Here is a 62,359-nt window from a genome sequence, read left to right on the forward strand (position 1 = left end):
TTCTTCATGACTTATACATGTTCCTATGACTATGAGATTATGCAACTCCCGTTTACCGGAGGAACACTTTGTGTGCCACCAAACATCACAACGTAACTGGGTGATTATAAAGGTGCTCTACAGTTGTCTCCGAAGGTACTTGTTGGGTTGGCGTATTTCGAGATTAGGATTTGTCACTCCGATTGTCGGAGAGGTATCTTTGGGCCCTCTCGGTAATGCACATCACTTAAGCCTTGCAAGCATTGCAACTAATGAGTTAGTTGCAGGACGATGTATTACGGAACGAGTAAAGAGACTTGCCGGTAACGAGATTGAACTAGGTATTGAGATACCAACGATCGAATCTCGCGCAAGTAACATACCGACGACAAAGGGAACAACATATGTTGTTATGCGGTCTGACCGATAAAGATCTTCGTAGAATATGTAGGAGCCAATATGAGCAACCAGGTTCCGCTATTGGTTATTGACCAGAGACGTGTCTTGGTCATGTCTACATTGTTCCCGAACCCGTAGGGTCCGCATGCTTAACGTTACGATGATAGTTTCATTATGAGTTTATATATTTTGATGTACCGGAGGTTGTTCAGAGTCCCGGATGTGATCACGGACTTGACGAGGAGTCTCGAAATGGTCGAGACATAAAGATCGATATATTGGACGACTATATTTGGACACCGGAAAGGTTCCGAGTGAGATTGGGACAATACCAGATCACCAGGAGGTTATCAGAACCCCCCCCCCCCCCGGGAGGTATATGGGCCTTATTGGGCCTTAGTGGAAAGGAGGGGAAAGGAGAAAGGGAGGGGCGCCCCCCCCCAAGCCCAATCCGAATTGGGAGGGGGGCCGGACCCCCCTTTCCTTCCTCCCTCCTTCCTCTTCCTTCCCTCTCCTACTCCTAATAGGAAAAGGGGGAGTCCTACTCCCGGTGGGAGTTGGACTCGCCCCCCTTGGGCGCGCCACCCTCCTTGGCCGGCCCCCTCCTCCACTCCTTTATATACGGGGGCAGGGGGGCACCCCAGACACACAACAATTGATCATTGATCTCTTAGCGGTGTGCAGTGCCCCCCTCCACCATAATCCTCGATAATATTGTAGCGGTGCTTAGGCGAAGCCCTGCGACGGTAGAACATCAAGATCGTCACCACGCCATCGTGCTGACGGAACTCATCCCCGACACTTTGCTGGATCGGAGTCCGGGGATCGTCATCGAGCTGAACGTGTGCAAAAACTCGGAGGTGCCGTAGTTTCGGTGCTTGATCGGTCGGGCCGTGAAGACGTACGACTACATCAACCGCGTTGTTATAATGCTTCCGCTTCCGGTCTACAAGGGTACATAGACAACACTCTTCCCTCTCGTTGTTGTGCATCACCATGATCTTGCGTGTGCGTAGGAATTTTTTTGAAATTACTACGTTCCCCAACAGTGGCATCCGAGCCTAGGTTTTATGTGTTGATGTTATATGCACGAGTAGAACACAAGTGAGTTGTGGGCGATATAAGTCATACTGCTTACCAGCATGTCATACTTTGGTTCGGCGGTATTGTTGGATGAAGCGGCCCGGACCGACATTACACGTACGCTTACGCAAGACTGGTTCTACCGATGTGCTTTGCACACAGGTGGCTGGCGGGTGTCAGTTTCTCCAACTTTAGTTGAACCGAGTGTGGCTACGCCCGGTCCTTGCGAAGGTTAAAACAGCATCAACTTGACAAACTATCATTGTGGTTTTGATGCGTAGGTAAGAGCAGTTCTTGCTAAGCCCGTAGCAGCCACGTAAAACTTGCAACAACAAAGTAGAGAACGTCTAACTTGTTTTTGCAGGGCATGTTGTGATGTGCTATGGTCAAGACATGATATAAGTTGTTGTATGAGATGATCATGTTTTGTTGAAGTTATCAGCAACTGGCAAAAGCCTTATGGTTGTCTCTCTATTGCATAAGATGCAAGCGCCAAATACTTGCTTTACTTTATCGCTATGCGATAGCAATAGTTGCAAGAGCAATAGTTGGCGAGACGACCATGTGATGACACATTGATATAGATCAAGATGATGGAGATCATGGTGTCATGCCGGTGACGAAGGAAATCATGACGATGCTTTGGAGATGGAGATCAAAGGCACAAGATGATGATGGCCATATCATGTCACATATTTTGATTGCATGTGATGTTTATCTTTTATGCATCTTATTTTGCTTAGTTCGACGGTAGCTTTATAAGGTGATTTCTCACTAAATTTCAAGATAAAAGTGTTCTCCCTGAGTATGCACCGTTGCCAAAGTTCGTCATGCCCAGACACCACGTGATGATCGGGTGTGATAAGCTCTGCGTCCATCTACAACGGGTGCAAGCCAGTTTTTGCACACGCAGAATACTCAGGTTAAACTTGACGAGCCTAGCATATGCGGATATGGCCTCGGAACACTGAGGCCGAAAGGTCGAGCATGAATCATATAGTAGATATGATCAACATATTGATGTTCACCATTGAAAGCTACTCCATTTCACGTGATGATCGGTTATGGTTTAGTTGATTTGGATCACGTGATCACTTAGAAGATTAGAGGGATGTCTTTCTAAGTGGGAGTTCTTAAGTAATATGATTAAATTGAACTTAGATTTATCATGAACTTAGTCCTGATAGTATTTTGCAAATTATGTTGTAGATCAATAGCTCGCGTTGTTGCTTCCCTGTTTTATTTTGATATGTTCCTAGAGAAAACTAAGTTGAAAGATGTTAGTAGCAATGATGCGGATTGGATCCGTGATCTGAGGTTTATCCTCATTGTTGCACAGAAGAACTATGTCCTTGATGCACCGCTAGGTGACAAACCTATTGCAGGAGCAGATGGAGATGTTATGAACGTTTGGCTAGCTCAATATAATGACTACTTGATAGTTTAGTGCACCATGCTTAAACGGCTTAGAATCGGGACTTCAAAGACGTTTTGAACGTCATGGACCATATGAGATGTTCCAGGAGTTGAAGTTAATATTTCAAGCAAATACCCGAGTTGAGAGATATGAAGTCTCCAACAAGTTCTATAGCTAAAACATGGAGGAGAATAGCTCAATCAGTGAGCATGTGCTCAGATTGTCTGGGTACTACAATCGCTTGAATCAAGTGGGAGTTAATCTTCCAGATAAAATAGTGATTGACAGAATTCTCTAGTCACCATCACCAAGTTAGTAGAACTTCGTGATGAACTATAATATGCAAGGGATAACGGAAACGATTCCCAAGCTCTTCGTGATGCTGAAATCGACGAAGGTAGAAATCAAGAAAAGCATCAAGTGTTGATGGTAAACAAAACCACTAGTTTCAAGTAAAGGGGCAAAGGGAAGAAAGGGGAACTTCAAGAAGAACGGCAAACTAGTTGCTGCTCAAGTGAAAAAAAATCAAGTCTGGACCTAAGCCTGAAACTGAGTGCTTCTACTGCAAAGGGACTGGTCATTGGAAGCGGAACTACCCCAAGTAATTGGCAGATAAGAAGGATGGAAAAGTGAACATAGGTATATTTGATATACATGTTATTAATGTGTACTTTACTAGTGTTTATAGCAACCCCTCAGTATTTGATACTAGTTCAGTTGCTAAGAATAGTAACTAAAAACGGGAGTTGCAGAATGAACATAGACTAGTTAAGGGTGAAGTGACGATGTGTATTGGAAATGGTTCCAAGATTGATATGATCATCATCGCACACTCCCTATACTTTTGGGATTAGTGTTCAACCTAAAATAAATGTTATTTAGTGTTTGCGTCGAGCATGAATATGATTGGATCATGTTTATTGCAATACGGTTATTCATGTAAGTTAATAATTGTTGTTCTGTTTACATGAATAAAACCTTCTATGGTCATACACCCAATAAAAATGGTTTGTTGGATCTCGATCGTGGTAATACACATTTTCATAATATTGAAGCCAAAAGATGCAAAGTTAATAATGATAGTGTTGGAAATATGCCCTAGAGGCAATAATAAAAGCATTATTATTATATTTCCTTGTTCATGATAATTGTCTTTATTCATGCTATAATTGTGTTATCCGGAAATCGTAATACATGTGTGAATAATAGACACCAACATGTCCCTAGTAAGCCTCTAGTTGACTAGCTCGTTGATCAATAGATAGTCATGGTTTCCTGACTATGGACATTGGATGTCATTGATAACGAGATCACATCATTAGGAGAATGATGTGATGGACAAGACCCAATCCTAAACATAGCATAAGATCGTATAGTTCGTTTGCTAGAGTTTTTCCAATGTCAAGTATCTTTTCCTTAGACCATGAGATCGTGTAACTCCCGGATACCGTAGGAGTGCTTTGGGTGTACCAAACGTCACAACGTAACTGGGTGACTATAAAGGTATACTACGGGTATCTCCGAAAGTGTTTGTTGGGTTGACACGGATCAAGACTGGGATTTGTCACTCCGTATGACGGAGAGGTATCACTGGGCCCACTCGGTAATGCATCATCGTTATGAGCTCAAAGTGACCAAGTGTCTGGTCACGGGATCATGCATTATGGTACGAGTAAAGTGACTTGCCGGTAACGAGATTGAACGAGGTATTGGGATACCGACGATCGAATCTCGGGCAAGTAACATACCGATTGACGAAGGGAATTGTATACGGGATTGATTGAATCCTCGACATCGTGGTTCATCCGATGAGATCATTGAGGAGCATGTGGGAGCCAACATGGGTATCCAGATCCCACTGTTGGTTATTGGTCGGAGAGTCATCTCGGTCATGTCTACATGTCTCCCGAACCCGTAGGGTCTACACACTTAAGGTTCGGTGACGCTAGGGTTGTAGGGATATGCATATGCAGTAACCCGAATGTTGTTCGGAGTCCCGGATGAGATCCCGGACGTCACGAGGAGTTCCAGAATGGTCCGGAGGTAAAGAATTATATATAGGAAGTGCTATTTCGGCCGTCGGGACAAGTTTCGGGGTCACCGGTATTGTACCGGGACCACCGGAAGGGTCCCGGGGGTCCACCGGGTGGGGCCACCTGCCCCGGGGGGCCACATGGGCTGTAGGGGTGTGCGCCTTGGCCTATATGGGCCAAGGGCACCAGCCCCAAGAGGCCCATGCGCCAAGAGATAAGAAAAGGAAGAGTCCTAAAAGGGGAAGGCACCTCCTAGGTGCCTTGGGGAGGAGGGACTCCTCCCTTGGCTGCCGCCCCCCTAGGAGATTGCATCTCCTAGGGCCGGCGCCCCCCTAGGCTCCCTATATATAGTGGGGGAAGGAGGGCCTCTCACCCCACGCCTTTGGTGCCTCCCTCTCCCTCTCCAACACATCCTCCTCCTCCATAGAGCTTGGCAAAGCCCTGCCGGAGTACTGCAGCTCCATCACCACCACGCCGTCGTGCTGCTGCTGGAGCCATCTTCCTCAACTTCTCCTTCCCCCTTGCTGGATCAAGAAGAAGGAGACGTCACGCTGATCGTACGTGTGTTGAACGCGGAGGTGCCGTCCGTTTGGCGCTAGGATCTCCGGTGATTTGGATCACGTCGAGTACGCCTTCCTCATCCCCGTTCTTTGAACGCTTCCGCGCGTGATCTACAAAGGTATGTAGATGCAATCCGATCACTCGTTGCTAGATGAACTCCTAGATGGATCTTGGTGAAACCGTAGGAAATTTTTTTTTGTTTTCTGCAACGTTCCCCAACAGATAGTGCAACTTATTTGTGGCACTGCCGTTTAGGTCATATCGGTGTAAACCGCATGAAGAAAATCCATGCTGATGGGCTTTTGGAATCACTTGATTATGAATCATTTGATGCTTGCGAACCATGCCTCATGGGCAAGATGACTAAGACTCTGTTCTCCAGAACATTGGAGCGAGCAACAGATTTATTAGAAATCATACATACTGATGTATGTGGTCCGATGAATATTGAGGCTCACGGCAGGTATCATTATTTTCTGATCTTCACAGATGATTTGAGCAGATATGAGTATATCTACTTGATGAAACACAAGTCTAAAACATTTGAAAAGTTCAAAAGAATTTCAGAGTGAAGTGGAGAATCATCGTAATAAAAATAAAAGTTTCTACGATATGATCGCAGAAGTAAAATATTTGAGTTACGAGTTTGGCCTTCAGTTAAAACAATGTGAAATAGTTTCACTACTCACGCCACCCAGAACACCACAGCGTAATGGTGTGTCCGAACGTCGTAATCGTACTTTACTTGATATGGTGCGATCTATGATGTCTCTTACAAATTTACCGCTATCGTTTTGGGGTTATGCATTAGAGATGGCTACATTCACATTAAATAGGGCACCATCTAAATCCGTGGAGATGACACCATATGAACTATGGTTTGGCGAGAAACCTCAGCTGTCGTTTCTTAAAGTTTGGGACTGCGATGCTTATGTGAAAAAGTTTTCAACATATAAGCTCGAACCCAAATCGAAGAAGTAAATCTTCATAGGATACCCAAAAGAAACTGTTGGGTACACCTTCTATCACAGATCCAAAGGCAAGATATTCGTTGCTGAGAATGGATCCTTTCTAGAGAAGGAGTTTCTCTCGAAAGAAATGAGTGGGAGGAAAATGGAACTTGATAAGGTAATTGTACCTTCTCCCGAATTGGAAAATAGTTCATCACATAAATCAGTTCCAGTGATGTCTGCACCAACAAGAGAGGAAGTTAATGATGATGATCATGAAACTTCAGATCAAGTTACTACAGAACTTCGTAGATCAACCAGAGTGAGATCCGCACCAGAGTGGTACGATAATCCTGTTATGGAGGTCATGTTACTTGACCATGACGAACTTGCGAACTATGAGGAAGCGATGATGAGCCCAGATTCCGTGAAATGGCTTGAGGCCATAAAATCTGAGATGAGATCCATGTATGAGAACAAAGTATGGACTTTGATTGACTTGCCCAATGATCGGCGAGCCATTGAGATTAAATGGATCTTCAAGATGAAGACGGACGCTGATAGTAGTGCTACTATCTACAAAGCTAGAATTGTCGCAAAAAGGTTTTCGACAAGTTCAAGGTGTTGACTATGATGAGAGTTTCTCACTCGTAGCTATGCTTACGTCTGTCTGAATCATGTTAGCAATTGCCGCATTTTATGAAATCTGGCAAATAGATAAACAAAACTGCATTCCTTAATGGATTTATTAAAGAAGAGTTGTATATGATGCAACCAGAAGGTTTTGTCAATCCTAAATGTACTAACGAAATATGCAAGCTCCAGCGATCCATTTATGGACTGGTGCAAGCATCTCGGAGTTGTAATATACGCTTTGATAAGTTGATCAAAGCATATAGTTTTATACAGACTTGTGGTGAAGCCTGTATTTACAAGAAAGTGAGTGGGAGCACTACAGCATTTCTGATAAGTATATGTGTATGACATATTGTTGATCGGAAATAATGTAGAATTATTCTGCAAAGCATGAAGGAATATTTGAAAGGAGTTTTTCAAAGAAAGACCTTGGTGAAGCTGCTTACATATTGAGCATCAAGATCTATAGAGATAGATCAAGATGCTTGATAAGTTTTTCAATGAGTACATACCTTGACAAGATTTTGAAGTAATTCAAAATGGAACAGTCAAAGAAGAAGTTCTTGCCTATGTTACAAGGTGTGAAGTTGAGTAAGACTCAAAACCCGACCACGACAGAAGATAGAGAGAGAATGAAAGTCATTCCCTATGCCTTAGCCATAGGTTCTATAAAGTATGCCATGCTGTGTACCAGACCTATTGTATACCCTGCCCTGAGTTTGGCAAGGGAGTACAATAGTGATCTAGGAGTAGATCACTGGACATTGGTCAAAATTATCCTTAGTGGAATAAGGATATGTTTCTCGATTATGGAAGTGATAAAAGGTTCGTCGTAAAGGGTTACGTCGATGCAAATTTTGACACTGATCCAGATGACTCTAAATCTCAATCTGGATACATATTGAAAGTGGGAGCAATTAGCTAGAGTAGCTGTTGGAAATATGCCCTAGAGGCAACAATAAATTGGTTATTATTATATTTCCTTGTTCATGATAATAGTTTATTATCCATGCTAGAATTGTATTGATAGGAAACTCAGATACATGTGTGGATACATAGACGACACCATGTCCCTAGTAAGCCTCTAGTTGACTAGCTCGTTGATCAATAGATGGTTACGGTTTCCTGACCATGGACATTGGATGTCGTTGATAACGGGATCACATCATTAGGAGAATGATGTGATGGACAAGACCCAATCCTAAGCCTAGCACAAGATCATGTAGTTCGTATGCTAAAGCTTTTCTAATGTCAAGTATCATTTCCTTAGACCATGAGATTGTGCAACTCCCTGATACCGTAGGAGTGCTTTGGGTGTGCCAAACGTCACAACGTAATTGGGTGGCTATAAAGGTACACTACAGGTATCTCCGAAAGTGTCTGTTGGGTTGGCACGAATCGAGACTAGGATTTGTCACTCCGTGTAAACAGAGAGGTATCTCTGGGCCCACTCGGTAGGACATCATCATAATGTGCATAATGTGATCAAGGAGTTGATCACGGGATGATGTGTTACGGAACGAGTAAAGAGACTTGCCGGTAACGAGATTGAACAAGGTATCGGGATACCGACGATCGAATCTCGGGCAAGTATTGTACCGCTAGACAAAGGGAATTGTATACGGGATTGATTAAGTCCTTGACATCGTGGTTCATCCGATGAGATCATCGTGGAACATGTGGGAGCCAACATGGGTATCCAGATCCCGCTATTGGTTATTGACCGGAGAGTCATCTCGGTCATGTCTGCATGTCTCCCGAACCCGTAGGGTCTACACACTTAAGGTTCGATGACGCTAGGGTTATAGGGAAAGTATGTACGCGGTTACCGAATGTTGTTCGGAGTCCCGGATGAGATCCCGGACGTCATGAGGAGTTCCGGAATGGTCCGGAGGTAAAGATTTATATATGGGAAGTCCTGTTTTGGTCACTGGAAAAGTTTCGGGTTTTATCGGTAACGTACCGGGACCACCGGGAGGGTCCCGGGGGTCCACCAAGTGGGGCCACAAGCCCCGGAGGGCTGCATGGACCAAGTGTGGGAGGGGACCAGCCCAGGTGGGCTGGTGCGCCCCCCCCCCCCACAAGGGCCCAAGGCGCCTAAAGGGGAGGAGGGGGGCAAACCCTAAGGGCAGATGGGCCTTAGGGCCCATGCCTGGTGCGCCTCCCTCTCCCCCTCCCCTTGGCCGCCCCCTAGATGGGATCTAGGGGCTTCCGCCACCCCTAGGGAGGGAACCCTAGGTGGGGGCGCAGCCCCTCCCCTCCCCCCATATATACTTGAGGTTTGGGGCTGCCCAACACATGTGAATTCTCTCCCTGTTGGTGCAGCCCTACCCCTCTCCCTCCTCGTCTCTCGTAGTGCTTGGCGAAGCCCTTCTGGAGTCTCGCGCTCCTCCACCACCACCACGCCATCGTGCTTCTGCTGGATGGAGTCTTCCCCAACCTCTCCTTCTCTCCTTGCTGGATCAAGGCGTAGGAGACGTCACCGGGCTGTACGTGTGTTGAACGCGGAGGTGCCGTCCGTTCGGCACTAGGATCATCGGTGATTTGGATCACGATGAGTACGACTCCCTCAACCCCGTTCACTTGAACGCTTCCGCTTAGCAATCTACAAGGGTATGTAGATGCACTCTTCTTCCCCTCGTTGCTAGATTACTCCATAGATTGATCTTGGTGATCCATAGAAAATTTTGAATTTCTGCTATGTTCTCCAGCAGTGGCATCATGAGCTATATCTATGCGTAGTTACTATGCACGAGTAGAACACAAAGTAGTTGTGGGCGTCGATATTGTCAATTTACTTGCCGTTACTAGTCTTATCTTGATTCGGTGGCATCGTGGGATGAAGCGGCCCGGACCGACCTTACACGTACTCTTACGTGAGATTGGTTCCACCGACTGACATGCACTAGTTGCATAAGGTGGATAGCGGGTGTCTGTCTCTCCCACTTTAGTCGGATCGGATTCGATGAAAAGGGTCCTTATGAAGGGTAAATAGCAATTGGCATATCACGTTGTGGTTTTTTGCGTAGCTAAGAAACGTTCTTGCTAGAAACCCATAGCAGCCACATAAAACATGCAAACAACAATTAGAGGACGTCTAACTTATTTTTGCAGGGTATGCTATGTGATGTGATATGGCCAAGAAGAATGTGATGAATGATATGTGATGTATGAGATTGATCATGTTCTTGTAATAGGAATCACGACTTGCATGTCGATGAGTATGACAACCGGCAAGAGCCATAGGAGTTGTCTTTATTTATTGTATGACCTGCGTGTCATTGAACAACGCCATGTAATTACTTTACTTTATTGCTAACCGGTAGCCATAGTAGTAGAAGTAATAGTTGGCGAGCAACTTCATGGAGACACGATGATGGAGATCATGATGATGGAGATCATGGTGTCATGCCGGTGACAAGATGATCATGGAGCCCCAAGATGGAGATCAAAGGAGCTATATGATATTGGCCATATCATGTCACTATTATTTGATTGCATGTGATGTTTATCATGTTTTTGCATCTTGTTTACTTAGAACGACGGTAGTAAATAAGATGATCCCTCATAATAATTTCAAGAAAGTGTTCCCCCTAACTGTGCACCGTTGCGATAGTTCATTGTTTCGAAGCACCACGTGATGATCGGGTGTGATAGATTCCAACGTTCACATACAACGGGTGTAAGACAGATTTACACATGCAAACACTTAGGTTGACTTGATGAGCCTAGCATGTACAGACATGGCCTCGGAACACAGAAGACAGAAAGGTCGAACATGAGTCGTATAGAAGATACGATCAACATGAAGATGTTCACCGATGTTGACTAGTCCGTCTCACGTGATGATCGGACACGGCCTAGTTGACTCGGATCATGTAATCACTTAGATGACTAGAGGGATGTCTATCTGAGTGGGAGTTCATAAGATGAACTTAATTATCCTGAACATAGTCAAAAGGTCTTCGCAAATTATGTCGTAGCTCGCGCTTCAGTTCTACTGTTTAGATATGTTCCTAGAGAAAATTTAGTTGAAAGTTGATAGTAGCAATTATGCGGACTAGGTCCGTAAACTAAGGATTGTCCTCATTGCTTCATAGAAGGCTTATGTCCTTAATGCACCGCTCAGTGTGCTGAACCTCGAACGTTGTCTGTGGATGTTGCGAACATCTGACATACACATTTTGATAACTACGTGATAGTTCAGTTAAACGGTTTAGAGTTGAGGCATCGAAGACAGTTTTGAAACGTCGCGAAACATATGAGATGTTTCGAGGGCTGAAATTGGGATTTCAAGCTCGTGCCCACGTCAAGAGGTATAAGACCTCCGATGATTTTCTTAGCCTGCAAACTAAGGGAGAAAAGCTCAATTGTTGAGCTTGTGCTCAGATTGTCTGAGTACAACAATCATTTGAATCGAGTGGGAGTTGATCTTCCAAATGAGATAGTGATGTTTCTCCGAAGTCATTACCACCAAGCTGTTAGAGCTTCATGATGAACTATAATATATCGGGGACATATATGATGATCCTTGAGATATTCACGATGTTTGACACCACAAAAGTAGAAATCAAGAAGGAGCATCAATTGTTGATGGTTGGTGAAACCACTAGTTTCAAGAAGGGCAAGGGCAAGAAGGGATACTTCATGAAACGGCAAATCAGCTGCTGCTCTAGTGAAGAAACCCAAGGTTGAACCCAAACCCGAGACTAAGTGCTTCTGTAATAAGGGGAACAGCCACTGGAGCAGAATTACCCTAGATACTTGGTAGATAAGAAGGCTGGCAAGGTCGATAGAAGTATATTGGATATACATTGTGTTAATGTGTACTTTACTAGTACTCCTAGTAGCACCATGGTATTAGATACCGGTTCGGTTGCTAAGTGTTAGTAAACTCGAAATAAAAGGCTACGGAGTAAACGGAGACTAGCTAAAGGTGAGCTGGCGATATGTGTTGGAAGTTTTTCCCAAGCTTGATGTGATCAAGCATCGCACGCTCCCTCTACCATCGAGATTGGTGTTTGCGTTGAGTATAGACATGATTGGATTATGTCTATCGCAATACGGTTATTCATTTAAGGAGAATAATGGTTACTCTATTTATTTGAATAATACCTTCAATGGTCTTGCACCGAATGGTTTATTGAATCTCGATCGTAGTGATACACATGTTCATGCCAAAAGATATAAGATAGTAATGATAGTACCACCTACTTGTGGCACTGCCACGTAAGTCATATCGGTATAAAACGCATGAAGAAGCTCCATGTTGATGGATCTTTGGGCTCACTCGTTTTTGAAAAGTTTGAGACATGCGAACCATGTCTATTGGTGTATATGCATGAAGAAACTCCATGCAAATGGACCGTTTGGACTCACTTGATTTTGAATCACTTGAGACATGCAAATCATACCACATGGGCAAGATGACCGAAAGCCTCGTTTTCAGTAAAATGGAACTAGAAAGCAACATGTTGGAAGTAATACATTTTGATGTGTGCAGTCCAATGAGTGCTGAGGCGTGTAGTGGATATCGTTATGTTATTACTTCACAGATGATTTGAGTAGATGTTGAGTATATTTACTTGATGAATCACGAGTCTGGATTATTGAAAGGTTCAAGTAATTTTAGGGTGAAGGTGAGAGATCGTCGTGACAAGAGGATAAAATGTCTATGATATGATCATAGAGATGAATATCTGAATTACGAGTTTGGCACAGAATTAAGACATTGTGGAAATTGTTTCACAACTAATACACCCTGGAACACCATAGTGTGATGGTGTGTCCGAACATCATAACTGCACCCTATTGGATATGATGCATACCATGATGTCTCTTATCGAATTACCACAATAGTTTATGGGTTAGGCATTAGAGACAACCACATTCACTTTAAATAGGGCACAACATAATTCCGATGAGATGACACCGTATGAACTATGGTTTAGAGAAACCTAAGCTGTCATTTCTTAAAAGTTTGGGGCTGCAACGCTTATGTGAAAAAAGTTTCAAGCTGATAAGCTCGAACCCAAAGCGGATAAATGCATCTTCATAGGACACCCAAAAACAGTTGGGTATACCTCCTGTCTCAAATTCGAAAGCAATAAGGGATTGTTTCTAGAATCGGGTCCTTTCTCGAGGAAAAGTTTCTCTCGAAAGAATTGAGTGGGAGGATGGTGGAGACTTGATGAGGTTATTGAACCGTCTCTTCAACTAGTGTGTGACAGGGCACAGGGAGTTGTTCCTATGGCACCTACACCAATTGAAGTAGAAGCTTATGGTAGTGATCATGAAACTTCAGATCAAGTCACTACTAAACCTCGTGGGATGACAAGGATGCGTACTACTTCAGAGTGGTACGTAATCCTATCTTGGAAGTCATGTTGCTAGACAACAATGAACCTACGAGCTATGGAGAAGCGATGGTGGGCCTGGATTCCAAAATGGCTCGAGGCCATATAATCCGAGAGAGGATCCATATATGAAAACAAAGTGTAGACTTTGGAAGAACTACTTGATGGTCATAAGGCTGTTAGGTACATATGGATTTTAAAAGGAAGACGGACAATGATGGTAAGTATCACCATTAAGAAAGCTCGACTTATCGTTAAGATGTTTTCTGACAAGTTTAAGGAGTTGACTACAATGAGACTTTCTCACTCGTAGCGATGCTAAGAGTCTGTTGGAATTGTATTAGCGATTACTGCATTATTTATGAAATCTTGCAGATAGGATGTCAAAACATTGTTTCCTCGATGTTTTCTTGAGGAAAGGTTGTATGTGATACAATCGGAAGGTTTTGTCAATCCTGAAAGATGCTAACAAGTATGCAAAGCTCCAGCAATCCTTCTAAGGACTGGAGTAAGCATCTCGGAGTTGGAATGTATGCTTTGATGAGATGATCAAAGTTTTTGGGTGTATACAAAGTTTATGAGAAACTTGTATTTCCAAAGAAGTGAGTGGGAGCACTATAGAATTTCTGATGAGTATATGTTGTTGATCAGAAATGACGTAGAATTTCTGGAAAGCATATAGGGTTATTTGGAAAGTGTTTTTCAATGGAAAGCCTGGATTAAGCTACTTGAACATTGAGCATCAAGATCTATAAGGATAGATCAAAACGCTTAATGGTACTTTCAAATGAGCACATACCTTGACATGATCTTGAAGGTGTTCAGGATGGATCAGTCAAAGAAGGAGTTCTTGCCTGAGTTGTAAGGTATGAAGTTAAGACTTAAAGCTCGACCACGGCAGAAGAAAGAGGAAGGACGAAGGTCGTCCCCTATGCTTTTGTCATAGGCTCTATACGGTATGCCATGCTGAGTACCGCACCTGATGTGTGCCTTGCCACATATCTGGCAAGAGGGTACAAAGGTAATCTAGGAGTAGATCACCAGATAGCGGTCTAAATTATCCTTAGAGGAATAAGGATATGTTTCTCGGTTATGGAGGTGATAAAGAGTTCGACGTAAAGAGTTACGTCGATGCAAGCTTAACACCTATCCGGATAGCTCTGAGTAGAGATACCGGATACGTATAATGGAGCAACAATTTAGAATAGCTCCAAGTAGAACAGTTATTTGAAATGGCTCCAAATGTAGCGTAGTAGTTGCATCTACAAGATGACATAGAAATTTGCGAAGTACATACGAATCTGAATGCTGCAGATCCGTTGACTGAAACCTCTCTCACAAGCATAACATGATCAAACCCAGAACTCTTGGGTGTTAGTCACATGGGGATGTGACCTTGAGTGTTAATCACATATCAATGTGAACTGGATTATTGACTCTAGTGCAAGTGGGAGACTGTTGGAAATATGCCCTAGAGGCAATAATAAATTGGTTATTATTATATTTCCTTGTTCATGACAATCGTTTATTATCCATGCTAGAATTGTATTGATAAGAAACTCAGATACATGTGTGGATACATAGACGACACCATGTCCCTAGTAAGCCTCTAGTTGACTAGCTCGTTGATCAATAGATGGTTACGGTTTCCTAACCATGGACATTGGATGTCGTTGATAACGGGATCACATCATTAGGAGAATGATGTGATGGACAAGACCCAATCCTAAGCCTAGCACAAGATCATGTAGTTCGTATGCTAAAGCTTTTCTAATGTCAAGTATCATTTCCTTAGACCATGAGATTGTGCAACTCCCGGATACCGTAGGAGTGCTTTGGGTGTGCCAAACGTCACAACGTGACTAGGTGGCTATAAAGGTACACTATAGGTATCTCCGAAAGTGTCTGTTGGGTTGGCACGAATCGAGACTAGGATTTGTCACTCCGTGTAAACGGAGAGGTATCTCTGGGCCCACTCGGTAGGACATCATCATAATGTGCACAATGTGATCAAGGAGTTGATCACGGGATGATGTGTTATGGAACGAGTAAAGAGACTTGCCGGTAACGAGATTGAACAAGGTATCGGGATACCGACGATCGAATCTCGGGCAAGTATCGTACCGCTAGACAAAGGGAATTGTATACGGGATTGATTAAGTCCTTGACATCGTGGTTCATCCGATGAGATCATCGTGGAACATGTGGGAGCCAACATGGGTATCCAGATCCCGTTGTTGGTTATTGACCGGAGAGTCATCTCGGTCATGTCTGCATGTCTCCCGAACCCGTAGGGTCTACACACTTAAGGTTCGATGACGCTAGGGTTATAGGGAAAGTATGTACGCGGTTACCGAATGTTGTTCGGAGTCCCGGACGTCACGAGGAGTTCCGGAATGGTCCGGAGGTAAAGATTTATATATGGGAAGTCCTGTTTTGGTCACCGGAAAAGTTTCGGGTTTTATCGGTAACATACCGGGACCACCGGGAGGGTCCCGGGGGTCCACCAAGTGGGGCCACAAGCCCCGGAGGGCTGCATGGGCCAAGTGTGGGAGGGGACCAGCCCCAGATGGGCTGGTGCGCCCCCCCACAAGGGCCCAAGGCACCTAAAGGGGAGGAGGGGGGCAAACCCTAAGGGCAGATGGGCCTTAGGGCCCATGCCTGGTGCGCCTCCCTCTCCCCCTCCCCTTGGCCGCCCCCTAGATGGGATCTAGGGGCTGCTGCCACCCCTAGGGAGGGAACCCTAGGTGGGGGCGCAGCCCCTCCCCTCCCCCTATATATACTTGAGGTTTGGGGCTGCCCAACACATGTGAATTCTCTCCCTGTTGGTGCAGCCCTACCCCTCTCCCTCCTCGTCTCTCGTAGTGCTTGGTGAAGCCCTGCTGGAGTCCCGCGCTCCTCCATCACCACCACGCCATCGTGCTGCTGCTGGATGGAGTCTTCCCCAACCTCTCCTTCTCCCCTTGCTGGATCAAGGCGTAGGAGACGTCACCGGGCTGTACGTGTGTTGAACGCGGAGGTGCCGTCCGTTCGGCACTAGGATCATCGGTGATTTGGATCACGACGAGTACGACTCCATCAACCCCGTTCACTTGAACGCTTCCGCTTAGCGATCTACAAGGGTATGTAGATGCACTCTTCTTCCCCTCGTTGCTAGATTACTCCATAGATTGATCTTGGTGATCCGTAGAAAATTTTGAATTTCTGCTACGTTCTCCAACAGTAGCTCTGTGCAGAGCACTGTTGACATAAAATTTGCAAAATACTTACGAATCTGAATGTGGCAGACCCATTGACTAAACTTCTCTCACAAGCAAAACATGATCACACCTCAGTACTCTTTGGGTGTTAATCACACAGCGATGTGAACTAGATTATTGACTCTAGTAAACCCTTTGGGTGTTGGTCACATGTCGATGTGAACTATAGGTGTTAATCACATGGTGATGTGAACTATTGGTGTTAAATCACATGGAGATGTGAACTAGATTATTGACTCTAGTGCAAGTGGGAGACTGAAGGAAATATGCCCTAGAGGCAATAATAAAGTTATTATTTATTTCCTTATATCATGATAAATGTTTATTATTCATGCTAGAATTGTATTAACCGGAAACGGAATACTTGTGTGAATACATAGACAAACAAAGTGTCACTAGTATGCCTCTACTTGACTAGCTCGTTAATTGAAGATGGTTATGTTTCCTAACCATAGACATGAGTTGTCATTTGATTAACGGGATCACATCATTAGGAGAATGATGTGATTGACTTGACCCATTCCATTAGCTTAGCACCCGATCGTTTAGTATGTTGTTATTGCTTTCTTCATGACTTATACATGTTCCTATGACTATGAGATTATGCAACTCCCATTTACCGGAGGAACACTTTGTGTGCCACCAAACGTCACAACGTAACTGGGTGATTATAAAGGTGCTCTACAGGTGTCTCCGAAGGTACTTGTTGGGTTGGCGTATTTCGAGATTAGGATTTGTCACTCCGATTGTCGGAGAGGTATCTCTGGGCCCTCTCGGTAATGCACATCACTTAAGCCTTGCAAGCATTGCAACCAATGAGTTAGTTGCAGGATGATGTATTACGGAACGAGTAAAGAGACTTGCCGGTAACGAGATTGAACTAGGTATTGAGATACCGACGATCGAATCTCGGGCAAGTAACATACCGATGACAAAGGGAACAACGTATGTTGTTATGCGGTCTGACCGATAAAGATCTTCGTAGAATATGTAGGAGCCAATATGAGCATCCAGGTTCCGCTATTGGTTATTGACCGGAGATGTGTCTCGGTCATGTATACATTGTTCTCGAACCCGTAGGGTCCGCACGCTTAACGTTACGATGACAGTTTCATTATGAGTTTATATATTTTGATGTACCGAAGGTTGTTTGGAGTCCCGGATGTGATCACGGACTTGACGAGGAGTCTCGAAATGGTCGAGACATAAAGATCGATATATTGGACGACTATATTTGGACACCGGAAAGGTTCTGGGTGAGATTGGGACAATACCGGATCGGTTATCGGAACCCCCCCGGGAGGTATATGGGCCTTATTGGGCCTTAGTGGAAAGGAGCAAGGGAGGGGGCGCCCCCCAAGCCCAATCCTAATTGGGAGGGGGGCCGGCCCCCCTTTCCTCCCTCCCCCCTTCCTCTTCCTTCCCTCTCCTGCTCCTAATAGGAAAAGGGGGAGTCCTACTCCCGGTGGGAGTTGGACTCCCCCCCTTGGGCGCGCCACCCTCCTTGGCCGGCCCCCTCCTCCACTCCTTTATATACGGGGGCAGGGGGGCACCCCAGACACACAACAATTGATCATTGATCTCTTAGCCGTGTGCGGTGCCCCCCTCCACCATAATCCTCGATAATATTGTAGCGGTGCTTAGGCGAAGCCCTGCGATGGTAGAACATCAAGATCGTCACCACGCCGTCGTGCTGACGGAACTCATCCTCGACACTTTGCTGGATCGGAGTCCAGGGATCGTCATCGAGCTGAACGTGTGCAAAAACTCGGAGGTGCCGTAGTTTCGGTGCTTGATCGGTCGGGCCGTGAAGACGTACGACTACATCAACCGCGTTGTTATAACGCTTCCGCTTCCGGTCTATGAGGGTACGTAGACAACACTCTCCCCTCTCGTTGCTGTGCATCACCATGATCTTGCGTGTGCGTAGGAATTTTTTTGAAATTACTACGTTCCCCAACACTAACTCCTGCAGTAATCCTCCGCTTACGAGGGTATTTACTTAACTCCTGCGGCTCAAAGCGTCTGCTACGACATTGGCCTTTCCTAGGTGATAGTGTAGCTTCATATCATAATCCTTTATGAGCTCCAACCATCTCCTTTGCCTGAGATTCAACTCCTTCTGCGTGAAAATGTACTTCAAACTCTTGTGATCTGTGTATACATCACAATAGTTTCCAATAAGAAAATGTCTCCAGGTCTTGAGCGCATGTACTACGGCTGCTAACTCCAAATCATGCGTGACATAATTCAACTCATGAGGTCGAAGCTGACGTGAGGCGTATGAAACAACTCTTTCGTCCTGCATCAGTACACCTCCAAGTCCCAAGCAAGAAGCATCGCAATACACTTGGAAATCCTTGCGTATATCCGGAAGAATCAACACTGGGGCTGTAACCAAACATTTCTTCAACTCCTAAAAACTGGCCTCACAATCCTTGGTCCATTTGAACTTGGTGTCCTTCTTCAACAACTCCGTCATGGGTTTCGCAATCTTGGAAAAATTCTCAATGAACCTCCTGTAATATCCTGCGAGTCCCAGAAAACTGCGGATCTCTCCAACTGAGGTGAGTGCCAACCACTCAGTGACAGACTGAACCTTGGTAAGGTCTACGGCTATACCTTCTCCTGATATAACATGTCCAAGAAATCCAACTTCCTTCAACCAAAACTCACACTTGCTGAACTTGGCATACAACTGGTGTTCCCCGAGCTTCTCGAGAACTAAGCGCAAGTGTTTCTTGTGTTCCTCTTCATTCTTCGAATACACCAAAATATCATCAATGAACACCACAACAAACTTATCCAAAAACTCCATGAACACCTTGTTCATCATGCTCATAAAAATAGGCAGGGGCATTAGTCAATCCAAAAGACATGACAGTGTAGTCATATAGCCTGTACCTTGTGGTAAAAGTTGTCTTAGGTCTATCATGTTCCCGAATCTTCAACTGGTGGTAACCTGATCGAAGATCGATCTTGGAGAATACTTCAGCTCCTTGCAACTGGTCAAACAAATCATTGATCATCGGTAGTGGGTACTTATTCTTGATCGTTACTTCATTCAACGCCCGATAATCAACAACCATTCTCAAAGATCCATCCCTCTTCTCAACTAAGAGCACTGGGGCTTCCCACGATGATGAACTTGGTCAGATGTAACCTTTCTCTAATAACTCCTTAATCTGCTTCTTAATTTCCTCTAGATCATTTGCGGGCACCCGATACGGTCTCTTCGATATTGGTCTGGTGCCTGGCAACAGCTCAATCAAAAACTCTATGTCTTGATCTGGCGGCATGCCTGGTAGTTCCTCTGGAAATACGTCCGGGTAATCCTTCACAACAGACACTTCTTCCTGAACAACTCCCGAGAGGGAATTTACTTGGGTCCTCCTTGGCGCATGCCTAGACACATACTTGATCCTTTTTCCCTCCGGGGTGGTGAGTAAAATTAACTTACTAGCACAATCGATATTTCCTCCATACATGGATATCCAATCCATGCCTAATATCATATTCAATCCGTGTGACTCCAAAATTATCAGGTCTGAGGGGAAAACATGCCTACCTATGGTCAATGGCATCTGAAAACATCCACTGCTTGAAATATATTCCGCTCCAAGTGAGCTTACTAACATAGGTGTCTTAAGAACTTTGGTGGTCAACTTATATTTATCCATAAATCCCCTTGATATGTATGACTTAATCAAAAACTTACCTATAACTGCATCAGGTTGTTCTTCAACCTCCTCCACGTTAACGTGGTTCACTTGTCCTCTGATGAAAGGGTTGGGATTCTTCCCAGAGTTTCCATTTCCGTTGCCATTCTTCAACTCTAAGCAATCATTGGCGTAATGTCCAGTCTTTCCGCACTTGTAACAGGTAACATGGCTCAGGTCCTTCTTGGCGGGCATTGCTGGAGTGGAACGGTTCTGGCTGCTACTTCCCCCATTCCCGTTTCCATTCTTAGGCCCACTGTGGTTATGTGAGCTTCCTCCATTGTGAGTATGGCCTCCATGATTATGGGTGTAACCTTTGGAGTTAGGGGTAAAGCGAGGCTTCTGCTGAGCTCCAGAATTGTACTTCCCCTGTCCATACTTCCGTGTGCGGTTCTCTATCTGCTGCTGTTTGCTTTCAATCATAAGGGCCTTGTCTACCAACTCCTGGTAGTTAGTAAATGTTGCCACCATCAACTGCATACTCATTTCATCATTCAGCCCTTCCATAAACTTCTCCTGCTTCGCAGCATCTGTGGCCACATCATCTGGGGCATAGCGAGCTAACTTGCTAAACTCATCCACATACTGCCCCACAGTACGATTTCCCTGGCGTAAGTTGCAAAACTCACACTTCTTCATATTCATTGCTCTTGTAGAGACATGGGTTGTGCGGAAAGCTTGCTGAAATTGATCCCATGTGACATTGGCTATGGGAAAAGTGGCTGTGTAATTCTCTCACCAAGAGGTTGCGGGTCCATCCAATTGGTGTGCGACAAAACGCACCTTCTCAGCATATGTGCAACCCACGGTGGTCAGCTCCCTTCCAATCCCGCGGAGCCATTCATCAGCAACAATCAGCTCAGTGCTACTGGAAAACACCTGCGGATTCAACCTCAAAAAACAGGCTAAGTTGTCAACTGGAGGAGGTGGTGGTGGGTTGTTATTGTTGTTGTTGTTGCCTTGGTTCTGGACTAGCAACTGCATCAAGGCATTCTGCTACTGGATCAACTAAGTAAGCTCCGGTGGGAAGACAAATCCGGGGTCACGTCTCAGAGGCATCTGATAGGTTTAGAGGGGAGAGATTAGGATAGAGTGAGGTCTAAGGAGAAAATTGAAGGAAATATGCCCTAGAGGCAATAATAATGTTATTATTTTATTTTCTTATATCATGATAAATGTTTATTATTCATGCTAGAATTGTATTATCCGGAAACATAATACTTGTGTGAATACATAGACAAACTAAACGTCACTAGTATGCCTCTACTTGACTAGCTCATTAATCAAAGATGGTTATGTTTCCTAACCATAGACATGTGTTGTCATTTGATTAACGGGATCACATTATTAGGAGAATGATGTGATTGACATGACCCATTCCATTAGCTTAGCACCCGATCGTTTAGTATGTTGCTATTGCTTTCTTCATGACTTATACATGTTCCTATGACTATGAGATTATGCAACTCCCGTTTGCCGGAGGAACACTTTGTGTGCTACCAAACTTCACAACATAACTGGGTGATTATAAAGGAGCTCTGCAGGTGTCTCCAAAGGTAAATGTTGGGTTGGCGTATTTCGAGATTAGGATTTGTCACTCCGATTGTCGGAGAGGTATCTTTGGGCCCTCTCGGTAATGCACATCACATAAGCCTTGCAAGCATTGCAGCTAATGAGTTGGTTGCGAGATGATGTATTACGAAATGAGTAAAGAGACTTGCCGGTAACGAGATTGAACTAGGTATTGAGATACCGACGATCGAATCTCGGGCAAGTAACATACCGATGACAAAGGGAACAACGTATGTTGTTATGCGGTCTGACCGATAAAGATCTTCGTAGAATATGTGGGAGCTAATATGAGCATCCAGGTTCCGCTATTGGTTATTGACCGGAGACATGTCTCGGTCATGTCTACATTGTTCTCGAACCCGTAGGGTCCGCACGCTTAAGGTTTCGATGACAGATATATTATGAGTTTATGAGTTTTGATGTACCGAAGTTAGTTCGGAGTCCCGGATGTGATCACGGACATAACGAGGAGTCTCGAAATGGTTGAGACATAAAGATTGATATATTGGACGACTATATTCGGATACCAGAAGTGTTTCGGGTGATTTCGGAGAAAACTGGAGAGCCGGAGGGTTACCGGAACCCTACCAGGAGAAGTAATGGGCCATATGGGCCTTAGTGGAGAGAGAGAAGGGCGCCAGGGTGGGCCGCGTGCCTCCTCCCCCCCTTAGTCCGAATTGGACTAGGAGAAGGGGGGCGGCGCCCCCCTTTCCTTCTCCCTCCCCACCTCTTGCCCCCTCCTAGTAGGAGTCCTACTCCTACTAGGAGGAGGACTCCTCCTGGCGCGCCTATAGGGGTCGGCCGGCCTCCTCCCCTTGCTCCTTTATATACGGGGGCAGGGGGCAGCCCTAGACACACAAGTTGATCCTCGTGATCGTTACGACTACATCAACCGCGTTGTGATAACGCTTCCGCTGTCGGTCTACAAGGGTACGTAGATCACACTCTCCCCTCGTTGCTATGCATCACCATGATCTTGCGTGTGCGTAGGAATTTTTTTTGAAATTACTACGTTCCCCAACAAAAATCACTACCCATATGCACATGAGACAAACACACAATCATAATCACACCACTCAATGCAAACAAGGGCATACAATCGATCTAGCTACCGTTACAAAATACTCGGACTATTCTATATATGTGGAGGAATACTACTGATAATATGGTGGTCGACTAGAAATTTTGATTGAAAGAAGACTCCATGATATCTGCTCCAGCTTCGTCTTCATAGTCATCATTACTATCGGGGTTGGAGTCGGTGTCGTCGATGATGATGTAGTCTTTGGGATGGTCTTCACCTCCTGGCGCAGGGTCTCTCAGGAATATTCCTAGTTTTTCCTTCAGGTCTTCATTCTTCTCCAGTAGTACTGCAATTTCCTCTTCATATCCATCGCGCGTAGACTTGAGTTCTTCTTCTAGCTCCATGTTCTTGGTCATTAATTTCTTCAGGTCTATCATGCTGGCGCACATCTGGTTCTCCTGATGACGGATGTGTTGGTTTAACTCCTGGATGTAGGCTGCAATGGACTTGTCCCTCCTGGTGTAGATAATCTCCCATTGCTCATCTCGGCGTCCACATATCTGGTATATGGTGTCCTTAAGATCCTTGTGGTAAACTTCGCCGATGCATCCCATGGCGATGTGAGCTGCCATGCTCTTTCCTAGACACCAGGTTGGTGCATCAAAGGAAAACTCTATGTGCTCCGTAACTAGAGTGAAAGTCCTTCCTGGAACATGTACTCGAACTGTCCAATGCTCTTCTTTCGGTAGAGTGGCAGTGTAGGTCCCGGTGAAGCCCAGTATTATGATGTTCAGGTATCTAGTGGCCTCCTTCAAGTGTCGTCCAAAAGGTGTATCTTCATTCGGTTGAGCAAACTTGTTCATTGGGTCCGCCATCTATAGAGTAAAAGGTGGAGAAGAGTCAGAAATGGGTAGAGAAGAGGGTCCTATGGCTTATCTTAGTGGTCACGTCCTACAGTCAGCGTGTACTCTGATACCATCTTGTAGCGATCCGACCTTAAATGGTCAAATCTCTGTGCATAAGTGTCATCCCTGGATCGGTAATGCTGACACACACAGTACTCGAGGATTTATAATAGAGTTCAATCGCAGACTTATTACATCGAATGTCTCAAAAGAGAACTTATTACAATAATATGGCTGAAGGCCGTCTAAAATAACATAACAACGGAAGGCTTCGAAGGTAAATGAGTCCATCAACTCCAACGTCATAGCTGAGTGCACGACAACAACCTAGCGCACCTTACTCTTCGTCTGAAAAGTTTGCAACATAAGACGTTGCAGCCCGAAACGGGTCAGCACATGGAATATGTTGGTAATATAACACCGTAGAGCAATTAACATGTAACAACTATAACTATATGCATATTTGGCTGGTGGAGGCTCTATGGTTATTTTTGCAGAAAGCTAGTTTTTCCCTACAACAAAGGAATATATTTTATTTAACTATAAAGTTTGTTGAAAACATTGAGAATGGTAACCCCATCTCAATCCCAAATTAATAATTATTAACCCAATAAGTTAATTAAGTACAATGATGAGATCAACATAATAATTCAAGCACCAGATACTCAAGATGTCCATAACCGGGGACACGGCTAATCATGATCAGTTTGTACACTCTACAGAGGTTTGCACACTTTTCCCCACAAGACTCGATCTCCTCCGTTGAATTTGTCGCACTGCATGATGTTTGAGAAACGGATGACCGAGACACAGTCTTTCCGAAGAGGTCCCCTTAATCGATAGATAGGCCTGTACACCTACAATCCCCTACATCTGCTAGCCCATCATGGAAAGGATTCCCACAACTTACTCAACTATGCCAGAGCCCATAATGGCATGTGGCTGCACACGGAAGTTTCTAGCATGAATAATCTTATGATCCCTTTGAGCCTGGGTGACAAACCATAGGAAAAATCACACGGATACCCCGGGATTCTCCTTTGGACAGCACTGGATTACTCCAGGTGTCCACAAACCAATCCACCCGGATGTGTGTTAAGTAGCCACCTTAAATAAACCCTTAGTTCATAATAATACTCACAACTGTCATGAATCACTCGAACCAAACCACGTCTACGAGCATATCATAGCAGTATAAGCATAACGTAGAAGTAACTCCCATGGTTTGAGTGAAAAGGGCAATAGGTACTACCTCAACAACTACTTCCCAATACCCACATGTTAAGCAGATCCTACTCATGCAATGTTTGAGGGTTGAGACTAATGCATAAAAACTGGGTAATAAGGGATATGATCAAAGTGTTACTTGCCTTGCTGACGATCTGAAAACCCTAGTGATTCGTAGTAGCACACTTCGTTCTCCGGAAACTCTATCGTAAACAAACAGTAACATAGACAAGCACTCAAGCAATAGATGCAAGGGTAAAACTCGAATGAAAAGATCCAACCTGAAAGTACAAGTGAAGAGCTTCGATTTGCAAAAAGATACAATCGAATCGGAGCTACGAAACGCAAACTACGATCAAAGAAGTTCAAAAATCAAATCTGCTTGCAACCAAATTTTAAATTGTCAAAACCATGTTCAAGTTGGTTAAATAGAAAGAGGGGTTCAAGACGAAGAATTTGGCGTTGGTTTCACTGGATATGGACGGGCGAGCAAAAAGTTGCGGAGGTTTCAAAATCAGGGGCTAATCTGCGATGAAAATAATCACAAATAGGTCCCTGGCTGAAAATAAATAAATAAAAAGCTACGGAACGAACGTTCGTTACCAGAGGCTAACGAACGAAAACGTTCGTCGAAACGATCCAACCAGCGAGCGTTCGCAAAATAACAAACCTAAAAAAAACCGGCCTAATCCGAAAAACCGAAAAAATCGAAAAACGAACCGGGCGGTTTTATACCGATCCAACTCGGCGGCGAGGTCAACGGCGGCGGCGGCGACTCCGGCGGCGTGGGCGAGGCGGGGCTCCGACAAGACGGCAAGTGGCGACGCGGCGGCTTGCGGCAACGACGGGTAGCAGGCAGCGGCGCGGCAAATGGCGGGGCACGGTGCGGCTCGGGAGGCGGAGGCGTCAGCGGCTGGTGGGGTGATGGGAGGGGGCGGCGGCGGCGGGTACTTATAGGAGGGGGGCTGCTTGGGGAAGGGGGCGCCGGGTCGGGGCCGGCCTCGCGAGGCGTGCCCCGGCCGGATTCGAACGGCGGCGGCGACGCGGACTCCTCGCGTAGGAGGGAGGCGGCTGCGTCAGGCGGGCCGGCCTGCTCGGCTGGGCTTCGGCCCAGTCGGGCAGGAAAGAATTATTTTTAAAAAATAATTTCGCCCAAAGAAAAAAAATGCCAAAAACAATTTTCACCATCTAAACCTATTATTTAGAACAAAGTGAACATTTTTCTGGCCTAAAAATGCAATTTTTAAAAAATTGCCTCTCTTTTTGAAGAAGTCATATTATCTTCTTTCTTTTAATTTAAATATTGAAAATAATTGAAGAGAAAAATATTAAAATCAAAATAATCATTTTTTTTCATTTGAGAACAATTCAAATATGAAAATTTATGAAATCCCCAACTCTCTCCTTAGGTCCTTGAGTTGTTTAATATTTCTAGGATTACAACAAAAAATGCAAGTAAAATATGATATGCATATGATGACCTATGTATAACATCCAAATTGAAAATTGGAATGTTACACCGGGCTACCTCCCAAGCCCCACGCCAGCGCTGGTGCAAACACCTTCGCAACGACGAAAACCGTGGGCACAAATCCACCATGAAGATGCCGTCACCACCACACCATTGTTAGTTGAACAGACTAAAAAAACTTAAAAAAAATCAACACGCGTGAAATCCGACGACCTCTTTCATCACCAACAACCAAGGTCGTCGGAAGACGGCGACGAAGGAAGACGGCCTGACGGCTGCGGTGAGATCACGAAAAGGAACAAACGGACGATCGTCTAGATCCAGCACACATCTCATTCAGGGGCTCATTTTCCCGAATTTGTTTTCCACCGAACATACTCCGTATTTTCCCGTGAAAATATCTCACGTATAACATGGAATCTCTTCTCGATAGGTTATTAAAAACGCGCAGCAGAATCTAAGTTCCCCTCGTCACCACTGTTCTTGTCCCTGCGCCAGCCAAATACCCCTCCTCCTCCTCTCCGATCTCCCCACCAAATCCCGCCGCGAAGACGCCTGTTCTTTCCGGGCTCCCCGATTCCCGCCGGCGGCGGCGCGACCCCGACCCGGCGAGCCAGGCCTCCCTCCACCGGCGGAGCCTTCCCTCGTCGAGCGGCGCCGCGCCCCCGCCCCCGCCCTCACTCGACTGGCGCCGCACTGACGCGGCGCGGAGATCCGTCTGCCCGGGCTCGCATTGGGTTTGTTCTCCTCTGGGTAAGTAGCTCTGGATTGCTTCCAGGGGTTGTTCCACGAGTTCGCCTCGATCTCCGGGATCTTTTCGTTCCCGTCGCCGCGTGCAGTAGAGCCCAACCGTTCCCGTCCCTCGTTCATTTCTTTGCGGATTTGTGCGCTGGCGTGGTCCCCTAATAATCTAATCCGTCCGTTCATGGCGCCCCAGTGATCTAATTAATCGTTGGCAGATCTGTCATTGCGGTATGTGCCCTCGGCGGTAGGTGTGGGCGCATCGGCGTTTGAATTATTTTTTAATCTGGAAAATTGCGTTTGATCTTTGTGCCTATCTTGCTACGAATCAGTTAGTTCCTGTTCATATGATTGTGTGAATAAGCTGGCTGAATTGTTCGTAACACCGGGTAACTGTCGGATAGCAGGCTGGCGTTTCTTGTGGTAATAGATCGGTTGAAACTCTTGAGAGTTTAGCAAAACATTCGTCCCTGGTTAAAAAAGTCCATTATAGTGTGAAGCCTCCATTTCTTATGATTTGTGAGCACATGTCTGTTTGCTGTTTCTAGTTGTCACCTTCTGCAAATTTGGATGACCTCCATGTTTGACATCCCGGTGACTGTAGGTTTGTTGAACAGTAACACTATGGGATCGTACTCGACAAGCGAAGTGCTTAATGCTGCCGCGGTTGGCGTCCATCATCCAGCACTCCGTTTGCACGAGCTGGACCTGAAAGGTTCCATGTCGGCGGAGGAACTACCGACGACGTCAGGCCTGGAGAATGGACACCAGGCACCATTTGTTATTGGTTAGTGGTCTATGGGTTCTGCTCTCTCTATTTGCTGGCGGAAATTCAGTAAACTGTAGTTGCTTACATAGTACAACCTTTCTACCCCCAAATGCGCCTCACCATAATTTTGTTTGTGTTGAAGGTGTTGCTGGAGGTGCATCTTCAGGTAAAAGTACTGTTTGCAAAATGATCATCGATCAGCTATGCGATCAGCGTGTAGTTGTTGTTACTCAGGTTTGTGTATTACAGCTCTGACTGCGCTTCTTGTGATATTACGACTATCCATTTTTTCTTATAACAAAGTCACTAATAGTTCATTTTTTTTGGTTTATAAATGTGTAGTGTCCTCAATTATGCATTCAGTTTTTTATTTATCCACTTCCCCTTGCTAGATATTTTATTGTCACCATACGCTGTGTACAATCTTGCAAGCAATAAGAATGTTGATCTCAAATGTTGCAGGAGTCATTTTATTACGGACTGTCTGATGAGGAACTGGTCCATGTTCATGATTATAACTTTGATCATCCAGGTATAACACATGTTTCATGAGAACGTAATGTCTTTTTGTGCCATTCACAGGAGATGTGCTCTGACTTTGTTACTGCTGCTGCTCCTTTCCTAATTTCAGATGCATTTGATACGGATTTACTACTCTCTTGTATGGAAAAATTGAAACATGGTAAAGCTGTTGACATTCCAAGCTACGACTTCAAAACACATAAGAGCATCTCATGTGCAAGAAAGGTAATTTTATACATATGGTGCTATTCATACTCACCTGGTAGGATGAGGCTCTCCCAGTCCTGTGCTTTATGAGACTTCGGACTATGAAATTAGGTTTGTAATCAATATTTGCAGATCGTACTGAAATTTTGTAGTCTCTCCAGAATAATTTCCTCCCAAAACTATTATGTAAAATATGTAGTGCCGTAAGTGTTAGCTCACACACTCTGTGCAAGCACCTTATTTCATAACATAGAGTTCATCTTGAAATGTTCTCTCCAAGAAGTTAATTTATTGCTGAGTGCTTATAAATATCGTACGCCACTTATTCATATCTGTACGACTGTACCACTTTATTTATGAGAGCATCCCTACTTTTGTGACTGTTGTCAGGTTAATCCTTCAGATGTAATAATTTTGGAAGGAATTCTACTTTTCCATGATTCACGTGTCCGGGATCTAATGAACATGAAGATCTTCGTTGATACAGGTACTGATATTTGCATCCTAAGCTGATCTTGCTCTATCAGTCTCTTTTATGCCTTGCAACATCCAACTGTGGCTCATGGCCAGGACATTTAGTTTCACATTCATGTTTTTCATGTGGAATGTCAATATTTCATAATATTTAATGGCACACATGTGTTCCTCTCCTGGTCCATTCAATTTGGAAATTTAGTATAAATTATCATTAATTTCTTATCAATTTACAATAAATTTTGAGTAATTTCTTGTTTATTTTCATATACAACGTACTTAAGGTTTTGCAGTAGTTGGCATATTTAATAAGAAGCAGTCGTTATTAACACCATAAATATCTCCAAGGGCATGCTGCACAAACTGCAGCAATGTGCATAATCAAGGCTAGCACTTCGTTGCAGTAAATGATAAATTCGAGAGATTTGTTGTCCAGCATTTAGTTCAGTCACCTACTTTGAATTCTCTATCAGTAGAGCTTTTTTTTACGCAAACAGTTTCTTTGTAACCCTATCCATTCCATCCTGTTAGTTTATCATGTATTGTTTTTGCATTTTTCTTTCAGATGCTGATGTGCGATTAACAAGGAGGATCCGTCGTGATACCATTGAGAAGGGTAGAGATATTATAGCTGTGTTAGATCAGGTTGCTTAGCCTCAGATATCACCATTTTCCTTGTCTATAATATGTTACTGGTATTGTGTTTAGCAACATTCAGCACACTAATTACAACAAATTTTCTTGTAAGTTTACAAGTTTACTTGAATTAAGGTGTCACAAAAGTGTCTATGCTAACTACACATGTTCTGTACATTTATTTCATTTTTGGAATTTCATGCAACTTTTTTTTGGCAGTACTCGAAGTTTGTAAAGACAGCTTTTGAAGACTTCATTCTCCCCACAAAGAAGTATGCTGATATTATCATCCCACGAGGCGCAGATAACAGTGTGGCAATTGACCTAATCGTTCAGCATATTCGCACTAAACTTGGTCAAAATGATCTATGTAAAATACACCCAAATTTATATGTTATTCAGACTACTTACCAGGTATCTAATGTGCTTACCTTTTGATGTCTCCATAATAAACTGCATGTGTATTGCAAGTCTCTATTTTGTATGGTGCATAACTATTTGGATCTTAATGCTTCTTTCCTTCAGATACGAGGCATGCACACAATAATACGAGATGCTGCCACTACGACACACGATTTCATATTTTATGCTGATCGGTTAATTCGATTGGTTAGTATGTACAAGCATGTGAACATTTTTCTTCTGTATGAGTCGTGTCTTGAATTTCACTGTGTAAAATAGGTTGTCGAGCATGGCCTTGGTCATCTTCCTTTCAGGGAAAAGCAGGTCATTACTCCAACTGGTAAGTAGTATAGCATGGTGGTCTTTCCCATGTACTTTTGTAGTGTATGCAAGTTGCCTCTTCAAATGCATTTTGGATTTACTCACTGCAAGTTTGCATACGTACTGAAGTTTGCATACGTACTGAATTTCTAGAAATACATCATTGGATAAGTTCTGTCATAATAGTTTTCCATCTAATTCAAGTACGCATTATTTGGAGTATCCTGTACTTGCTTGCAGTCATTAATTTCATCTATTAACTTCCATTGTGATCATTTTCTTAAGTGCATTTCTTGTTTGTTTTTATTATGCAGTGAGTATATGTTTTCGCCACGTAGCTAAAATTCGTGTCAAGCATTTAGTTAGTTGAGAGTTTTTGGAACTACTCATGATTTGTTTATCCATTTATCTTTGAGCAATGGAAAAACACCTAAGAGCATCTCCAATAGATGGTCCAAATTTTGGCGGTCCAAAACCGGAGATGTAAAATTTGGACCGCCAAAAAGTGCATTTTGGAGCTCCGAAAAACGCTCAACTCCAACAGATGGTCCAAATTGATGCTCCAAAAGAGCAACTCCAATAGATGGTCCAAACCAAAGATGTAAAAATCTGAAAACGGCCGCACGGCTGCTGCCAGCCACTGTTCAGCCGCGGTTTTGCCTTGAAATAGCATCAAAAATTTGAAAATAAAGTGCATCATCATCATAGTTTCAATCAAAAGTGCATCACCATCATAGTATCAAATCCCTCTACCAAAAGAGCATCGTCTCAATCAAAGTTTTTTGCCCTAGAAATTGAAATGCACATGAATATTACTCATGCGGGTCATCAACACCACCGCGTTGTGAACCGTGGTACGATCATCACAACCACTTGGGTTCATGCGAGCAACGTTTGACAAGCAACCGGCCCACTTTTGGCATTCGGCGTTGATGGTGGACCAACGTTCGCGTAGAGAGTCGCTCAAACGGAAGTGACCACTTGTGTTGCGCTCATCGAAGTACTCCTTGATGCGTTGCCAATAGGTGTTCACCATTTGGTCGCTTCCAACGCTTGCATCTTGAGAGATTTTCTTCCAAGTGGTGCATATCAACACATCCTCCGCGGTGGTATAATTTCCACTTCTTCCCTTGACAACAAAGCCCTCATCATCCACATCAAGATTGTCATCATCATATTGGGTTTCATATTCTTGTGACGCATACATGTAATCATCATTTGCCACATTTGTCGCGTGCATGAAAGCTTCATCATCAAGATTACAATTGGACGCACAAACAATCAAGAACACATACAATTTGAAACAACAAACGAGAGCACAACCGGAAAATTTATACCTTTGCGACATTTCGTCGAACATGTTGGAGGCGGTGGCCGTCGGCGTGGCCACATCTTCCTCCACGGCCGGCGGTGGCGGCGGGGGAGGTTGAGGAATGGATGTGTGGCTGCTGGAGGAGGCCGCCGGCCGCACCGGTTGCGAGTCGTCGCCCCGAGCCGCCGCGGCCGCCTTGGAGACCTTCACCGTCCGCGTAAAACTATCGGTCGGGTTGCGGCTGCGGTTGGCCGGCCGTTTTCCGCCGCCTCGTCCCTTCGCCGGCTTCGCCGCCGGCGCGGTGGCGGGCGGGGGGCGGCGGCATGGCAGCGGTTGCGGGCGAGATGGCAGCGGCGGCGGCCACGTGGGTCAGCCCACCGGCTGCGGCGGCGGTGGAGAAGGCGGCCGGGCGGGTTGTGGCGGGCGGACGGGCGCGGGCGGGCGGGAAAGGAAAGGAACTGGCGGTTGGGCGTTCGCGGGCGGCGGCTGGTTTTGGACCAGATGCACCTCGTGATGTAAATTTGCACCGCGAGGTGTTGTATTTTACATCACGAGGAGGCCGCGGTCCAATTTTTTTTACATATGGACCGTCTGTTGGAGCAGCGTTTTTTGCCCCAGACGGTCCAAAAGTTAGGTATTTTTACATTTGGACCGTCTATTGGAGATGCTCTAATACCGACAAAAAACAACTTCAGCTCTACAGAAATGCTAGGATATCAATCTAGTATAACCATGGCTGAAGAAGCTCCGGGCCATCTCCTGGTCATATTGGAGGAGCTCCTTCTGGGCCATCTCCTGATTTAATCCTGTGCCTTGCAATTGCTTCTTTGAAGCTGCCTTTTAAAATGCACCTCATTGGGAATTTAGTACCACATAAGATTCGTCATTTTCCATTCTCTGCGCAGAAGGTGCACCATTGCTTATTGGCTACAAGGATATCTTAGTTGTAACAGGGATCCAGGCTGACCAAATCCTCTAACCCCCCTGATGGGCGATGCCTCTCAGTTTCTTGTAGAAATATTTGACTTCAAAGTAACCACATTGCTCGCATCTCTCAGCTCATGTAATACTTATCCTAGATATCAACCAACTAGATTGCTGAAATGTGGCAAGTCTTGATATCTTATCTTAATCTGAAATGACTTAAATACTTAGCCGGCGATTTATCATCCCTGTTTAGCAAATGATTGCTTACACGCAGTTCCATGGTTTTGGCATTTATGGGAGAACAACGGTATGGTTGCTAGTTGTTACAAACATGCATACTACTAGCTCGTACAGGGACAATAGTTTATCCATCTCCATAATTCCTTTTTCTTCTAATAATACTGTCTGCTGGAGTTACTTGCATGTGTATTCTCTCCTGTTAGTAGTTCATATGTTTGTCCTTATGCACTTTCTTATGCATGCAGGATCTGTTTACACTGGTGTGGATTTCTCAAAAAGTTTATGTGGGATATCAGTGATTAGGAGGTACCAACTCTTCCAAAATATTTTAACCATTGCTTTGTTGAGGCTCAAAATGACCGAACAACTTTGGCACTCACACAGAGACAAAAGTTCCTTAATACGTATACCTGGGACAGTCTGTGCAAAACAATGCAATTGTAGTTTATGAATGCTCCAGACTATTATGCTGGGAACTCAGTTTTCAGTCTCCTTTAGCTTTGCTATATGGGTTTGAGCCTTCATTCATAGGTGAATTATCAATTAAACATGCTTTATTAAACCACTTATGGTCTGTATTTCAGTCCATTATTATAAGGCATCTATGAACAAAACATGTGATACAACTTTGAATGAAACATCATTGTGTTAGTGATTCGTCACAAATTGTGTTCCAGTGGCGAAAGTATGGAGAATGCTCTGCGGGCATGCTGTAAAGGTATAAAGATTGGGAAGATTCTTATTCACAGGGAAGGAGATGATGGGAAACAGGTTTGGTTTAATCCACTTTTGCATTATATGCTAGGCGTGTCAAGTTACTAAGTTTTATAACTGTCCTCACAGCTCATCTATCACAATTTACCCAAAGATATCGCAAAAAGGCATGTTCTGTTGCTGGACCCCATATTGGGAACAGGTTTGTTGATATTTCATACATATTTGTCTACTGCAGCACACATTTTTTCACGTGAATGAATTATGAAACTATAAATTCTTTCTCTCTCTCTCTCTCTCTCTCTCTCGGTACCCTTCCTGTTGAAGTGTTAGCACTCATCTTGTTTTTGTAAAGCACTTTGAGTAGGAAACTTGTGTTTGTTACTCCACAGGAGTAGTAAATACGTAGTACTCCATCACGTGAATGAAGTAACAAACAAGATGTTATTTCATGTTATTTTATTTCACATGATGATTTCACGTGATAGATAAATAACACATATTTTTCATGTCATTTCACGTGAATGAAGTATTATTTTTCATGTTATTTCGTTTATCTTCTCACGTGGATGAAGTAACAAACAATGGTTGCGTGGAAGCTTGCTATCCATGTACCAGAACCATGAGTTGGTCACGAGATCTTATGGGTTTCACCTCTAGCCTACCCCACCTTGTTTGGGACTAGAGCATCTCCAATAGATGGTCCAAATTTTGGCGGTCCAAAACCGGAGATGTAAAATTTGGACCGTCAAAAAGTGCGTTTTGGGGCTCCGAAAAAAGCTCAACTCCAATAGATGGTCCAAATTGATGGTCCAAAAGAGCAACTCCAATAGATGGTCCAAAATGAAGATGTAAAACGACATACTACTAGTCCATTCAACATAGTTCAAACATCAAATTCAACATAGTTTCATACATCAACTTCAACATAGTTTCATACATCAACTTCAACTACTAGATAAACTACTCCGAGAACTACTAGATAAACTACTCATCGGAGCTACGGAACTGCTCCCAGAACTCCTCCTTCGTCGGGTCGTCGCACCCCTCCTCCTCCTCCTCCTCCAAGAAGTCTGCCCAGTCCTCCTCGGAAGAGGACTCGATGGGGATCACCGTCGAGGGACCGGCCTCATCCTCCTTCGGCCCCTTCTTCTTCTGCTCCGCCTCACGCTTCCAGTAGTACTCCATCTCGGCCTGGACGTACTTCGGATGCTCCCGAGCAAACCTCGCCATCGTCTCCTCATCGGTCTCGCCAGCACTGACGACAACCGCCGGCTTCTTCGTCTTCTTCTTCTTCGTCGTGATCTCCTTCATGTTGATGCCCTGCGGCACAAGCATCTCCGCTTCCGCCTGACTCTTGATCTCTGGAAAGTTGAGGTGCGACCGAGGCCTCTCGGCACGCCACACCGCCACGTCGTAGGCACGCGCGGCCTCGTGGGCGGAGGGGTACGTGCCGATCCACCAACGCCTTCCGGCGTCGGTGAACTCCACACCCTAGTTGCCGGAGGGCTTCTGCCTCACACCGAAGAAGCCCGACTTGCCCTTCGGCGTCTTCTTCGGCGCCATCGGGAGCGGCGTGCGGCCGGGGCGGTGGCGGACGGAGCCGGGCGGGGCGGTAATGCGGGGCGGCGGTGGCGGACGGAGCAGGGCGGATCTGCGGGGCGGCGGCGGCGTGCGGGGCGTAGTTGGGGGGCGGCGGTGGGGAGCTGCGGGGCGGCGGTTGGCGGGTTGCGGGGCAGCGTGGAAACAGCGGCGGGCGGGGCGGCGTGGAAACAACGGCGGGGGGCGGGGCGGCGCCGGATCTGATGTGGGCGGCGTGCGGCGGGGCGGCGGACGGGCGGGAACGGAAATGAAGTGGCGGTTGGGTGTTCGCGGGCGGCGGCTGGTTTTGGACCAGATGCATCTCGTGATGTATATTTGCATCGCGAGGTGTTGCATTTTACATCACGAGGAGGCTGCGGTCCAATTTTTTTTTGCATATGGACCGTCTGTTGGAGCAGCGTTTTTTGCCCCAGACGGTCCAAAAGTTAGTTATTTTTACATTTGGACCATCTATTGGAGATGCTCTAAAGGCTTTGTTGTTGTTGTTGTTGTTGTTGTTGTTGTTGTTGTTGTTGTTGTTGTTGTTGTTGTTGTTGTTGTTGTTGTTGTTGTTCTCTGGTGCTGTTCTCAGTGTGTACTTTGTCTTGAGAGTCAATATATACCTTGTTGACCCTGTCTTGAGAGTCAATATATACCTTGTTGACCCTGTCTTGAGAGTTGAGAGTGTACACTTTACATATTTATGCACGAGCACATGCTTGAAGTGAAAGCATAATTTTTAAGTCAAGAATTAATGGCCTGATTGGCTAAAGATAGCACTCCAAGATTTGTGAAGTTGATCGCTCACCCTCTCTCCTCCAACTTGAATTACCTCTTCCTCCTATAAGAATAAATTCATGTACTATTTTGATTGGCTGAAAGTATTTTTGAAAAATATAAGTTTTCTGTATTTCTAGTAAGTAGCATGCATCAATTGATTCCCCGTAACTCCGAGTCCTCCTATCTTTTGTTTCAGTTGTGTCACTGAGGGAAGGAGATTGGTCAATTAAGCACACGTGCTCAACTACTGGATGTTAATCCCATCTAATCATCTTTTCCCTTTTGATCATTGCCAGGAAATTCAGCTGTTCAAGCTATCTCTCTTCTCTTGGAGAAGCGTGTACAAGAAGCAAATATTATATTCCTCAATCTTATATCAGTATGTCTTCTGAAGTCTGGAGTATCTTTCTTTTCCTTTATTTGAGTATATCAGACATCTTGAATTCTTTTATACATTGCACAAGCAATTAGGTCTCTACAGGTGCTAGTTAATGACTATCTCTAGTGCAATTGCCAACCTTTTATATTGGCTCTGCGGACTATTGAGCAGAACAACGATGATGGCTAGAAACTGGTTTAGTGGGTGGTTCTCACTTCTGTTGCTGGCCTTTGGCTCTTTTCACTTTGTATTGACTGCTGGTTATGGTTTCAATGTACTAAAGCCGACTCTGGAGAAGAAATATGTTATTTTCAGAGACATATCATGTCATCAAGTGCAGTCTGGTTAAATTTCTCATTGTCGACATGATAGCGTTGTTGACTTGCGCATTACATTTGCAGTTAGTACATTAGTAGGTGAAGAGCAGATAACTCACCACTGAAACTGTTTGCTGTTATCCCAGGCTCCCCAAGGGGTGCATGTAGTCAGCAAGAGATTCCCAAGGGTCAAGATTGTGACATCAGAGATCGAGCTTGGTCTGAATGATGATTTCCGTGTCATCCCTGGGATGGGTGAGTTTGGGGATAGATACTTTGGAACAGATGATTATCAGTCATCAACGCCCTTCTTCGCAGATGACAAAAACCGTGTAGGGTGAGTTTGATGTTTCTTTTGCTGTCGACTGTTTTAGGTCATTTATCAGATCCAAGCTTTTATCACTTTACCGGTGCGTCTGTGCATATCTCATCACCTGTCATGCTAAGAGTTAACCATTTCCCTCTTGAAACTGTGCAGGCTTTTGTGAGAATTGCCCACACATGCCACCTCCTGCCTATGGCATTATTCAAATTCTTTTTGAGAAATTTTATTTTTATATTCCTAAACTCTCGGATGTCAGTACTGTTATGTTCACTAGCGGAAACTGTATATCATGAGAACGTTCCAAACGGACATTCACTTGACATAAATGGCACAATATCATATTTTTCATGCACCCAATACCAATCTCTTCTCCAGGCTCTGTTCACAGATTATTCTGTTTGATATACTAGCTTGTAATGTTTTTCACCTCTTCCCCATGATTTTGTTATGAAATACGGCGACTCTTAACTTTTGCTTCTGCTTCTTTTTCTGAACACAGTACAGACGCAAGCGCTCATAAATATGCGCATACACTCTCGCCTATCAATGCACACATGCACATCTTACCTCTATGAGCATCTTCGAGAGATTGAGCCGGCATATCATCTTAAGATTTATGAAGTCATCGCACCGGCATATCATGAGATTTACAAAGTCATTGTATGCGCCTTGTCGTTGATGGGAACGTCTTCCCTCATTGAAAGCGCATTGCCGAAATTTTTGAAATAAATCTGAGAATAATGCGAGCACCAGAATTTGAACTCTGATGGGTTGGGATATCACTGTCCCTCTATATAGGTTGGTTCGCAACTTTTGCTTTTGCTTCTATCATGACTGAACTCAGGCATGCTTACCATCTTGAAAGCTATTTTAGCAAAATATTAGCCATAAGGCACATTACGTCGAGTTCTTCGAAAAAAGTTTCTCCTTAAGAGTAGAAAATTTGGTGATAGTTTTTGAAAGATTGCTCATGTGATATACTTTACCATGTTTCTTGAGGATATTTGCAACTGAAGATATAGATTTGCTATATTCCGTGTATGGTAAATTTTTGGTTCATGATGCTCGTGTATTTGCTACTGCACTCCCAGCGCAACCATAAACCAGTAATGTTTCTTAACTCAAAAGGCAGGTAAATGGAAATAACAACTTAAAAGTTCCTTATCATCTGAGCTATGATTACAATCCTAAACGGCTAGATTCTGCTTGGGTCCACGCACTAGATCAATAACTAATCTCTCCATCCACCCTGTTTAATAAAAAAGAGACCAATCTCCTCTTTCCGCTCTCCGTTTCATTTGAACAAATCATAAGTCCAACAAAAGGCGTTCGTATTTTAACCAGTGGATATCTGATGGGATCTTGGCATTGATCTTTTGGCCATTTGGTAAGTCATATGTCAAGAGAGGCAGGCCCACGAAAGGAGAAGAAAACTAAACAAGTGCCATGGAGCATCATCATCCTCCACACTTATCTGTGAATCGTTTGTTTCTGTTTGACTACTACAGACAAAAAACAAAAAAAGGACTATAAAAACATGTACAAACAAGGGATAGTACAAGCTAGAGATGTGACTGTCTGAGAGAATACAACATATATTCCTCCAAAATAAAGAGAAAGAAGCACAACACATGTGACAAAGTCAAGACTTCAGTGCTACCATTGTTGGATCTCATCTGCCCTCTCCATGGGCAAGATGTATCCACCTGTCCTGTGCACGGGCAGTGGTCACATCATGATCTTGCACCAGTTTATAGGCATGCACGTCGAGTCCTTTTGCTTCCATTCCATGAGCTCCATTTCTGTGCATGCATGAGCAGGTGTGCAGCGATTGTCGTTAGGATCGCCATGCCGGTGTTCATATTAGCTGATCGCGTGGTCTTGGCAATTGCCTAGTTTTATTCCTGGATGACCCCATTTTTGCCCTTGTTTGCCCCGAAGAAACCATAGCACCCGATTCTCTTTCTGCACCAGCACAAACGGGAGTCTGTTAGAGCATGAATGAATAATAATGTAGTTTGGTATGATCAAGGTCATGTCATGAGCTGAGTTATTAGATATATGCTCTAATCTCTTAGTGGGGAGATGATGATTAAATTAGCCGTTGCTTAGTAGGGCATAAAGCATTTGTGCAATGATTGGGATTCAGGTGAGAAGACGCTGGACTTGTGTTTTTTCAAAAAGGAACAAGAGCCAAAGTTGGCAATAGGAAGAAAGGCCCAGGAGATCCGTTTGATCATAAATTAGGTGTGATTGGATCCCATGTGACTTTGGCCTAATACCAAACCTATACAACGAACCTACAAAGGTGTGTCACAATTCAGACACAATGAAGCAAAATCAGCAATCAATTAGATTATATGGGTAAATATGACAAGCCACACTTTTTTATTAGGACCAATTCTTTTGGGTGACCGACAGCCCCTACTCAGCTTATACGTAATTAGTACTCCCTCCGTAAAGAAATATAAAAGCGTTTAGATCATCATTTTAGTGATCTAAACGCTTTTATATTTTTTTTTACAGAGGGAGTAGGCTTCTAGAATAAAATTTAAGGTTGGACTGTCAGAATAAGTTGGGTATGTGACAACTTATTTCTGCAACCACCCATAAGCCCAGAAGAACTGGCCCTTAGTAATGTCATGCCCGGAGTTCAAAAGAGAGCAAGCAAGCCTTTTTAGATCACCCCGAGTGTGCGCCCTTTTGTGTTCCTTCAAGGCTTGTTCAGCTGTGTCCTCAGCAGTAACCCTTTGTATAATGTCTGTACTAGACCTTTGTGTGTGTGTGTGTGTTTGAACCTTGTTGGATGTTTGGCTCGGGCCGTTGTTTTATAATATAAAGTGGGGCGAAAGCCTTTTTCGATAAAAAGAGCAAGCAAATCTGAACGGTTCATTAGACAGTACAAATATTTCAACAGCCCACGACCAAACAAATAGCCTTTTCTTGTACTAGGTACAATCTAAAAATGAAATATACCGGGGTTGGTAACAAATTACAAATATTTCAGCTCCTGTCGGTTGCTAAAAGGAAGTAACAAATGAGAAAGCAGAGAGAAGACTTGGAAAATTGAACATGTGAAGTCATGGCTCCTTGTGCCCAATAAGGCTGCCGGATACAATGAATTGACTGCTAAGTTGGGTCTGTGATGAAACAAGATGGACTTCAAACCACGACCTATCTTTGCCGTGTTGACCGATCTGCCCCAAACAAGTGTCATGACTTCACACTGAACTTCCAGAAGGAAGGCACACTTAAATTTTGGCCTTTCACTAGCAGCCTATACTGTAAAATTTTCACATTGACGTGTTTGCTGACACATGCTTACATCTGATAGTAATATTTTACCATTTCTGAATCTGAACTAAGATTTTTTTTGTGTGTGTGTTCTTCTTCCAAAATTATGTTATAGAAACTGGTAAATTCATATCTGGACAAGAACAACTAAGTAACTACACCATAAACACAAGTAATTTATTAAAAAAATGTTATTATTATTTTGCACAAAAGATGAATGAAGAACAAAGTTGGTAGATTTTTTTATCACCGATCCAGAAGTAAAAATCAGTTCTAAGGAAGCAAGTAGAAAAAAGTTTACCTGCTCCTACTCCTGGTCGGAGCTTTTGGATCGCTGCCGCCATTTCCATTTCCAATTCCAATTCCACTGTTCCTGCTGGCGCTGCTGTTGCTGCTGCCGCTGCTGCTGCCCGCCTGGCTGAACTCGCTCTTCTTCCACCACTCCTCCTCCTCCTCCTTCTTCCCCTGCTTCTTCTTCTTCTTCGTCTTGGTCTTCTTCCTGCCGTCCTTGGCGGGGGCGACCGCGGCGGGCTTGGGCGACACCTTCTTCTTCCGGCCGCCGGAGAGCGGCAGGAAGAGCTTGATGAGCAGGCCGGTGTCCAGGCTCACGCTGCGCTCCATGCTCCGGCTTCGCGTCCTCCCCATCGTCCTCTGCTTTCTTACCTTCCCCTGTTTCTTGCCACCGCTGTCGCTCGGTTTCTTGGCCTCGTCGTTGTCTATGGCTGCCGCAGGGACGTCCTTCTTCGGCTCGCCGCCTCCTCGTTCTTGCATAGCGACGGCGTACGGTTGGGTCGGGGGTGGCGGTGGTGGTGGTGGAGGAGGAGGCAGCGGGGATGGCCGGGACTCGACGATGTCGCGGAGAGAGAGCTCGTAGGCGGCCTCGGGGAGGCCGCGGACGAGGTCGAGCATCTCGCGGCGGTAGCCGGCGATGGCCTGCGCGCGCGACGGGGAGCTCCCGGCGGAGGCCGGGTAGAGCCGGTCGTGGTGGTGGTCCTGCTCACGGTGCGCCCAGAGCTGCGGCGACGGCGTGCCGGAGCCGGAGCCGGACTCGGGCGAGCCTTGCCCCGACGCCTGCAGCCAGCGGAAGTCCTCCTCCCCCGCGCGCGGCGCCATCGGGTTCGCCGTCGCCGCCACCGGCGGCCGGGGAGGCAGCGCGCCCCGCGACGGCGACGGCGTCGGCGAGTCCCCCGCGAAGCTGAACTCCTGCCTCCGATGCACCGACCGCCTCGCCATGAGAGAGAGGTGGAGAGAGCGGTGTGGAAAGGGATGGAGGGGCGAGTACGTGGGTACGGGGTTTGCTTGCTCGCGGCGAGCCTTTTGCGGGCTTTAAAGGCTCCGTTGAAGTGGTGGTGAATTACGGCGTAGGTGTGCTCGGCGCCAACAGCACGCACCGCTGCTCGCAGTGAATGCCGACGGGACACTGGCTTTAAAGGTCGTTGCGGCCGTTGCACGGCCCAGCTTTGCCAGTTGCCACGGTGATACGGTTAAGCAAGTCTAAGGGCATCCGGCTCAAAAAAAAAAAAGTCTAAGGGCGTCTTCAACGAAACCTGCAAAAAACAACCCGCATCCGGCCACGAACAAGAGATCAGTCCACGGCCATAGATGTGAGAGGTCGACATCCAATCGTAGCCGCATACATCCGGTTTTTTGAATTTTTTTCTCCAATCCGCACGATCAAATAGTTGCATGCAAAGGGCACGCAAGTTCAAATAGCCACATGCAACACTAGTTCAAAATTTAAAAAGTTTAAATATTTACATCCCAATATTGTTGCCCCCTTTCACCGTCCACTGATACTTAATCAGATTTTCCTTGAGCTGCTCTTGAGTTGATCGGTATGTTGATGCATTTGAATAAACTCCTCAAATGTGGCTGGATTCTGGTCCGAAAGTTGGATAGGATCATACATGTTCTCAAATTCTAGAGCCGCGGCAGCATTGTCACCCTCATTCTTTATGATCATGTTGTACATGATCACACAACATGTCATCACCTCCCACAAGGTCTCCGGATCCCATTGTTTTGCAGGTCCATGAACAACTACAAAACGGGCCTAAAAAACTCCAAATGCCCTCTCAACATCCTTTCTAGCTGCTTCTTGTCTTTGGGCAAAATGAGCCTTTTTCACAAAGGTAGCTCATGAAGGATAGATACCGTCGACCAAATAGTAGTCCATGTTGTACTCATGTCCATTGACAATATAGTGAGCTTTTCCTTCAATCAGCCTCGCAAACAACGGCGATCGTTGCAGCACATTGATGTCATTGTGAGACCTGAGCATGCCAAAGAAAGCGTGCAAATCCAAAAATCGTGTGATGCAACTGCTTCAAGAATGATGGTGGGCTTCTTAACATGCCCCTGATATTGCCCTTACAAAGCCTTCGGGCAATTCTTCCATTTCCAATGCATGTAGTCAAGAGATCCAAGCAAACCTGGCCACCCTCTTGCTTCTGAGATTGCCAGGAGTCTCTCGGTGTCTGCCACAATTGGTTCTCTTAGGTACTGAGGTCCGAACACCTCAACCACGGTAGTTGCAAACCTGATCATGGCATCCCCACATGTGCTCTCGGACATCCGTAGGTACTCGTCCCACGAATCAGCGACCGTGCCATATGCAAGCATCCGGAGTGCGTCCGTGCACTTTTGGTAACTAGAGAAGCCAATCGTTTCCACGGCATCCTTCTTCATTATGAAGTAGTCATCGTAGGATTGGATGCCATGGTGCAAACGATCGAAGACAGTCTTGCTCATCCGTAAACGTCGGCGAAAATGGTCAGCGAGTAGTGCATCGGGGGCAAAGTAGTCGGCCATCAGTGTCAAATGCCCGCGCACCCTGTTGCAGTTGAGCACTCGATGACCCTTGATCGAGCCCTTGAAATTGAAAACATGATCCTCCGCACGCTCCGCGTCTTCAAGGACCGCCCGCATCATCGCCGTCTCATCGGAGTACTCCTCGTCTGATGAGCCGCCGGAGGACTCAACATACTGTTCGTATATGTACTCCAAATCGGAATCCATTGCTACAAACAAGAAGAGACAACTGTTTTCAGCTCCGACGATTATCGGACAGTTGCCGGGTATGGTAGAGGATGGTACATATGGCAGGGCGGTCGGAGGACAGGGGGTTGAACGGAGACGGAGGAGAAGCGGCGGGGAGCCCTGCTGGATTGCAGGAGGTGACGGAGACGCATATTTCTGGTAGGGGTGTGGCGTGGTGGATGGGGTGGTGGAGCGGCGACGACAAGAAGAAAGAAAGAAGGAAGGAGAGAAAATGGGGAGGATGGAGTCGTGGGGTCCAGGAAGGGTTTTGGGTCGGCCTGTGGTGTCGGATTCGTATGTTTCGCGTGTCCGGACTCCCGCACACTTTCCTCACTTTCGTCTTCATTTTGCGGGAGAAATCACGTCCGAACCGTCCCGCGGACCGATACATGACCGCATTGGGTAGCTTCCGCGGTTCGGACAACATGGTCCGGATGGTTGCAGAAAGTTTACGGGCCTGCCTTGGAGATTCCCATACATAATTAGCAAATCCGAGCCCATATACATTCGTGGATGTGCCCCGACGCACCCATGGCAGCACTGGGCACGTCCTCATTTGTCCTCCTCCACAACCACACTCCTCATATCTTAGCACCTAACTCCATGCACGTTTATCATATAATGCAAATTCATCACAAATTCAACGATAAAAAGCAAACCACAATTCATTACATGCCAAAATAAAATTGAATAGCTCATACATAGATTAGCAAGAGACGAATAAATCAATGACTTCAGTTGTCGTTGTCATTGATCCTCTTTTACATGCGGACCAACCACTTCTTTCCTTCATCATCCAAGAGGTTGATGCCCTGCAATGTGATCCTGAACTCTGCATCTCTCACAAGCCTCAACTTCTCTCTCAAGCTCAAATCCTAGGTGAGTTATTTTTCTCGCTGATGGTCGGCGGTGACACCTTCGCCGCCTTCCAAGTGTTGCCTAGGTGATTTATTTTTCTCGCCTTTTATCTCTTTTTTCTTTTGTCCATTGAATTGAACCGAGTCAATTAAATTGAAGATGAAGAGACCTAGAGAGATGATCTTCGAGGACTCTTCGTCATCGAAGGAGGAAGAAGATGACGATGACTTTGAAAATGGCCGTTAGCATGATCTTCAGTGATGATATTCAGTGGTTGAGGAGAGGATCACAGTTCAGCCTCATACTCCTCAACCGTAATAGAGCGTAGGGCCATGCCAAGATTATGAGAGATTATTTTGACCCTAATCCAACCTATCTGGAGAAGTATTTTCGCAAATGATTTTGGATGTACACAAGTCTCTTTCTCACCATTGCAATTGCCATGGAGAAGCATGATGATTGGTTCAAGCTCAGGAGGAATGCATGCAGAGAGACGAATGTGAGCCCTTTGATGAAGTGTATCGCGACTGCTCGAGTGCTAGCCGACGGGTGTTCGGCCGATGACATTGAGGACCTTGTCTGCATTGGAGAAGATACAATCTTTGAGGCCATTCAAAGTTTTGGGAAAAACATTTTTTTACCCCGTTAAGTTTTGGGGATCGATTAGAAACAACTATTTTTTAAGGAGTAAAAATACTCCTCTAAAGGATACTCGTCCGTTTACTCCTCTAAATTTAAGGGGATCAAATAGAGTTGATCTTAGGACATCTCTAGCTGAAGCATTATAATTTTGCCCCTTATATGCCTTCTTAAACTATAACTCCTTATACTTATGTTTGGGAGTTAAAAAATATGGTTCCTGGCCCAAGTTTTAAATTTAACTCCCTAGAAAAGTTCACACAAATTTAAACATCAATAGCTCAAATTGATTCAAATTACATTACATAACATGGATATATCACAATTCGGTTAAAACTACATTGCTAAGATGGATCTAAAGTAATCCATTCAAAAATAAAACTAAGAAATCTAGTCAGAGTCGGAGTCTTTTCGGGCAGTATCTTCTCCAAATCCACACCGCCAGGCAGAGTCGGAGTCCGAAGCTCTAGACGAAAGGTTGATCACTTCTAGTCCCCTCCTCCCCCACCCACGGAAGCCGGAGTCTTTTTCGGCCAGGATCATCTCCCAATCCATATAGTTTGGAAGTACACTTATGCATACCGAAAGTCAAAAGTCATGTGAAATAAAAAATAGAAAATAATATTTGTTTTCCCTGAGAAAATATAGATAGTTAGGAGGAAAAATGGGAGAAACCAAGAAATTTGGTATCATGTACTCCCTCTGTGAAGTAATATAAGATCGTTTAGATCACTACTTTAGTGATCTAAATAATTTTATATTAGTTTATAGAGGAGTATAAGAGATTTATACATATTTTTAGAAATAAACAATCAAAACATTATTTCATATGCATCCACTTTTCATGGATCTTGATTTTCATGAATGATTATATGTAAATCAATTGTCCTTGTCTTTTAAATACATTTGTCAACCTATCTATTGTTTTTTTTGATTTCCAGGTTTTCTAGGATACTCTAGTACTTTACTCTTGAGGTTCTAATATACTGGTGATTTTTTTTTTTGGAATATACTGGTGATTAACTCCAATATTTTTGAGTCGGTGCTTTTAATAAATGATGATGTGGAAAATATCAGCCATTTATGATCCACGTGTTGGCACACAATGTCAAAATCACGCCATTTTATTGCAAAACCTCTTTGGCATAGTCGAGGGGACATGTGTCATAGGCTCATAATAATGGAAAGTAGGATTCTTTATGTTAAGGTTGAGGGACATAGGCGCATATGCTCCCAGGATAAACAGTAAAGTTGAAACAAACAGAAAACAAAATTAAAACTTCTATTTTTTACACACGTTCATGTTAGTGTCTTAAAAATGCAAAAAGAAAAAACACAACTTATTTTTTGTAAGACAGGTCGCAATACTTGTGTTTTCCCCATAATATTTGTAACGGAAACATTAACGTCCACACGTATGGGCGTTCCCTAACTTGCCCACACGTCTGAATCGTCGTTCACTGTCTTTTGCACGAATCTTGACATAAAAAGATGGATTTGATGTGCCACATAGGACGAGGCTGGTGTGTGGGCGTTGGAGAGTTTCACGCCCGCACCATGCTGTTTGCCAGCTGCGCTGTGTGGGCGAACTAGTTTCTGCCCATACAGCCACCACCTAGTTCATGCGTATGTGGGCGAACTGCTTTTCGCCCACACGACACTCATACGTTGTGGACGACAATTGCAGTTACGCGAACGTGGCAACTAGGTAAACACACATGGCAACTGTGATTCTTTGCTAGACGGCAACTGCAGTTGCATGTACGTGGCAACCAGATAAACACACATGACAACTGTGATTAACAATACATGTCAATTATGGTTGGGCCACACGTGGCAACTAGGTAAACACACATGACAATTACTATTTAACTATATGTGGCAAGTAGTTAATCACACACGACAACTACGGTTTGATTACATGCCGCAACTACCAGAAATTAGACATGGCAACTATAGTTAACCAAAACAGATAGAGTTGCCATGCTTTTACAACTACACTTGCCATCCCGGATAACTACATTTGCCAACCAGGATGACAACTAAATTGTCATCCCGCGGGGTACCTAACGTAGCTGCGCCAGGATGTGTGGGCATTTTTGCTTCATGGCACACACACGAGGTGAAGATGAGTAGTACTTGTTGGGCGTGTTACACGAAGTAGCCGCGCCCACACGTGTAGGCAACTCTTAAGTCTGCCCACACACAGCGCGTGTGGGCTGCCTCCTGCTCACACCACACACGGTGTGTGGGTGCATGTCAAATATACAACACGTGTGACGGTTATCGGCGTCCTATTTGCAAACAATCGAAGGACATAAATACGCACATCTTTATTTCTTTGACATTAAAAAAAGAGCTGAGCATAGGAAGAATTATGATTTTTTTTGTCATGCATACGCATATGCTCCCGGGAGCTAAACTGAATATCCGAGGGGCGGTATATAGACTTTACTAAAAGTCGGGGACCGGGATGACATAGGGTGAAACATCAAATATTCCTTTCATTACAAAATATAGATTATAGTGTACACAAATACTGTTGTCGCCTTTTTTCAGGGTGAAATACTCCTGTTGCCTTGGGAAATTGCTAAAAAAAGTATATGATGAAATGAAACTAATTACAAACAAAACAAGAAATAAACAAATTACATCGGAATATAAAAGCTCCATCTTTTAAACTTTTGGATTTTGTTCTAAATATAATTTTCTTTGCCGTTTCTCTACTTGTGTACCGAATTTAACACAGAAAAATTGAGATGACGTTTTCTTAGCTAGGATCGAAAAAGTCAAAGTCTTCTAGATAGACTCATAAGAGTGATTACTACGTGCACGTAGGTGGCTGAGGTGCCACCAGGTGTCTAGAACGTAACGGCTTGAGGAAAAACGGGCAACAAATTCCCGTCGGGGACGACAGGTTTCTTTTTCCATTGGATTCTGTATCATTCATAATCTTTGCTTTCACTCCACAGCGATTGCACTACGGCGGTTTTCAGTGACAAAAGACAGAGAAAAATGGGTGCTCACCTGAAAGAAACGAGCTATTCAGTGCCGACGAAATGGCTTTGTGCGTGCTTTATGTGTCAAGTGGGCAGATGTGGATTATGTTATTGTTGGATGACTTTTATTTTCTAGCCGTGTACACGCACAGTTCGTTGGTTCACACATCACGCGTATAGGCTTATTATTTGCCAATGTATGTCGGCTCACACACCATCCAGCCATCCACAGTGTACACCTACAATTGCTCCTGGTACTTTGAAAGGTCAAAACGTTTCTAGGTACAACCAAGTTTATGTAAAATTATATCAACATCTACAATACCAAATAAAGAAAATAGGACAATGTAGTTCATGACGATTCTAAGCCTAATTATACCACTCTAGTACTGTAGTTACTAAAAATTTGCTCATCTCCAACACTGACTCTCAAAGTATTTTGTCATCCAGCGGTCCTCATCAGTCCGTTTGGCGATTCAGACACATTTGTTTTCCGTGCCCGCTCGCTTTCCCGCCTGAAGCCAGGTGGGGAAAGAAGGCATGTCGACGGAGCCGACACGTCCGCGGCCAGCGAGGAAGATCATGGGAGGCCGCCACCGCCATCGCGTCGCCGGGTTACACAACCAGTGTCTTGCCCAGTGAGCGGGGGCGTATACCACGGTGACCGTTTTCGCCCGCCCAAAAATCAACCCTGTCCGAGCAACACAGAAGGGAAGGGAGGCTATTCTTCTCCTCTTGCTGAAGCATAACCCTCCAGGGCATCCTACATTCCGATGAGCAGGCTGCCGGACATAAGGAAAACATGTCGTGGGAGTGGCGATCCACCGCGGCCAGCCGTAGACTAGTTTTACCGCAGCGCGGTATAATTTAGTTAAAATATGCCCGAAATATAAGTGTCTTCGTCTTGTTTGAATGAAAATTATTGGGTTTGCATGTACTTCGTCCGGTTTGTTTGAAGCCAATTTGAAATGTATGCGGATAATTTTGGATGGCCGACTTCCGCATCCATGTCCGCAGTCTGCCCCCCCTCCCCGTCCGCGAACGGATGCGTTGTCCGGTTTTCGGGTCCGTGTTGGAGATGCCTTAAACTTAGCTAAACATAGAGAAGCTTGACTTTTCGGAAAATTAATACAATTTCTTTTTGCGGGCGAAAAATTTAATATAACTTTTTGCAACGGAGCGAGTATATAAAAATGCCAAAGCATGCGTCAAGATCTGTTTTGCATGCTTATGTGTACCGGCAAAATTCAATGAAGATGACACCGTCATTTTTTCTTTCTCAAATACGCCTAGATGGCGTATCATTGTATTGATAGGGGGAAACTGAGAGAAAGTACAGGGAAGGCACCACAACGACGTACACAAGATTGGCGACGTTGTGATGGCGCAAGGAGCAGAAGACAGAGGGTTGCTCAGCCTCCAAAGATTAAGTTCAGGTTACAGATAGTCATGTGTTCATTCCTCTAGCTCCTGCCATGGCCCAAGAGCGAGCTTCATCCTTGATTGCGACAATTAGTGAAGGAAGGGAAGGCGCGATTTTGTCGAAGATGACGGCATTCCGGTGCCGCCAGAGGGACCATGCCACAAGAGAGGCCACGGTGTCCAGGCCTCGCCGCCTCGGTGCCGGAGTGTCTAGAAGGCCAGTGGAGAGCCAATCGAAGAAGCCGACGGTGCCATCCGGGATGGCCGAGGTCGGGGAGCACCAGGAAAGAATGGCATGCCACGCCGCTCGCGCGAAGACACATCCCACAGGGATGTGGTGTAGAGTCTCGGGCTCCTACAAGCAAAGCACGCATGACAGCTCGTGGGGCAAGCCACGCCGCGCGAGGCGATCGGCGGACCAGCAATGGTTAAGGGAGGCCAGCCAGACGAAGAACTGCACCGAGGTCGTGGCATTGGTTTGCCAGGCAAGATGCCCGGTGGGCAATGATACGTCTCCGTCGTATCTACTTTTCCAAACACTTTTGCCCTTATTTTGGACTCTAATTTGTATGATTTGAATGGAACTAACCCGGACTGACGCTGTTTTCAGCAGAATTGCCATGATGTTGTTTTATGTGCATAAAACAAAAGTTCTCGGAATGACCTGAAACTCCACGGAATATCTTACAATAAATAATAAAAAATCCTTGCCAAAGATGAAGACCAGGGGGCCCACACCCTTGCCACGAGGGTGGGGGGCGCCCCCCCTAGGGCGCGCCCCCTACCTCGTGGGCCCCCTGGAGACCTCCCGACTCCAACTCCAACTCTATATAACTGCTTTTGGGGAGAAAAAATAGGAGAGAAGAAAGCATCGCGTTTTACGATACGGAGCCGCCGCCAAGCCCTAAAACCTCCCGGGAGGGTTGATCTGGAGTCCGTTCGGGGCTCCGGAGAGGGGGATTCGTCACCGTCATCATCATCAACCATCCTCCATCACCAATTTCATGATGCTCACCGCCGTGCGTGAGTAATTCCATCATAGGCTTGCTGGACGGTGATGGGTTGGATGAGATTTATCATGTAATCGAGTTAGTTCTATTAAGGTTTGATCCCTAGTATCCACTATGTTCTGAGATTGATATTGCTATGACTTTGCTATGCTTAATGCTTGTCACTAGGGCCCGAGTGCCATGATTTCAGATCTGAACCTATTATGTTTTCATCAATATATGAGAGTTCTAGATCCTATCTTGCAAGTCTATAGTCACCTATTATGTGTTATGATCTGTTAACCCCGAAGTGACAATAATCGGGATACTTACCGGTGATGACCGTAGTTTGAGGAGTTCATGTATTCACTATGTGCTAATGCTTTGTTCCGGTTCTCTATTAAAAGGAGGCCTTAATATCCCTTAGTTTCCATTAGGACCCCGCTGCCACGGGAGGGTAGGACAAAAGATGTCATGCAAGTTCTTTTCCATAAGCACGTATGACTATATTCGGAATACATGCCTACATTACATTGACGAATTGGAGCTAGTTCTGTGTCACCCTATGTTATGACTGTTACATGATGAACCACATCCGGCATAATTATCCATCATTGATCCGATGCCTACGAGCTTTCCATATACTGGTTTACGCTTATTTACTTTCCCGTTGCTATTGTTACAATCACTACAAAATACCAAAAATATTACTTTGCTTTCATTACTCTTTTGTTACCGATACCATCACTATCATATTACTTTACTACTAAACAGTTCGCTGCAGATACTAAGTTCCTAGGTGTGGTTGAATTGACAACTCAGCTGCTAATACTTGAGAATATTCTTTGGCTCCCCTTGCGTCGAATCAATAAATTTGGGTTGAATACTCTACCCTCGAAAGCTGTTGCGATCCCCTATACTTGTGGGTTATCAGGCAAGGAAGTGGAGCCGTGGAAGAGAGCGGTGTAGCAGTAAGAGGCCGAGTAGGACCCATTTTCTGTCCATCCCCAGCGGATCAAGTCAGGCTGAGGGAGGAGCTCAACGTGCTATAGGCGGATCCAAAGGCTAGCATACTCCATGGTGGCCGCCTGTCCCAGGGCTCCCTAGATGTCATCGATCTAACGATGATCTGCAAGAGCAGCCGCCACCGTGCGGGAGTTGCGAGCTCTGTGAGGCACGGGATGTTGGAAATATGCCCTAGAGGCAATAATAAAAAGCATTATTATTATATTTCCTTGTTCATGATAATTGTCTTTATTCATGCTATAATTATGTTATCAGGAAATCGTAATACATGTGTGAATAATAGACACCAACATGTCCCTAGTAAGCCTCTAGTTGACTAGCTTGTTGATCAATAGATAGTCATGGTTTCCTGACTATGGACATTGGATGTCATTGATAACGAGATCACATCATTAGGAGAATGATGTGATGGACAAGACCCAATCCTAAACATAGCATAAGATCGTATAGTTCGTTTGCTAGAGTTTTTCCAATGTCAAGTATCCTTTCCTTAGACCATGAGATCATGTAACTCCCGGATACCGTAGGAGTGCTTTGGGTGTACCAAACGTCACAACGTAACTGGGTGACTATAAAGGTATACTACGGGTATCTCCGAAAGTGTCTGTTGGGTTGACACGGATCAAGACTGGGATTTGTCACTCCGTATGACGGAGAGGTATCACTGGGCCCACTCGGCAATACATCATCATTATGAGCTCAAAGTGACCAAGTGTCTGGTCACGGGATCATGCATTACGGTACGAGTAAAGTGACTTGCCGGTAACAAGATTGAACAAGGTATTGGGATACCGACGATCGAATCTCGGGCAAGTAGCATACCGATTGACAAAGGGAATTGTATACGGGGTTGCTTGAGTCCTCGACATCGTGGTTCATCCGATGAGATCATCGAGGAGAATGTGGGAGCCAACATGGGTATCCAGATCCCGCTGTTGGTTATTGACCGGAGAGCGATCTCGGTCATGTCTACATGTCTCCCGAACCCGTAGGGTCTACACACTTAAGGTTCGGTAACGCTAGGGTTGTAGGGATATGTATATGCAGTAACCCGAATGTTGTTCGGAGTCCTGGATGAGATCCCGGACGTCACGAGGAGTTCCGGAATGGTCCGGAGGTAAAGAATTATATATAGGAAGTGCTATTTCTGCCGTCGGGACAAGTTTCGGGGTCACCGGTATTGTACCGGGACCACCGGGTGGGGCCACCTGCCCCGGGGGGCCACATGGGCTGTAGGGGTGTGCGCCTTGGCCTATATGGGCCAAGGGCACCAGCCCCAAGAGGCCCATGCGCCAAGAGATAAGGAAAGGAAGAGTCCTAAAGGGGGAAGGCACCTCCTAGGTGCCTTGGGGAGGAGGGATTCCTCCCTTGGCCGCCGCCCCCTAGGAGATTGCATCTCCTAGGGCCGGCGCCCCCCCCTTGGCTCCCTATATATAGTGGGGGAAGGAGGGCCTCTCAAACCACGCCTTTGGTGCCTCCCTCTCCCTCTCTAACACATCCTCCTCCTCCATAGTGCTTGGCGAAGCCCTGCCGGAGTACTGCAGCTCCACCACCATCACGCCATCGTGCTGCTGCTGGAGCCATCTTCCTCAACCTCTCCTTCCCCTTGCTAGATCAAGAAGGAGGAGACGTTACGCTGACCGTATGTGTGTTGAACGCGGAGGTGCCGTCCGTTCGGCGCTAGGATCTCCGGTGATTTGGATCACGTCGAGTACGACTTCCTCATCCCCATTCTTTGAACGCTTCCGCGCGTGATCTACAAAGGTATGTAGATGCAATCCAATCACTCGTTGCTAGATGAACTCCTAGATGGATCTTGGTGAAACTGTAGGAAATTTTTTGTTTTCTGCAACGTTCCCCAACAGTGGTATCAGAGCTATGTCTATGCGTAGTTCTCTTGCACGAGTAGAACACAATTTGTTGTGGGCGTTGATGTTGTCAACTTTCTTGCCGCTACTAGTCTTATCTTGCTTCAACGGTATTGTGGGATGAAGCGGCCCGGACCAACCTTACATGTACGCTTACGTGAGACCGGTTCCACCGACTAACATGCACAAGTTGCATAAGGTGGCTGGCGGGTGTCTATCTCTCCCACTTTAGTTGGAGCGGATTCGATGAAAAGGGTCCTTATGAAGGGTAAATAGAAATTGACAAATCACGTTGTGGCTTTCACGTAGGTAAGAAAACGTTCTTGCTAGAACCCTTTTGCAGCCACGTAAAACTTGCAACAACAATTAGAGGACGTCTAACTTGTTTTTGCAGCAAGTGTTCTGCGATATGATATGGCCAAAGTTGTGATGAATGATGAATGATATATATGTGATGTATGAGATGTTCATGCCATTGTAATAGGAATCATGACTTGCATGTCGATGAGTATGACAACCGGCAGGAGCCATAGGAGTTGTCTTTATTTTTTGTATGACCTGCGTGTCATTGAGAAACGCCATGTAAATTACTTTACTTTATTGCTAAACGCGTTAGCCGTAGTAGTAGAAGTAATAGTTGGCGAGAAACTTCATGGAGACACGATGATGGAGATCATGATGATGGAGATCATGGTGTCATGCCGGTGACAAGATGATCATGGAGCCCCAAGATGGAGATCAAAGGAGCTATGTGATATTGGCCATATCATGTCACTATTATTATTTGATTGCATGTGATGTTTATCATGTTTTTGCATCTTGTTTGCTTAGAACGACGGTAGTAAATAAGATGATCCCTCATAATAATTTCAAGAAAGTGTTCCCCCTAACTGTGCACCGTTGCGACAGTTCATTGTTTCGAAGCACCACGTGATGATCGGGTGTGATAGATTCCAATGTTCACATACAACGGGTGTAAGACAGATTTACACATGCAAACACTTAGGTTGACTTGACGAGCCTAGCATGTATAGACATGGCCTCGGAACACAGAAGACCAAAAGGTCGAGCATGAGTCGTATAGAAGATACGATCAACATGAAGATGTTCACCAATATTAACTAGTCCGTCTCACGTGATGATCGGACACGGCCTAGTTAACTCGGATCATGTTATACTTAGATTACAGGAGGGATGTCTATCTAAGTGGGAGTTCATTGAATAATTTGATTATATGAACTTAATTATCATGAACTTAGTCTAAATTTTTTACAATATGTCTTGTAGATCAAATGGCCAATGTAGTCCTCAACTTCAACGCGTTCCTAGAGAAAACCAAGCTGAAAGACGATGGCAGCAACTACACGGACTGGGTTCGGAACCTGAGGATCATCCTCATAGCTGCCAAGAAAGATTATGTCCTACAAGCACCGCTGGGTGACGCACCTGTTCTCCCTACAGAACAAGACGTTATGAACGCTTGGCAGGCACGTACCGATGACTACTCCCTCGTTCAGTGCGGCATGCTTTACAGCTTAGAGCCGGGGCTCCAAAAGCGTTTTGAGAGACACGGAGCATATGAGATGTTCGAAGAGCTGAAAATGGTTTTGCAAGCTCATGCCCGGGTCGAGAGATATCAAGTCTCCGACAAGTTCTTTAGCTGTAAGATGGAGGAAAACAGTTCTGTCAGTGAGCACATACTCACTATGTCTGGGTTGCATAACTGCTTGACTCAGCTGGGAGTTAATCTCCCGGATGACGCGGTCATTGACAGAATCCTTCAGTCGCTTCCACCGAGCTACAAGAGCTTTGTGATGAACTTCAATATGCAGGGGATGGAAAAGACCATTCCTGAAGTATTTGCAATGCTGAAATCAGCAGAGGTAGAAGTCAAAAAGGAACATCAAGTGTTGATGGTGAATAAAACCACTAAGTTCAAGAAAGGCAAGGGTAAGAAAACCATCAAGAAGGACGGCAAGGGAGTTGCCGCGCCCGACAAGCAAGCTGCCGGGAAGAAGCCAAAGAATGGACCCAAGCCCGAGACTGAGTGCTTTTATTGCAAGGAAAGTGGTCACTGGAAGCGGAACTGCCCCAAATACTTAGCAGACAAGAAGGCCGGCAAAACGAAAGGTATATGTGATATACATGTACTTGATGTGTACCTTACCAGTACTCGTAGTAGCTCCTGGGTATTTGATACCGGTGCAGTTGCTCACATTTGTAACTCAAAGCAGGAGCTACGGAATAAGCGGAGACTGGCGAAGGACGAGGTGACGATGCGCGTCGGGAATGGTTCCAAGGTCGATGTGATCGCCGTCGGCACGCTACCTCTACATTTACCTACGGGATTAGTTTTGAACCTCAATAATTGTTATTTAGTGCCAAGTTTGAGCATGAACATTGTATCAGGATCTCGTTTAATTCGAGATGGCTACTCATTTAAATCCGAGAATAATGGTTGTTCTATTTATATGAGAGATATGTTTTATGGTCATGCTCCGATGGTGAATGGTTTATTCTTAATGAATCTCGAGCGTAATGCTACACATGTTCATAGTGTGAGTACCAAAAGATGTAAGATTGATAATGATAGTCCCACATACTTGTGGCACTGCCGCCTTGGTCACATAGGTGTCAAACGCATGAAGAAGCTCCATGCTGATGGACTTTTAGAGTCTCTTGATTACGAATCATTTGACACGTGCGAACCATGCCTCATGGGTAAAATGACCAAGACTCCGTTCTCAGGAACAATGGAGCGAGCAACCAACTTATTGGAAATCATACATACTGATGTGTGCGGTCCAATGAGTGTTGAGGCTCGCGGTGGCTATCGTTATGTTATCACCCTCACTGATGACTTGAGTAGATATGTGTATGTCTACTTAATGAAACACAAGTCTGAGACCTTTGAAAAGTTCAAGGAATTTCAGAGTGAGGTTGAGAATCAACGTGACAGAAAAATCAAGTTCCTGCGATCAGATCGTGGAGGAGAATACTTGAGTCATGAGTTTGGCACACACTTAAGAAAATGTGGAATAGTTTCACAGCTCACGCCGCCTGGAACACCTCAGCGTAATGGTGTGTCCGAACGTCGTAATCGCACTCTATTAGATATGCTGCGATCTATGATGTCTCTTGCCGATTTACCGCTATCTTTTTGGGGGTATGCTTTAGAGACTGCCGCATTCACTTTAAATAGGGCTTCGTCGAAATCCGTTGAGACGACACCGTATGAATTATGGTTTGGGAAGAAACCTAAGCCGTCGTTTCTAAAAGTTTGGGGATGCGATGCTTATGTCAAGAAACTTCAACCTGAAAAGCTCGAACCCAAATCGGAAAAATGCGTCTTCATAGGATACCCTAAAGAAACTATTGGGTATACCTTCTACCTCAGATCCGAAGGCAAGATCTTTGTTGCCAAGAATGGGTCCTTTCTAGAGAAAGAGTTTCTCTCGAAAGAAGTAAGTGGGAGGAAAGTAGAACTTGATGAAGTATTACCTCTTGAAACGGAAAATGGCGCAACTCAAGAAAATGTTCCTGAGGTGCCTGCACCGACTAGAGAGGAAGTTAATGATGATGATCATGAAACTTCAGATCAAGTTGCTACTGAACTTCGTAGGTCCACAAGGACACGTTTCGCACCAGAGTGGTACGGCAACCCTGTCTTGGAAATCATGTTGTTAGACAACGGTGAAACTTCGAACTATGAGGAAGCGATGGCGGGCCCGGATTCCGACAAATGGCTAGAAGCCATGAAATCCGAGATAGGATCCATGTATGAAAATGAAGTATGGACTTTGACTGACTTGCCCGTTGAGCGGCGAGCCATAGAAAATAAATGGATCTTTAAGAAGAAGACAGACGCGGATGGTAATGTAACCATCTATAAAGCTCGCCTTGTCGCTAAGGGTTATCGACAAGTTCAAGGGGTTGACTACGATGAGACTTTCTCACCGGTAGCGAAGCTAAAGTCCGTCCGAATCATGTTAGCAATTGCCGCATTCTATGATTATGAGATATGGCAAATGGACGTCAAAACGGCATTCCTTAATGGTTTCCTTAAGGAAGAATTGTATATGATGCAGCCGGAAGGTTTTGTCGATCTTAAGAATGCTAACAAGGTGTGCAAGCTCCAACGCTCGATTTATGGGCTGGTGCAAGCATCTCGGAGTTGGAACATTCGCTTTGATGAGATGATCAAAGCGTTTGGGTTTAGCAGACTTATGGAGAAGCCTGCGTTTACAAGAAAGTGAGTGGGAGCTCTGTAGCATTTCTCATATTATATGTAGATGACATACTTTTGATGGGAAATGATATAGAACTCTTGGACAACATTAAGGCCTACTTGAATAAGAGTTTTTCAATGAAGGACCTTGGAGAAGCTGCATATATATTAGGCATCAAGATCTATAGAGATAGATCAAGACGCCTCATAGGTCTTTCACAAAGCACATACCTTGATAAGATATTGAAGAAATTCAATATGGATCAGTCTAAGAAGGGGTTCTTGCCTGTGTTACAAGGTGTGAAATTGATCTCAGCTCAATGTCCGACCACGGCAGAAGATATAGAAGAGATGAGTGTCATCCCCTATGCCTCAGCCATAGGTTCTATTATGTATGCCATGCTGTGTACCAGACCTGATGTAAACCTTGCCGTAAGTTTGGTAGGTAGGTACCAAAGTAATCCCGGCAAGGAACACTGGACAGCGGTCAAGAATATCCTGAAGTACCTGAAAAGGACTAAGGAAATGTTTCTCGTTTATGGAGGTGACGAAGAGCTCGTCGTAAAAGGTTACGTCGACGCTAGCTTCGACACAGATCTGGATGACTCTAAGTCACAAACCGGATACGTGTATATTTTGAATGGTGGGGCAGTAAGCTGGTGCAGTTGCAAGCAGAGCATCGTGGCAGTATCTACATGTGAAGCGGAGTACATGGCAGCCTCGGAGGCAGCGCATGAAGCAATTTGGGTGAAGGAGTTCATCACCGACCTAGGAGTCATACCCAATGCGTCGGGGCCGATCAAGCTCTTCTGTGACAACACTGGAGCTATTGCTCTTGCCAAGGAGCCCAGGTTTCACAAGAAGACAAGGCACATCAAGCGTCGCTTCAACTCCATTCGTGAAAATGTTCAAGATGGAGACATAGATATTTGTAAAGTACATACGGACCTGAATGTAGCAGATCCATTGACTAAACCTCTCCCTAGAACAAAACATGATCAACACCAGAATTCCATGGGTGTTCGATTCATCACAATGTAACTAGATTATTGACTCTAGTGCAAGTGGGAGACTGTTGGAAATATGCCCTAGAGGCAATAATAAAAAGCATTATTATTATATTTCCTTGTTCATGATAATTGTCTTTATTCATGCTATAATTGTGTTATCCGGAAATCGTAATACATGTGTGAATAATAGACACCAACATGTCCCAAGTAAGCCTCTAGTTGACTAGCTTGTTGATCAACAGATAGTCATGGTTTCCTGACTATGGACATTGGATGTCATTGATAACGAGATCACATCATTAGGAGAATGATGTGATGGACAAGACCCAATCCTAAACATAGCATTAAGATCGTATAGTTCGTTTGCTAGAGTTTTTCCAATGTCAAGTATCCTTTCCTTAGACCATGAGATCGTGTAACTCCCGGATACCGTAGGAGTGCTTTGGGTGTACCAAACGTCACAACGTAACTGGGTGACTATAAAGGTATACTACGGGTATCTCCGAAAGTGTCTGTTGGGTTGACACGGATCAAGACTGGGATTTGTCACTCCGTATGACGGAGAGGTATCACTGGGCCCACTCGGTAATGCATCATCATTATGAGCTCAAAGTGACCAAGTGTCTGGTCACGGGATCATGCATTATGGTACGAGTAAAGTGACTTGCCGGTAACGAGATTGAACGAGGTATTGGGATACCGACGATCGAATCTCGGGCAAGTAACATACCGATTGACAAAGGGAATTGTATACGGGGTTGCTTGAATCCTCGACATCGTGGTTCATCCGATGAGATCATCGAGGAGCATGTGGGAGCCAACATGGGTATCCAGATCCCGCTGTTGGTTATTGACCGAAGAGCGATCTCGGTCATGTCTACATGTCTCCCGAACCCGTAGGGTCTACACACTTAAGGTTCGGTGACGCTAGGGTTGTAGGGATATGTATATGCAGTAACCCGAATGTTGTTCGGAGTCCCGGATGAGATCCCGGACGTCACGAGGAGTTCCGGAATGGTCCGGAGGTAAAGAATTATATATAGGAAGTGCTATTTCGGCGTCGGGACAAGTTTCGGGGTCACCGGTATTGTACCGGGACCACCGGAAGGGTCCCGGGGGTCCACCGGGTGGGGCCACCTGCCCCGGGGGCCACATGGGCTGTAGGGGTGTGCGCCTTGGCCTATATGGGCCAAGGGCACCAGCCCCAAGAGGCCCATGCGCCAAGAGATAAAAGGAAAGGAAGAGTCCTAAAGGGGGAAGGCACCTCCTAGGTGCCTTGGGGAGGAGGGATTCCTCCCTTAGCCGCCGCCCCCCTAGGAGATTGCATCTCCTAGGGCCGGCGCCCCCCCCCTTGGCTCCCTATATATAGTCGGGGAAGGAGGGCCTCTCAAACCACGCCTTTGGTGCCTCCCTCTCCCTCTCCAACACATCCTCCTCCTCCATAGTGCTTGGCGAAGCCCTGACGGAGTACTGCAGCTCCACCACCACCACGCCGTCGTGCTGCTGCTGGAGCCATCTTCCTCAACCTCTCCTTCCCCTTGCTGGATCAAGAAGGAGGAGACGTTACGCTGACCGTACGTGTGTTGAACGCGGAGGTGCCGTCCGTTCGGCGCTAGGATCTCCGGTGATTTGGATCACGTCGAGTACGACTTCCTCATCCCCGTTCTTTGAACGCTTTCGCGCGTGATCTACAAAGGTATGTAGATGCAATCCAATCACTCGTTGCTAGATGAACTCCTAGATGGATCTTGGTGAAACCGTAGGAAATTTTTTGTTTTCTGCAACGTTCCCCAACACAGGAGCAGCGATGTGTGGAGCAGTATCTTGGATGGATTTGCCATCTAGCCACGGGTCAACCCAAAAGTGGCAAGAGGTGCCATCACCTATGGTCCAGATTGTGGAAGCCCAAAAAAACTAAAGCACCTCGGGGTCGTGGGGGAGCTTGAGGTGAGCCCATGGCCGAGAGGGGTCGGTAGCTTGAAGCCAGAGCCAACGAACTCGTAGGGAGATCCCAGTGCGACAGAGCTCACGGATGCCCAAGCCGCCCATGTCAAGGGCGCGGCAAACGCGCGCCCAACTGACCAAACAGGATCCAGCGCACGCATCGTTGCGTCCATGCCACAGGAAGTCACGGAGGATGCGATTGGCCTTCTTGAGTATAGGCGGGGAGATCGCCATGGCCAGGAGCAGATGGACCGGCATGTCACTCGGGACCTGGCGGACCAGGGCGAGACACTCACCACGATTGAGGAGGGCGGCCTTCCAGGTGGCAAGCTTGCGCATGAGCTTCTCAATGATCGGCATGAGCTGGGAGGATGGCACCTTCTTGATGGACAACGGAAGGCCCATGTACTGGATCGTGAAATGCACGACAAGGCAAGAAAGCGCAGAGCCAATGGAGCTTGAGATGTCATCAGGGCATTGAATAGGCGCGGCAAGGCACTTGGCAAAGTTGGTGCGTAGGCCGGAGGCGGCTCCAAATAGGTCCAGAAGCTTGCTGACCATGGAGAGCTCCGCAGAGTCAGGGTGGTAGAGTATAACCACATCATCGATGAATAAGGAAATGCTGGAAGCAGCATGCCATTGCGTGAGGCGCTTGATGATGCCGGACTGGACTGTGAACTGGAGCAGGGTATTGAGCGTGTCAATGACCAGTGTAAAGAGCATGGGAGAGATGGGGTCTCCCTGCCGAAGTCCCTGCCCGTGGGGAATGGGAGGTCCGAGCGTCCCGTTGATCAAAACGCGTGTGGATGTTGTAGAGATCAGAATGGAGACCCACTCGCACTATCTTGGGCCAAAACCCAAGTGCTACAACACCTCCATGAGGAACGACCAAGAGACCGAGTCAAAAGCTCGCGCAATGTCCAACTTCAAAAGGACTCGGGGGTGCTTGAGCTGGTGGACTTGCCTTGCGGTTTGCTGGACGAGAAGAAAATTGTCGTGGACGCTCCTTCTGGCGATGAAGGCACTCTGGTTGGAGGAGACTAGTTCACCGAGCCACGGAGCCAGTCATAGAGAGAGAACCTTAGCAAAAAGCTTGGCGATGAGGTGTAGGAGGCCGATCGGTCGATTGTCAGAGAGGGAGGCGGCGTCCGTGCACTTGGGCAAGAGGGTGATGAGGGCTTCGTTAAGCCACTGAAAGGCCATGACGTTCAGGGAGTAAAGCTTGCTGAAGACATCACATAGGTCATCTTTGATGGTGGGCTAGCAGGCTCTGAGGAACTTTGCAGTGAAGCCGTCGGGGCCGGGCGCCTTGCCGGAGGGAAGGCGTTTGATGGCCTCCTAGATTTCGTCTGACGTGAATGGCTGCTCGAGCGCGGAGAGATCGAAGGAGCGGTGGCTGATCGCGGCCAGGTCTAGAGTGCCGTGCCGCGGCGCCGGCGTGCCTAGAACACCGGAGAAATGAGAGAAAGCTGCGCCGGCCATGTCAGACTTGTCAGAGATGCGCGTGCTATTGACAAGCAGATCGAGCATGCAATTTTTGTTGGCTCTTTGGGAGGCACGGATTTTGGAGAAGGCAGACGCGGACTCGCCCGCGGAAAGCCAGTGGAGGCGAACGCGTTGGTGTGCGATAGAGCGTTCGAGCAAGGTGAGCCCAAGATATTTGCGTTTGAGCAAGCATCGCAACCAGACCTCGGCAGTGGAAAGACGCCGAAAGTCTTGGGCAGCATCGAGGCGAGAAATGAGCTCATGAGCGACCAAGAGATGAGAGGAGATGCTCATGGTAACCCAAGAGTTCCAGCGCTGC

At 45.5% G+C, this 62,359-nt stretch overlaps 2 protein-coding genes across 2 annotated transcripts; one reads left to right on the forward strand and one right to left on the reverse strand.

Moving 5' to 3' along the window:
* The first annotated feature begins 27,018 nt into the window (after positions 1 to 27,018).
* On the forward strand, positions 27,019 to 37,596 carry LOC125550780 (uridine kinase-like protein 3). The gene is made up of 16 exons (XM_048713869.1): positions 27,019 to 27,345; positions 27,938 to 28,120; positions 28,245 to 28,336; positions 28,565 to 28,634; positions 28,734 to 28,849; positions 29,222 to 29,318; positions 29,871 to 29,950; positions 30,161 to 30,355; positions 30,467 to 30,550; positions 30,623 to 30,683; positions 33,389 to 33,449; positions 33,821 to 33,914; positions 33,987 to 34,059; positions 36,515 to 36,597; positions 37,061 to 37,251; positions 37,393 to 37,596. Exons 2-16 carry the CDS (start codon positions 27,958 to 27,960, stop codon positions 37,400 to 37,402), a joined length of 1,470 nt encoding a protein of 489 aa, XP_048569826.1. The 5' UTR covers positions 27,019 to 27,345; positions 27,938 to 27,957; the 3' UTR covers positions 37,403 to 37,596.
* A 1,077-nt stretch (positions 37,597 to 38,673) lies between these two features.
* Positions 38,674 to 41,932, reverse strand: LOC125550781 (atherin). Its single transcript, XM_048713870.1, has 2 exons — positions 40,835 to 41,932; positions 38,674 to 39,204 (listed from the first exon to the last, which is right to left on the reverse strand). The coding sequence occupies exons 1-2, from the start codon at positions 41,764 to 41,766 to the stop codon at positions 39,138 to 39,140; spliced, it is 999 nt and encodes a 332-aa protein (XP_048569827.1). The 5' UTR covers positions 41,767 to 41,932; the 3' UTR covers positions 38,674 to 39,137.
* Between the last annotated feature and the right edge of the window lie 20,427 nt (positions 41,933 to 62,359).

The sequence above is a fragment of the Triticum urartu genome, chromosome 4 (assembly GCF_003073215.2).
Source record: "Triticum urartu cultivar G1812 chromosome 4, Tu2.1, whole genome shotgun sequence".
NCBI lineage: Eukaryota > Viridiplantae > Streptophyta > Magnoliopsida > Poales > Poaceae > Triticum > Triticum urartu.

Coding starts and splice junctions, on each gene's coding strand:
- LOC125550780 (XM_048713869.1), top strand. CDS start 27,958: ATGGGATCGTACTCGACAAGCGAAGTGCTTAATGCTGCCGCGGTTGGC. Junction 29,951..30,160: donor TTATAGCTGTGTTAGATCAG/GTTGCTTAGCCT, acceptor TTTTTTTGGCAG/TACTCGAAGTTTGTAAAGAC. Junction 33,915..33,986: donor AAGGAGATGATGGGAAACAG/GTTTGGTTTAAT, acceptor CTGTCCTCACAG/CTCATCTATCACAATTTACC.
- LOC125550781 (XM_048713870.1), bottom strand. CDS start 41,766: ATGGCGAGGCGGTCGGTGCATCGGAGGCAGGAGTTCAGCTTCGCGGGG. Junction 39,205..40,834: donor CCGACCAGGAGTAGGAGCAG/GTAAACTTTTTT, acceptor GTGCTGGTGCAG/AAAGAGAATCGGGTGCTATG.